Here is a 72,089-nt window from a genome sequence, read left to right on the forward strand (position 1 = left end):
TAGCAGGGGGTCTCTTCCACTCTCTGCCTCCTCCACAACTTCCTTCTTCTCTTTGACGTCCTTGGTGGGGATTTCAGAGCTAGTGTCCACGGCCGGCTGTGACTGACAGGTGGGGCCCACGGTGATCCAATGCAGTGGGTTAAAAAGGAGACTGGAGTGCAGGGACTCTGGCTATACAGCTGCCGGAGGTGGTTGCAGCGAGTGGGGAGCTGCACCCTGGATGTCGATCTTAACTGCTCCCTCTTCTTCTCCACCCACATCCAGACCATCTCCCAAATCATCATGGATTCTGCCTCTTACACTTCTCTTGCATCCATCTATTTATTGTCACCCCCAGGTCACCCAAATCAATGTCAGCTCTTCCATCTCCCTTGGCCTCTACAGTTCAATAGGAACAGGTAAGGGGTGAGAGCAGGAAGTCTGTGGAAGAAATTCATATGGCCAACGAACACAAAAGAGTGACCGACCTTGTTAGTAACTAAAGATAGGCCCATAGTATGAATGAAGTTCTAGAGAAATGGAATATTCCTGCATGCGTACAAACCCTTTTGGAGGAGTTTTTTCAGTATCAAAGTTCTGAATGAGAAACTATAACCCAGAAGCTCATCTTTTAGGAATCTGTCCTAAGGAAATGATTGGGTGTCACACAGGATCTATGAGAGTTAACTATCCACCGACCACTTACCCTGAGCATTTTCTCACTTAATCTTTGAAGACTCAACCCCTGTGAAGCTGGGAGTATTGAGCCCATTCTACAGATGAGAAAACTGAGACTTCAATAACATTTCCCAGAATGCTTGTAAAGGTCAGAGCTCACACCACAAGCTGAGAAGCCCACACGCTGCTGTCTCCTGAGCACAAATGCCTTGACCCTAAAGAGAACAGGTTCAGGAGAAACACATGTGGGTGCCTCCTGCTTGGGAGCTCAGTGGGGAGGTAGAGATGGAGCACGGGGGCCGGGGGATATATGGAGCCCAAGGCAGCTACAGAAGCTATGGAGGGCCTAGGACAGCGGGAGGATCCTGGCCCACTCGCCTTCCTGTGTACTGGCGTGGGGGAGCGTGCTGTCCTCCCCTGGCTTAGGCACTGGTGGAATCAGGGAGAAGTAGCATCACGTAGCTGGCCACTGCAGCTTGAGGAAAGGAGTTTATATTGTCTCCAGTGCTGCTTCTGCCTTCTTCCTCTGCTCTTCTGCTGTTTGGGCATCACAGTGAGGAAGAAGAGGGAATGGATATCGACCATGTAACCAGCAGAATCTGCCATAGGGGAATGGAGTCTCCAGGCCACCTCTGGGCACCACCACTGTGGAGACTTGAGTTTAAAAAAAAAAAAATCACTCTGTATGTTAAGGAGGATAACTAGAGCTCTGGAGTTCAGGGCCAGTGTGGCCACATAGCAGCACCCTGTCTCTTTTTGGGGGGTTGGGTGGAGAGGGTACCAGGGATTGAACTCAGGGCACTCGACCACTGAGCCACATCCCCAGCCCTATTTTGTATTTTATGTAGAGACAGGGTCTCCCTGAGTTGCTTAGCACCTTGCTTCTGCTGAGGCTGGCTTTGAACTCAAAATCCTCCTGTGATTACAGGCCTACGCCACCACGCCCAGCCTCCAACAGCCTATCTCTTTAAAAAAAAAAAAAAAAAAAAAGTTTCTGTGCACTCCCAGAGCCAGCCAAGTCGGTGGAGAAGCTGGAGGGGTTTGGGATGCTCTGCTCCATTTCTCTCTACTGCATGGTGCATGGGCAGCCCTGGACTTTACCTTTGGCTCCCTGAGAGGATATGACATGGCAGCCTTGGCAGGGACATTAGTCTTCTTAGGATGGCAGTGGGGGTTGGGGCTCCAAAAGCCTTCATTGCAGGGGCCTCTGCCAGAGGAGCCGAGGCCCCCCTGGGGACTGTAGTTTACTAACTAGTTTGGGGATCCTTGTTTGGTAAACTGGCTCTAATTTTTTTTTTAATTTAAAAAACCACGCTGATTTGTAGCATTGGCTGATTTCCATGATGTAAATATTCCCAATGGGGCCAATTTCAAGCTACCACAGTGTAACAACCAGCTTACAGAATTCCTGAATATTTAACAACTGGCTCTCGGGTGCCCTTACACGCCGACTTTCACACACTACTCCTGTAAGCCCTCCTCTGGGGACTCCCAGAAATAACTGGGGAGCCCTCTGAGGAGAGACGAGTGTTTATCATCACACGAATGGGCTGTTAAAGCAACCGGGGAATTAAATCCAGCTTTGTAGTAACAAGTTGGTAAAGTCAGGGGCTTGGGCAGTATTTGTATCAAAGTGCTTTCATAAACATTCTCATTGTAAAATAGACATTACAATGCCCATTCATTCATTCAACCATTATTATTCATATTTTTTATTTATTTATTTTGGTACCAGGAATTGAACCCAGGAGTGCTCAACCACTGAGCCACATCTCCAGGCCTATTTTATTTTTTATTTTGAGATAGGGTCTCACTAAGCTGCTTAGGGCATAGTTAATTGCTGAGGCTGGCTTTCAACTTGAGATCCTCCTGCCTCAGTCTCCTGAGCTACTGGGATTATAGGTGTGCACCACTGCACCCAGCTTCAACAAGTATGTATTGAGAACCTCCTATGTGCCAGGGACTGTCCTGGACACTAGGGATGAATAAAATGAACAAGATAAAGTTCTTGTCCTTGAGGAGTTCAATGGTAGAGTACTTGACTAGCATATGAGAGGTGCTGGGTTCCATCCCCAGAATAAAGAAACAAACAAACAAACAACAACAACAACAACAAAACAAAACAAAACAAAAAAACACAATAAACTGAAATGGTTTGCCACCAGTAAATCTAAATACACAAAAGATATTTTAAATATTTTATTTCAGGCAGATAGAAAACGATTCCAAGTAGAAGGTCTAAATTTACATTGAATGTAATAATAATATCTTGTGAGGTATAAAAAGTAAATGTTTCAGTCAAAGGCAAAGATTGCCAGACTGGATGATAAAAATTCAAATGTGTATTGTCTATAAGAAGTACATCTAAAGCATAAATATACAAAAAAGAGAAGTGGAAAAAGCATGTTATGTAAATACTGTCTTTGTCTATTTTGTGCTGTATAACAGAAGACTTGAGAATGGGTAATATAATGAATGGAAATTTATTGGCTCACGGTTCTGGAGGCTGGGAAGTTCAAGATCAAGATACTGGCATCAGGTGAGGGCCTTCATGCTGAATCATAACATGAAGGAAGGCAGAAGGGCGAGGAGAGAGAGAGACAAGAGAGAGCAGGAGCGAGATGGGACTAACCTACTCCCAATCTTAATTTAAAACACCTCTTAAAGGTCCTACTTTTGAACACCAAACAAACTTCAACATAAGTTTTGGAAGGGATAAACATTTGAATCATAGCAAATATTAAACAACAGAAAGATGATAGAGCTAGATTATTTATAGAAGAAAAAAAACAATACTTCATATTTCAGTCATTATAGTCCAAGGGACTATTTCCCCCTAAGTCTGTGTTATACTTTAATGTGTGAAGTCTGCATTTTTGTGACTCTTGAAGCTGTTGGTGAGGGAGAATGAGTGCACTTGCTTCTTACAGCAATAAAGATTTTCTTTGCCACACATATACACACAAAAAAAGAAGAAGAGGAGGAGGAGGAGGAGAAGAGGAAAAAGGAGGAAACTAAGTTTGTTTGTTTTGGTTTGGTTTGGGCTTTTTGGGTTTGGTTTGGTTTTGTACCAGGGATTGAGCCCAGGGGCATTTAACCATTGAGCCATATCCCCAGCCCTTTTTATTTCATTTATAAAATTTTGAGACAGGACCTCACTAAGTTGCTTAGAGCCCCATTAAGTTGCTGGGATTATAGGCGTGCACCACCGCATCAGGTTTGTTGTTGTTGTCGTTGTTGTTATGTTTGTTTAGTTGTAGATGAACACACAGTATCTTTATTTATTATTTTTTTTTAATGTGGTGCTGAGGACTGAACCCAGTGCCTCACACATCTGAGGCAAGCATTTTACCACTGAGTTACAGCCTTAGCCCCAAAACCAAGTTTTAAAAACAAACAAAAAAATTGTAATCTAGGATAAATTCAAAATTATTTTTGAAAAACCAGTTTCCCAGTAAGGTATAGCAACTTTATATTTGCATGTACCTCATAACATGGTTTAAAAAAAAAAAAAGAAAAAAGAAAAAAAAAGTATGAAGCCCAAAAAACCAAAAATGCAGAAGGACAAAGAGAAACACAAATCTACATTCCTAGTGGGAGATTCTCTCTCTCTCTCTCTCTCTCTCTCTCTCTCTCTCTCTCTCTCTGTGTGTGTGTGTGTGTCTGTCTGTCTGTCTCTCTCTTTCTCTTTCTCTCTTTGTAAGTGCAAGGACCAGCAGCAGACCAAAACAGTCCTAGAAGATGGACCGATTAACACACCCAGCCTGGCAGACATCCACAGACCACAGTATCCAACCCCAGCAGAATGCCCGTTCTGTTTCAGCTGTCATGGAGCATTTAAAAGAAATCAAGCATACCCTGGGACACTGAGCAAATCGGAACAGATTTCAAAGTTATTAAAATGATGCAGATATGTTTTCAGACCATAACATATTGATGCTATAAATTAATAAAGAAAACTACAAAGTCCCTACGTATTTGGAAATGAAGATGTTTGTAAATAATACATGTTATTCATTGACAACAGAAAATTAATAATAATGTCTTCTGAGAGTTAAAAAAAAATAAGGTAAAGTTAAAATATTCAGTGACCATTGCATGTAAACTGAAGGCTGATTAAGTGTTTAAGATCGTTACATAGTCTGTGGGGGGGAGTGGGGGAGACATTGATTAATTTTAAGATTTCATAAGTCAGATAGCAAGTTGAAATTACTAGGGTAACCCCCAAAAGAATAGAAACAGAAACTAGAGGAAATAAGAACAAGATTAGCTGGGCACGGTGGCACATGCCTATAATCCCAGCAGCCCAGGAGGCTCAGGCAGGAGGATCGCAAATTCAAAGCCAGCCTCAGCAATTTAGCAAGGTCCTAAGAACTTAGTGAGACCCTGTTTCGAAATAAATTTAAAAACAACAACAAAAAAAAAAAACTAGGGGCCTAGGAATGTGACTCACTGGATAAACACCCCTGGGTTCAATCCCTGGTAGCAAAAAAAAAAAAAAAGACCGAAATTAAATAAATAAATATTAAATAGATAATCTCCCTGATGTAGAAAGAAGAAGCAAAAATGTAAATAAGGAGATATAAGATTTGAATATATGTCAGCTTCCTATGAATGTTTAAGATGCTGCTTCTAGCTATAGGTAGGGACTGCACAGGAAGATCTAGCTCCCAGTGGGATCGGAGAGGGTGGAGATGCCAGCCATATCCCTCCTACCTCCTCACTTCAGCCCGCTCTTGTCAATTTATATCTTCCAGTTTCTCCCTCTCTTTTCCTGGACCCCTATTTTTTAAATGGGGTGAGTGATTGAACCCAAGGACTCATGCATGCTAGGCAAGTGCTCTACCAGTAAGCTACGTTCCCCAGCCCAACCTGAAGGAGACCTCTCTGCCTGGAGCAGGACGGACAGGTGGAGCCCCCTCTGTCCCCAGGTGAGATGAGCCTGAGGCATCCCCTGGTTGCCCCGTGGATCTGAGCTCGTGGTCACTGGTGTGGTAACACTAGGCAAGCTTTTCTTCCTTGTCTTACGTGTATCCTCTGCTGGTGTTTCCTGCTCCTCCCCAGTAACTGTGCCCTTAAATCCATGTCTCAGGGGCTGTTTCTGGAGGAAGCAGACTGTTGTTCACATGTCTCCTGTGCCAATTCCCAGGCCTCTGTCAAAAAGAGGCAGTTGCCCAAGAGATTGCTGGTCGTGAGAGCCTTCCTGAGTGACTGCTGCTCAAGTGGTGTGTCATTACAGAGGCCAGGGACCTGGGCCCATGGGGGAAGCACAAGATTCGGGGTTGGGTTGGGCTGGCCAGCCTCTAGCCCTCAGCTGGCAATAGAAAATTGGAGGACCCAGTGTGCTTCTTTTAGTACAGCAAGTACAACCGGTAAAGCAAGGACTCCAGGGCAGGAGGCACGTGCCGTCCTGGGCCTGCTCCCGGGCAATGAGCACCCAGAGCTGAGGCCTTCTGATCCGTCCCAGGGAAGACTTGATATCTTTGTTGGCAAGTCCATGAACTTTCTTAAGGTGAAATGGGTCCAGGACATGTGGTGCCATTTTGTTTTCAAAATAACTAGATAGGGGACTTTGTAGTCTCCTTGCTCACAAATTCTCTATCTTCTGTGACTGTAGTGAAGGGATTTTAGGGAACTTGATTTCAAGTAGTTGGAACAGCCACAATTCAGAGGAAAGAGGATTTGAATACATATCAACTCCTATATGGGTGGTAAAAGCCTTCGGATCAGGAAGAGCTCCATTCAAACCCCAACACTGCCACTCAGTAGCTGGATGATGTAGACAAGTGACTCAACCTCTCGGAATGGCAGTTTCCTCATCTATAAAACAGGAATCATAATTGTATTACCTTACAGTATCATTGTGAGGATTAAATTAGAAGTGCTCATAAACAACTTAGTCTCTGGGATATAGGAAATAATAAATGGGATGATGATGATGATGATGATGATGATGATGATGATGATTGCCACAGCTTGCTTATAATAGCAAAAAAATAATGGGAACAACTTAAATTCCATTAATAGAGAATTGGTTAAGTAAAGATGTTACGTCCATCCACATTGTGTAAATATGGAAGCCGCCCTCTAAAGTAAATAAGCACTAGAATCCCTGCTTTACTGATTTCGATGCTCAGGCTCAGAGAGGTGAAGTCACATGTCCAAGGACACTGTGCCACATGGGCAGAAGGACTACGTTATGTCATGGTAACAAATGACCCCCAAGCCTCAGGGACCATTTTTCTCCCAACAAATATTTATTTCTCACTCATGTCACTTGTCATTGTAGAGAAGCCTGGCCGTATTCCATATCATCTCCAATCCAGGCTGGCAGGACAGCTCCTTTCCGGGACACAGCTGTACTCAAGGTAGAAAAGAAAAAGATGACGTGCACAGGGAGCTCTTAAGTCTGCTTTAGCAGAAGCCCAATTTGTCTACATCCACATTTTGTTGGTCAAGTTGAGTCAAATGGCCACTCCAGAGGTCAACTGAGCAGGGATGCTGAATTCTGCCCCAGTAGGGACAGTCAACAGTTGGAACAGAAGTGCAGTCTACCAGGCTGGGGTCGTAGCTCAGTTGGTAGAGTGCTTGGCTAGCACGTGTGAGGCATTTGCATTTGCAAAGCCCTGGGTTCAAACCTTAGCACCACATAAAGGCACTGTGTCCATCTACTATTAAAAAAAAAAAAAAAAGTGTAGTCTACCCCCTGTCCACAGCTAAGGATCCTCCTGGAGCTAAGAAGGGTGACAGCTGAGCTATGAGGGAAGCCGACAGGTGTTCAGGCTGGATCACGGGGCTATGCTTTCTACTTTAGCATGACCTCCTCTGAGCACTGACCCACATTAATCCAACTCAAAGGAGACTAAGGAGAAGAGGAGGCCAATAGAATTATAAAGTGGGAAAAACTAAAAGTAGAATTACCATATGGTCAAGCAGTGTATGTCTGGGTGCATGCCCAAGGGAACGGACATCGGGATGTTGAAGATGTCTGTGCTCCTGCGGAATGAATCCCAACCGCCTTGACATGGAAACAGTCCGAGTGCATATGCTCAGAGTGGATTTTATCCGCCTTCACAAAGCAGGAAATTCTGTCATTTTTGACACCATAGATGGACCTAGAGGACACAATACAAGGTGAAATGCCTAGGCACAGAAAAATACTGCTTGATCTCACTTATATGTGTGTGGAATCTTAAAAAAAAAAAAAAAAAAAAAGGAACCCTTAGAATGAGTGAGTGGTGGTGGTTATCAGATACTGGTGGGGGAGTCTGGTCAGAGAGTACAAAGTTTCAGCCAGACAGAAGGACTAGGTCCTGGAGATCGTGACATGGCATGATGACTGTGACTACTAATAATGCACTGTGTATTTTGAAATAGCTGAAAGAATGGATTTTCAGTGTTCTCACCACATAGAAACAGTATATGAGTTTATATTCATTAGCCTTCTTTGTTTGCTCCAGGTTGAGGGCGTGAGCCGCAACACTGCATTCTATCCCATAAACGGATGCCATTATTATTAGCCAATTAAAATTAAGTAAAAGTTTTTTTAAAAGAAAGAGAGACCATGGTGGTCCTTTCAGAACACAGTGACCTTCCTAGTAGAGGCCCATAGGTGCTCTGCTTTCACCAGGAGGCAGCTTGTTGATCTCTGCTGTCCAGACTGCAGAATAGGGGTCAGGTCTTGAGGCTGGGCTTGGGAGAGCACACGGCAGGCCTGGGCCCCTCCTAATTTCCTGAAATGCCACCCTCCTCCTCTCTTCACCTAGAAACAGCCTCCACTGGGCAGGCACCCTTCCCTCGGGAGCCTCCCTGGAGCCCCTATTGAGTAGGGATCATTAGGACAGTTTAACAGAGGAAGGATGGGAGGCAGAGGGACCCCAACCCACATACAGGCAGATATGACTAGAGAAGGGTCAAGGTTTTTTGTTTGTTTGTTTGTTTGTTTGTTTGTTTGTTTTCCTGGATGATGCAATTATGGATGAACATTTAGATTTTTTGTTGGTTGGTTTGCTTGGTTTGGTCCTGGAGATTGAACCCAGGGCTTTGCAAATGCTAGGCACATTCTCTACCACTGAACGATATATTTTGCTCTGGATATTTTGATTTTTTTTAAAAAATCTTATTTTAGTTTAGTTTTCAATGGACCTTTATTTTATTTATTTATATGCAGTGCTGAGAATTGAATGCAGTACCTCACACATGCCAGGCAAGCACTCTCTGCCACTGAGCCACAATCCCAGCCCCAGGATATTTTGATTTTTTTTTTAAAGTATTTATTACCAGGATTTATTTTTTTTAAAGAGAGAGAGAGAGAGAATTTTAATATTTATTTTTTTAGTTTTCGGTGGACACATCATCTTTGTTTGTATGTGGTGCTGAGGATCGAACCCGGGCCGCACGCATGCCAGGTGAGCGCACTACCGCTTGAGCCACATCCCCAGCCCGATATTTTGATTTTTAAAAAATGATTTTCTGGGGCTGGGATTGTGGCTCAGTGGTAGATTGCTCCTCTAATACAGGCGGGACTCAGGTTTGATCCTCAGCACCACATAAAAATAAAGGCACTGTGTTGTGTCCATCTACACCTAAAGAATAAATAAATAAATATTTTTTAAAATAAATAAATAAATAAATATTTTTTAAAAATTGAATAAATATTTTTTTAAGAAAATGATTTTCTGGGCTGGGGATGTGGCTCAAGCGGTGGCGCACTCGCCTGGCATGTGTGCCTCAGCACCACATACAAACAAAGATGTTGTGTCTGCCGAAAATAAAAAATAAATAAATAAATATTAAAAAGTTCTCTCTCTCTCTCTCTCTCTCTCTCTCTCTCTCTCTCTCTCTCTCTTTAAAAAAATGATTTTCTGATCTGCACTGAGCATCTAGCAGTCTAAAATCAGGAAATATTTATTAAAAATTAAAATAATCTAATAAAAACCAGTAGGCTAGCCGGGCACATTGGCATACACCTGTAATCCCAAAGGCTAGGGAGGCTCAGGCAAAAGGAGTAAAAGTTCAAAGCCAGCCTCAGCAATGGAAAGACACTAATCAACTTAGTAAAACCCTGTCTCAAAATAAAAAATGAAAATGGATTGGGGATGTAACTCAGTGGTTGAGTGCCCCTGGGTTCAATCCCAGAACCCTCCCCTCAAAAAACACACACGCAAAAAAAAACAACAGTAGGCTGAACAGTTGTGATACTCATCAGAATTGACCTTTTTTGGATTTTCTCCCCCAAACCCATTGCAGGTATTCGATTCGTGGAGCACCCATTGTTTGCCAGATGCCGTGAGTTGGAGAGAAGGCCCAGACATATCGCTACAGGGTTTACAGGGTAGCAAAGGATAGTGAATAAGTGATTTCCATAAAGTATTTGAGGCCCTGAGAGTGGTTTAATGATTTTCCCAAAAATTTCCAGTGATTAAGTGGTTTGTACTGTAAACATTATGTTTAAGAGTGATGGCTTTAGACCAGAATTCAAAATCCTAGTTCCACAGGCTGGGCACAGTGGTGTACATCTGTAATCCCAGCAGTTTAGGAGGCTGAGTCTGGAGGATTCAAAGCCAGCCTCAGCAACTTAGTGAGGAACTTAGCAACTCAGCGAGACCCTGTCTCTAATAAAATACAAAATAGGGCTGGGATGTGTGTGGCACAATGGTCGAGTGCCCCTGAGTTCAATCCCTGGTACCCAACACCGCCCCTCTACAAAAAAAAAAAAAAAAAAAAGTTCCATCATTTGCCCACTCCAGACAAATTACAAGCCCTCTCACCCTCAGTTTTCCTCTCTGTAAAGTGGGACCTTGTAGACTAACTGGGATAATGCCTGTAAAATCCTGAGGTCAGCACCAGTCACAGACAGTTAACAAAGCATTTGATGGGCTGGGGATGTGGCTCAAGTGGTAGCGCGCTCGCCTGGCATGCGTGCGGCCCGGGTTCGATCCTCAGCACCACATACCAACAAAGATGTTGTGTCCACCAAGAACTAAAAAAAATAAATAAATATTAAAAAAAAAAAAAAAAAAAAAAAAAACAACAAAGCATTTGATGCAGGATTCCCAAATCCTCCTTCCTGACCTCAGCTCTGCCTCCAGCTAGAGACAAGGCCAAATCCTCAATCACAGTCGTGCTCCATGCAATATGGTAGCGACCTCATGTCTCTTCAAAGACAGCGTGTGGTAAGAAACTGTTGGAGAGAGAGCACTGGAAGGCAGGGGTTGGGGAGACAACATATCCTTCCTAAGAGTTCAAAAAAAAATAAACATTTACTTGTTTGTGCATTTCTTTTCAGTCTTAAAAATATAGGAATAAAAATATTTTAATAATTTGAATTAACGAACCAATCAGTTACTCCTTTGGTGAAAAGCTCTTTTCTCCTATGGAGCACAGTTTTTCTCAAAAACTGTCTGAGGACCATCTGTCTTAGAATCCTGTGCTTCCCCCACCTCCATCTCCACTGAATGAGAATTTCTGAGGCAATGGAGAAATTGGGGGGGAGCCTGCTTGGCCTCTCTTTTAATTAGCTCCCCAGGTAATTCCTAAGGACACCAAGCTTAAGAGCCACTACTTTATGAATCCAGTGGCATATCAAGTGCTCAGAAACCTTACGTTCAGTCTACTGACACTGAGACTCTATTACACTTCAGGAGATTAAGTGAATCCACCTGTGACTTTGTCATTATTTATTAAGTCAGGCAAAATGACTCATTCCTTCATCTTACCAATACCAATGGCCAAATGCTGCCTCAACTGGTTACGTATAATGGAATACTATGTAAATATGGAAAAAGAGGGGCTGGAGCTGGAGCTCAGTGGTAGAGCACTTGCCTTGTACACGGGAGGCACTGCATTCGAGTCCCAGCACCACATTAAGCAAAATAAAATAAAGGACCATTGAAAAAATATATGGAAAAAGAATGAGGAGGTTTTTCCCATTGTGCTATGGACTAAGTTCTTAAAATAAGTAAGGGGGAAAAAAGCATTCAACAATGTGTTTAGTCTGCTCAGGCTTGTATAAAAAAGAACACCCCCCCACACACACACACACACATACAAAATATACACATTTATATTTATATATGCAAATCTCTGGAAGACTATGCAAAGAACGGGGGGTGGGGGGCGGGCAGGAGTTGTGGTTACCCCTGGGAACATGGGGTGAGTGGAGATATGGGTACGAGAAAGACTTTTCGCAATGCTGTAAACTGCTCCAGCTTTTGAATTTTGAAACATCTGAGTGCATTTCTTTTTCAAAAATAAGTTAGATGTAAAATGCTGCCCACATGGGCTGTCCTGGAGCTGCTCTGAATGCGTGGGCCTGGTTCTCCGGCATCCTTGTGGCTCTACGGACTGTCTTTTCTTCTAAAGCTCTCCTTCCATGAGTCAATCACTGACCTTGTCTAGCCACAGGCATATTTTGATCAGACTGTTAAGCCAGACAACTCCTCCTGCACTTAACATTCTGGTCCAGAAACAGCAAGCACACACTTGCAAAAGATTTCATGATTTTAGACTTTGGTGAGAAGCAAGAGGTCAGTGTGCTTATGTAAGTCAACATCGCTTCTCAAAGGCTACGTGCTCAGGAAGGTAAGGTACAGGCACAGCCTAGCGCTCAGTCTGCAGCAGCATGACTTGCAAGGGATCAGAGGCAGCTTGGAGGAGGTCAGCAGAGAGGGAACTGAGGCCTAGTCCTATTGGAGACTTTGACCAATCCTAAACTAATGGACTTAGACAAAAAAGAGAGACCTGTTTTTAAGGCTTATATAAGGGCCAAATGCAGTGGTGCACACCTGTAATCCCAGAGACTTGGGAGGCTGAGGCAAGAGGATTGCAAGTTCAAAGCAAGCCTCAGCAACTTAGTGAGATCCTGCCTCAAAATAAAAAAGTAAAAATGACTGTGGAGTGATAAAGCACCCCTGGGTTCAATCCCCAGTACCAAAAAAAGTATTAAGGGTAATACATGGTCCAGCTCTCTCACTCATAGGTTTCCATGCAAAAGAAAATATATGATATGTCCACATAAAGACTTGTGTATGAAAGTCCATAACAGTTTTATTAGTAATAACCCTAAACTAAAAGAACTGCAATATCCATCAATAAATGAATGAATAGACAAATTATCACATATCCATGCAATGGAAAAACTTACTGACACACTCAATGCAGTGGATGATTCTAAAAACAATTATGCAGAGTGAAAAAAGAATACACACCATCTGATTCCATTTATATAGAACTTTAGAAAATGTCAGCTAATCTATAGCGACAGAAAACAGGTTAGTGGTTGCTCAGGGGATGAAGAACAAGGAGGGAGGGATAGCCCAGGGCGGGAGGAGACTCTGGGAGGTGGTGAGGATATTTATTATCTTGGATGTCACTTATACCTCAACAAGACTTTTGATTTTTTTTAAGAATCTTGAAGTCTTATGTGAAACTGAAGAGACAAGTTATGCTTTTTGGATTGAAGGAAATGTTTTATATCTTAATTGTGGCAATAGTTACATGACTGTATGCATTTGTTAAAGCTCTTAGAGTTGTAAGTTCAAAAACAGTGATTTTGATTGAATATAAGCTAGGCCTCAATGAAACTGGTCATTTAGAAGCAGGACATGCCGGGCTTGGAGGCACAGGCTCCAATCCCAGCAGTTCGGGAGGCTGAGGCAAGAGGAAAGAGAGTTCAAAGCCAGCCTCAGCAAAGGTGAGGTGCTAAGCAACTCAGTGAGACCCTGTCTGTAGATAAAATACAAAATAGGGCTGGGGATGTGGCTCAGTGGTTGAATGCCCCGGATTTCAATCCTAGTACCCCTCCCCCCAAAAAAAAGAAGCAGGACACATACGTGGAGAGCAGGTTAGGCAGCCCAGGACCCAGAGCATTGTATGGTGCCCACCTGCCATGCTGCGCAGATGCCCTCTCCAGCTCTCATCTGTCTTCTTCTCTGTTCTCTAAATGACTACGTCATTCTCTCTCTCTAACCCTCCCCAGTGATTGATTCCTTTCCAGCTGTCTGATTTAAAAGGCAGAATGTTTGGCTGCTGAGACTTTCTGAGCCATATGTCTTAAGACCCAGGTACCCAAAGAAGAAAGGAACAGCCTTTTTGTCAAGTTGCAACTTCATGATGAAGGACTCTGATGGGTCCATTTTGGGTTATGTGTTAGACCTTTATTTATTTATTCAAAAGATATTGAGCAGCATTTTCAAGCCTCATGCTAGCCCAGGGACACCTCAGAGAATGAGACCAATGAAGTCTCTGCCCCAGCATGGCTTATAGTCTAATGAGACAACAAACACCCAAGCAAGTAACACTCCCATTTCAAATTGTGAAGAATGCTTTGAAAAAAAAAAAATGGTAAGGGAATAAAGAACAATTGGGGACATGGTGCTATTTAATGCAGTAGTCGGGGATGGACTCTAAGGTGGTCACTTTGAATCAGACTTAAGGATAAGGGAATAGCTCTCCAATGAGCTACTTAAGAAGTTAGAACCAGAAGAAGTTAGAGCAGGTTGAAGACCCTGAGGCCGGAATGTGGGTGGTATAAGCCAGTGTGGCTGGAACGCAGGGAAAAGAACAGAGAACAACATGAGGCCGGGCCATGTGGCCTTCCAGAGCAGAGAAAAGAATTTGCATTTTATTCCCAATATCTTTGGAAGGCTCTTGGAGCAGTTAGGCTGAGGACTGACTGGTTGTGATTTATTTATTCAAGATTCCTCCCGATGTTAAGAATAAATGGTAATGGGACAAGAGTGAAAGCAAAGCCAGTAGGCTATTATTGTCACATATGTGGAAGGATCAGTCAATAGAACGGGGAGGAAGGAGGACAAGAAATAGGGAAGAAGACCATCACAGATCAGAATGAACCGGATAAATTTGGCTGGGGCAAAGTCCCTTTATAACCAGGTACGTCCAGCCGCTATCACTAGGCTGAAGGTGGGCATGGGATGAGCAGTCGGAGCAACAGGCACCAGCCTGGTGCAGTGGTGCACATCTAGCTACGCAGGAAGCTGAGGCAAGAGGATCACAAGTTCAAGGCCAGCCTCAGCAACTAAGCAAGGAGGCCCTGTCTCAAAAAAATTAAAAGGACAGGGGATATATCTCAGTGGTAAAGCACCCTGGGTTTAATTTCCAATACCTAAAACAAAGCAAAACAAAAAACAGTAAAAGCAACAGGCACCTATTTTAAAAGGCTGAGCCTGGAAACCTAGTCTGAAAAAGGAGAGGGTTGGAAAAGCTTCAGGAATTCTCAGCGGGGGGTGGGACCACCCACTACAGTGCACTGATATTTAGAGGCCGAGGGCTGGGAATATGTAAGATGGTCCACACAAGGAACAATGTCCCGTGTGCCAAATGTACCATTGGACATTTACAAAGATGAAAACCCTATAAAATTATCTGAGCCTAGAATTCAACTCCACTTTACGTTCAAGTGTGGTTGTTAAAAATACTTCCTGGAAATGTAACTCCAGTGAAAATCAAGGGATTTAATCTATTTAGAAATTTATTCAAGAATTGATTTGAGGCCAGGCACAGTGGCACACACCTGTAATCCTAGTAGCTCAGGAGACTGAGGCAGGAGGATCACAAGTTCAAAGCCAGCCTCAGCAACTCAGTGAGACCCTCTTATAAATAAAATGTAAAAAAAGGGGCTGGAATGTGGCTCAGTGGTTAAGTGCCCCTGGGTTCAATCTTCCTGATACAAAAAAAAAAAAAAAATTAATTGATTTGGGTTATGGAGCTTGGTGGTAAAATGCTTATGTAGCATGCAAGAGGGCCTGGATTCAATTCTCAGAACTGGAAAAGAAAAAAAGAAAAAGAATTGATTTGGGAAGAGCATGTCACCAACACAATGTTCCTGATGTTTGAGTTGTAACACACCTGAATCACTTTGCATTTACGGGGGTGGCAACAGGGTGATTCTACACATAGGTGCAAATATTATCTCCATCTCTTCTAGGGTAACCTTGCCTATATCATTATATATTTAAAATTTGGGCTGGGGATGTGGCTCAAGCGGTAGCGCGCTCGCCTGGCATGCGTGTGGCCCGGGTTCGATCCTCAGCACCACATACCAACAATGATGTTGTGTCCGCCGAGAACTAAAAAATCAATATTAAAAAAATAAATAAAAAATAAAAATAAAATAAAATTCACTTTTTACAATTATTTTCCTTTTATTTCTCCTTTTTCTAACAGAAAACTGTAATCCTAAACATATTACACATAGGCATATTTATCTAATCCTCAAAACAATCCCATGAGGTAGACATTGTCATGGACCCCATCTTATAGATGAAACTGAGACACAGAGTAGTGTCCAAGATCACATGGCTAGTAAGTAGCTGAGCAGGAATTTGAACCCAGGAGTTAGCTCCAACATTCACATTGTCTAAAGCACTAACTACTTATATCGACTTGCACTTGATTATGTTTTGACTCTTATCTCAGGGTAATAAGGTGGTTCATCAGTCTTATAAGGATGAGATTCCATGGTCCAGGTGCTCTCTTGGTCTCTCCTAGCTCTAAAATTCTCTTACTAGAGCTGTTTTTCTAAACAACTTTCAAATCAACTTTTGTGTGTATGTGTGTGTGTGTGTAGGGGGGTGTAGGTATGGTACTGAGGATTGAACCCAGGGCCCTCAAATCAACTTGGAAGCACAAAATTTTCCCTGAAGAGGAACAATGTTATATCAAATAGGTCTTGTTTTGTCTTTAGCTGTAATACCCAAATATGGCGAGATGCAATTCAGGCTCTCTGTGACTGCTGGTGGGAGGGCAAGAAATGATCCTTTCACAACATATGTTCAGCAACATAGCCCAAGAACTTGAAGATGTCTACATGCTTTGGCTCTGACTTTATTTTGGAAGGTTTTTCATAAGGAAATAATGTGTGACAAAATACACATAACACAAGTTTTACCAGTGTAACCACATAAACGTGTGCAGCTCAGTGCACGTAGCACATTCACAGCACTGTGAAATCATTATCACTGTCTAGTTTCAGATTATTTCATCAGCCCAGAAGGAAACTCTGCATCCATTAAATGCTCATTCCTATTGCCCACCACTGTGCACCAGCCTGGACAACTGCTAATCTGCTTTCTGTCTCTGAGTTTGCCTATTCTGGACATTTCCATTTAAATGGGATCATACAATCTGTAACCAGTGGCTGGCTTCTTTCAACTTGGCATAATGTTTTCAAGGCTCATCCATGTCGTAGCATGCATTAGTACTTCATTCCTTTTGTTTGTTTTAGTTTTTTATTGAGGTAAAATTCGTGTAACATGAAATCAAACATTTTAAAATGTACAATTCAGTATGATTTAATACATTCACAATGTTGTATAGCTACCACTCTATTTTCAAAACATTTTCATCGCCCCAAAATAAAATCCTGTATCCATTGAGCAGTTAGTTCCCGTCTTTCTCTCCCCTCAGTCCTTGGCAAGCACCAACCCACTTTCTTTCTCTATGGATTCTGAATATTTCCTATAAATGGAAAACACAATGTGACCTTGTATATCTGGCTTCTTTCACTTAACACGAGGTTCTGAGGTTCATCCATGGTATAGTATGTTATCAATATTGCATCTTTTTAAGACTAATATTTCATTGTATGGTTAATGTACCACATTTTTTTTATCCATTCACTTATTGACAATAATTTCTACCTTTTGGTCATAGTCCTGAATAGTGCTGCTATGGACATTCATGCACAAATTTTTTGATTCTACATCTGTTTTAATATATACCTAGGAATAGAATTGCTGGGGCAAGTCTGTGTATAACTAATTGAGGAAAGTCCAAACTATTTTCCACTACAGCTGCACCATTGTACATTTCCCCCAGAAAAGTTCCAATTTCTTCATCTCCACATCCTCACCAGTACTAATTACTTTTTTATTATAACTATCCTAGTGGCTATGAAGTGGTATCTTATTGTGGTTTTATTTGCGTTTCCCTAGTGACTAATAACACTGATCATCTTTTCATGTGCTTGTTGGTCATTTATAAATCTTCTTTGGAGAAATGTCTGTTCAAGTCTTCTGCCCAATTTTCAACTGGATTGCTTGTCTTTTTGTTACTGAATTGTGCCTAAGGGAATAATTTAAAAATTTTAAATTCATCACATATTATTTACATTAGTGAAAAGGCTGAAAATCACACTAATGTCTGACACTGGGGAACATACAGATAGTTCCAGCCTCAAAGGGCACTCTGTCTTGTTGAGAAGGCACAACAAAAATAAATTCAGGAAGTTCCATGTTCCCAATACGCACAGAGTACCAAAGCAGCTCAGAAGAGGGGAGGGAGTCAGGGGCTTCCCCAAACCGGTGAAGAAACATGAGAATTGGTGTGTGCAGGCAGAAAGGCACTCGTCAAGAGTGGTAAAAAAGAATACTATGGGGAATGACAGTTTTTTGGGCTGTGGTAAAAGGTTCAATGTAGAGAGAAAGGTAGTACACGGAGCAAGTAGGACCTATTTTGCTAAACCTTTACCTGAAAGCCCAGGGAGTTTCAAATGGATGTGACATGATTGACTTTATATTTTGGAAAGATTACTCTAACAGCCACACAGAGGATGGGCTATGGTGGGCCCAGATGAGGTCTAGTCAGGAGGCTGTTATGAGACAGAATGAAGTAAGACAGTACTGTAGGGAGATAGGAGGTAAGATATTAAGACTTGTAGCATTGCTGGACTGTAAACCATACCAGGTCAGCGATCACATATGATCCCTGTATTATATAGTTGAAGTCTTTTATGGGATGGATTGTGTCATAGGGCATATCATAAACTAGGCAGCTTATAAACAACATTAATTTATTGCACATAGTTCTGAGTCTGGGAAGTCCAAGATCAATATGATGACAGAATGTGTCAGGTGAGGGCCTCTTCCTGTTTTCCAGGTGGCACCTTCTCACAGTGTCCTAGTAAAAGAGCTGAGCTAGTGGTCTGGAGCCTCTTTTATAAGGGCACTAATCCCATTCTTAACCACCTCCCAAAGGCCCACCTCCTAATACCATTACCTCGTGGGTTAAGATTTCACATATGCATTTTGGGAACACACAAACATTCAAACTATAGCAGATCGTGTCCCCCACAAAACAAATGTCCTGAAGTTCTAAACCCCTGCACCTCAGAATGTGACCTTACTTGGAAATAAGATTGTGACAGATAAATTAACTGAGATGAGATCATGCTGGAGTAGAGTGGACCCTAATCCAATATAATATTACTGTTGTCCTTTTAAAAAGTCAGTCATGTGAAGACAGAGTCACACAGGGAGAACACCATGTTACTACAAAGGCAGAGATTGGAATTATGCCCAAGTAACCAAGTAATGCCCAAGATTGCCAGCAAAACACCAGAAGCTAGGAAGAGGCCAGGGAGGATTTAGTGAGAGCATGGCCTTACTGAAACCTTGATTTCTGACCTCTAGCCCCCAGCATTGTAAAACAATAAATTTTCGTTGTTTTTTATGCCACCTAGTTTATGGTACCTTGTTATGGTAGCCTTAGGAAAATAATGTACGGCCACTTAACTTATGATACTATCCTGACATAAATATTTAGCTCCAAAAATACCAACAGCTAACATTTCTTGAATACTTACTCTGCATCCAGCTTCAGAACAACCTATTCTTCCTAGCAATTTCCCATAAGAATGATTCTATAATTACTCCCACTTTATATTTAAGAAAACTGAAACATAGAGTGGCCAAGCAAATTTCTCAAGATTACAAAGCTAGTTAAACAGAGCCAGGAATTAAGCCTTAGTGCTCTTACCCAATACAATATATTATGCAGTTGTTCTAATAAATATATACTGGAAAGTTCGATGGCTTAATAAATGACTGTGTTGATCTGGTTCAGAGTCAGGTTTAAAAAATGAGGGCAGTAAAGCAAAGCGGAACCAAGGATGACTCTCTGGTGTCTGGTTCAGATGACTTAGCCACAAATATGTTCCTGAAATGTTGAGTCTGAACGCCATAAGACCAGTGAGTGAGATGTTGGATAAATGGGTCTGAAGCATTAGAGAGGTGTGGGTTAGAATTACAGATTTGGGAGCCATTAGTACACTTAGTGGCAGGGGTTTAGATGAGATCACTAAAGAGAGTGTATAGGAAGAGAAAAGGAAACCATCCAAAAAGAATCCTGAGGAACACCAGAATATAGGAGGTAGGTGGAAGAAAAAGAGTATTTTCTTGCAGAGTCCACCATGGAAAGGACAAAAGTCATGTAATGGTGAGTTGAGGAGTGAATAGAAAGTTCATCAAAGAGTAAGTGTGTTACTACAGGTGAGAAAGTGAGAGGGTGGATCGATGGGCTGTGGTCAGAGTAGGTGCAGAGATGACTAGACACAGGGTATGCTGGAGGCAGCTCACATCAAGTGAGTTTACCATTAAATTTCAGAAATTTTGCAAATTAGTTAAATACAGTCAACATTAAATATTATAATGTAGAGAAATTAACAAAAAATTAAAAACTTCTTAAAAATCATAACTTCCTAATTATTTTACTATACCTATGCTTTTATATTTTCTGTATCTGTATGATAGAAATACTATAATGCTGAGCTATTGCACTCATCCCCAACTCTATGTTTAGTGACATCAACCAGTAGCTTGAAATTGACCACAGCAAGACTTTATACCATGAAAATTAGCAAGAGTTACAAATCAGTGCTTGAATTGTTTTGTTGATTGTCTAGACTTAAGAAAGTTGTGGAGAAAATGTTAGATGCAGATTGAACTTGAAAGTACATCATGTCTATAACCATTACATCATAATGGCACAAAAATTTGCACCCAAAATTGAGAAAATAGTCTTCCAGCATTCAAAAACTATTATCCAATTCCACAGAGAAGTTTCTCACATCTCTGATGAGGAAGTGAAATTCTGACATCACTTCATTGTTTTACTTCTGAGTCTTAAACATAAAGGAAAATAATATTTATATTGGGTTGGTCAATTTCAACCATAGATTGGCCAGAACATAAAAGTTTGGCAGAAATTAACCAAAGCAATTATTATTTTTTATGGTTACATCTTTTTTACATCAGTAAAATCTATAGCAAACTAATTTATGTATGTATGAGTGTGTCCATATAAACACAAGCATAAATACACACACATACACATAGCTGTTCTCTCCTTAAACAATGGCAAATCTCCTGACTAATGAGAGGCAGAGCAGTTCCACTCCATGGGAATAGGTCATTCAGATTAAGGTTAAAGGCTTCAGAGCTGAGACGGCTAGAAGAGGCACTGAATTCAGAGGATAAAAGAATGACCTAGGGTAGATCTTCGAGGCCCAAGGAACTCCATGCATTGAGTGATGGGGAGGGTGGCAGTCAGAAATAATGGGGACAGTGACTATAACAGCCTGACAATCACCATCTCAAGATAGGATTGCCCAAGGAGAAAAAAGCAATGACCATAGAGAGGTAACCCCTCAGTTCCCACTGGCCTGTAGTACATAGGTCATTACTGAATGAATAGCTTTCATTTTTGAGATCACAGAGAAAGAAGTATCTTCTGGGATCAATCTGGTTTCAGTTAATAATCATAGCTTCCACATATTGAATGTAAGGGGAGCACACTGTAATAATATGATCAGGTTTCTAAGTTAGACATTTCAGGTTAGCATATCTGGCTCTGCCATTTACTAGATGTGTGGTACTGGGCAAGCTACTCATCCTCTCTGAGCTTTCATAGCCTAGCATGTAAAATGGAAAAAAATGCCACCTACCACTCAAAGGATAATATACTTAAAACACTGAGCATAGTGCCTGGCAAATGATATACTTCCAATAAAATTGTAAGTATTATTCAGAATATATATGTGAAAATACAAGATACATAGTTACATAATTACAACTATACCTAGTGGGAGGTGAAAAGTATACATCAAAAGATTAATAATGGTTGTCTCTGGATGGCTGGACAATGAGGGTTTTTTTTTCTTCATTTCATTTTTTAAAACTTCTATAAGAAACCAACTTAAATTTTCATTCTGAAAAAAAAATCTTTCAAAACAAAGAAAATATATAGGAAGGGAAATTTTCATTTTTTTAAAAAAAAGGCCAGTATCAAATAAGAACATGAAACAATTAGTCTTCTGTAATACACACAGGCCTGACACATGAACAAATTATTGTGACAGGTAGAAAAAATACTTGAAGAGTTTAGCTCTTCCAAGTCATCCTTTTCACCATTAAAAAGTGTGTAAGTTCAAAGGCTGTCTCTCCTCTTCTCCATCTTCTGTCTCATCCATGATTTTTAGATTTCAAGGGGACTTATGAATAAAGGGGCTATAAATTAATCTAAAATGATTCAAATCCTTAATTTATGCATTCATTAGATTTTTACCTGTTATCAATCTTAGGGTTCCAGGTGTTAATGGCAACTCTAAATGAAAGTCAAATATAATCATTTGCATAAAAGCATTAGATGATGATTAATTGGTATTTTCATGCAGCTGTGATTTATTCTGCACTTCTAGAGTTGAAAAAAAATTAACTAGAAACATTTACCTCTGCTAATCCTCATAAAATTGCAGAATATCCTCCAGTTTTCCATGTACTCAGCCATATTTATAATATTTTAATTACTGGGGTTATATTTCATATTTCCTGATTTTAAAAGGCATTACAATTGTGCCCTCTTGAAAATGAGACTGATTTTTATACCATTCTTTAAATATTTATGTGTTTGAATCCAAAAGGAAGATAGTGATCAAATCTACTCATGTTGACAAATTCCCATATGTAAGTTTCATCATGATTTGTGGAATGCATTCCAATTTCAAGGGACCTAAACTTGAGACGCCCTAAAATATAAGTCACAGAGCTTAGGCAGAAAGTGTTTTCAGAAAAGTGACTTATCTCTGCTGAATAAAAGCTGTACCATTGGCAACTGAGATCCAGTTACGATTCCTAAAGCATGTCCTGGCTGGTTATCTAATGCCTCTGCAGGAATTTAGGCCATGCATTAATGCACTGAAGATAAAATCAATTTGAAAATTTCTTAAATCAAATACCAATCCTGGACTAATACTCTATGTGCAAGAGCAGCAGCCAACAGTAATAGGAAGCCAATTATAAACTATAAACCACTCTGCTCAAACATCTTGGTTTGCTACTGGCAGGGACCATTACACACCATTTGCACAAGTTAAATCCACTGACAAGTCAGAATTGCTATACACATGCAGGCACAGGAGTATGCCAACCCCTACCTGTCCCTGCATTTAATATCAAGGTGCAACTCAATTAAAAGGGATTCTTCTAAAAAAATATAATTTTTAGTTGTAGTTGGACAAACTACAACCTTTATTTTATTTAGTTTTTATGTGGTGCTGAGGATTGAACCCAGGCCCTTGGACGTGCTGAGCGCTCTACAACTGAGCCACAACCCCAGCCCCTAAAAGGAATTCTTATCGAAGACAAAACCTCACAGCAACACCCTGAGCAACTCTACTGTACTGCTACTCTACTGTGACAGTACAGCTGAGGAGTAAAGTACATTTTTAGAATCAAGGCAGTCCCAGACTACAGTACTGGCCCTGCTTGCTATTACTTCACTTAGTTTCCACATCTATAAAGTGGGATTAGCAATGACGCTATGTGGAAACTTATGAATTTTAAATCTAATCAGGGATATGAAATTCTGAACATAATAATACTAGACAGTTGTTGACTAGTATTATTCCCTCGTTCCCCTATCTTTTCAACTCCCTAACACTAAAACAGCAAAGGAGACATAAATGGTATGGCTAATACCACATTGTCACATTTGTCAAAGACCTTTCCCAAGTGGTTGGCAAGGTTGCAAGCAGTGAAGTGTTTGAATTGTTTTCATTTGCATGTGTGATCTGTGGAGAAAATTAGAGGCAGATGGAGAGTGAGGGGTTACAAGTCTTTTCCAAGGCCAGATATCCCAGTTGGATGTATTTAATCCCTTGAAATGTGAATGTAGATATACAGGTCAGCTTTTCACGTGGATCTAGTTTCTGATGGTTAAAAGAGAAGCCTTCTATCCTGTTCTTCTGCTGCTTCCTTACTTAAGGCCCCAACACCTCTGTTTGAACCAATTGGGCCCATCATCAACCACCACTCAAAAGGATCTCTCAGTTTCTACCCTCTCTAATTCATTCAACTGACATTATTTCATCCATAGTACAAATCAGGCACAGAGTTTACAAGTATGGCCCCTAAGGAGATTCTTGAATAACCTTTTTGAACATAGATCTGACTATATAACTGCTGGGCTTAGCAAACTTCAGTGGTTCCCCAGTGACCAAAGTTGATTCACAGTGAGAAATTCTGATTCAGAATGATCCGAGTGGTACCTGGTCATGGACATTTTGAATAAACCAGAGTTTAGTCTGATGTCTCCTCCAGATTCAGAAATGATTAACTTTCTAATTTCTGATACATAATACTCTCCGCAATATGATTCCAACCATCTACCCAGCCTCACCAAATCAACATGAGGTAGTCTCTAAATTTTACCTTCCTTCCTTCCGAACTGTATTCTAACCATACTACCTGCACTGCTATCTCTGACACACCAAGCCTACTTTTTGAAGCTTAAACACAGTTACAGTGCTCAGGAAACACTGGCACATCTTCACATAGCATGTGCACAAAGTAGCCTCTTTCCCCTTCTTCACTGATGCTCCCTGACCAACTATAGCCCTTGTCCCTATCCCTTCCATGCTTTATTTTCTCCCTGTCCTCAGAGCATTGGTTACTACCCCAAAATGTATTAGCTGTTTATTCTCTATCTTCTCTACTAAAAGTTAAACCCTATCAGGGCAGAATTTGACTTGTTTTCTACTATATCCTTAGTGCCTAGAACAGTGTATCATGTGTTATAGATGCACAAATACATGTGTGTATAGAGGCACACACACTTACTGGGGATTGAACTCAGCGGAGCCTCACACATGATGAGTACATATTCTAACACTAAGCCCCAGCCCTTTTTTATTTTTTGAGGAAAGGTCTCTCTAAGTTGCTTAAAGCCTTGCTAAGTTGCTGAAACTGGCTTTGAACTTGCAATCGTCCTACCTCAGCCTCCCAAGTGGCTGGGATTACACAATGCCCCAATGCCTGGCTCTCAGCCCAATCTTTAAGTGTACAATTCAGTGGCTTTTAGTACAGTCACACCGCTGTACAACTGTTTCTACTAATTCCAGAAAGCTTTCATAATCCCCAAAAGAAACTCTTATCCATTAACAGTCTTTTCTATCCCCACCCCAGACGACTAGTAATGCTTCCAATTTTCTTGGGAATATATCTAGAAATGGATACTAACTATATAGGAATTGCTGGGTCATATATATGGCAACTCTTAACTTTCTGATAAAAAAAAAAGCCAAATCATTTTCAAAACTGGCTGCACTACCATTTTACATTATGACCAGCAATGTACAGCAGCAATTCCAATTTCTCCACTCACGCCAAGTGACTGTCCATCTTTTTTATTATACCCACCCGAGAGGATATGAAGAGCTATCTCACTGTGCATCAAACTCTCTCATACTTTGAAACCCAGCTCAAGCCAGGCATGGACACCTGTAATCCCAGTGACTCAGGAGGCTGAGGCAAGAGGATCTCAAGTTCAAGGCCAGCTTCATCAACTCATCAAGACCCTGTCTCAAAAATAAAGAAGGGCTGGGGGTAAAAAGTAAAAGTGAAAAAGCTCAGTGGTGCCAGGCGCAGGTGGAACACGCCTGTAATCTCCAGGGTTTGGGAGGCTGCAACAGAAAGATTGCAAGTTCAAAGCCAGCCTCAGCAAAGGTGAGATGCTAAACAACTCAGTGAAATCCTCGTCTCTAAATAAAACACAAAAATATAGGGCTGGGGGTGTGGCTCAGTGGTTGAATGCCCCCGAGTTCAATCCTCAATACCCATAGTACCCCCCCCCAAAAAAAAGCTCAGAGATAGTGTGCCCTTGGTTCTCAGTATCATAAAAAATGAAAAAAAAAAAAAAAACCAGCTTAAACCTGACAATATGGAACCTCATGTGCTCCAGTGCAGCTGTATTAAACCCTAGTACCATAGTTCATTTATGCCTCTATGAGCGCCCTTTCACTCAATGTCTATTGAGCATCTGCTATGTGCCAAGCACTAATCTACATGCTGAAAATATGGTGAACAAAACAGATGCAACAAAAACCATCCACCCCCTTCACAGCTTATGTTATGGCAGGGAGGCAAATCAAAAGTTTGAGATAGGGGGCTGGGGATGCGGCTCAAGCGGTAGTGCGCTCGTCTGGCATGCGTGCGGCCCGGGTTCGATCCTCAGCACCACATACCAACAAAGATGTTGTGTCCGCCAATAACTAAAAAGAGATAAATACTTAAAAAAAAAAAAAGTTTGAGACAGTGGTGCATGCCTGTGATGTGGTGGAGGCAACTGGGTGCTCACAAAAGCCTAACTGAAATTTGAGTAGAAACTGAAGTTTTAATAATGCAAAACAATTGTGAGATCTTAAGGAGGCAGTGAACATGGGTCTAAGAGTCCAGAGAATAAAGTTCACGTAGATAGAGAAATGAAGGAATGGGTTAGGATTGTGGCTTAGTGGTAGAGTGCTGGCCTAGCACAAGCAAGGCCCTGAGTTCAATCCTCAGCACCACATAAAAATATTGTGTCCAAGTACAAATCACCTATACTCATTTTCTATTGTTGCTTTAATAAATTACCACAATAGATTTTTAAAAAAATTTTTAGTTGTTGATGGACATTTATTTTATTGACTTATTTTAATATGGTGCCGAGAATCAAACCCAGTGCCTCATACATACTAGGCAAGTGCTCTACCACTGAGCCACAACCCCAGCCCTAAATTTATTATCTTAACAGTTCTATAGAAGGCCCATGTAGGACTAAAGTGAAGGTGTTGGCAGGCTGGATTCCTTGTTTCCTTGCCTCTTCTATGTTCCAGAGACTGCCCTTAATCCCTGGCAAATGGGTCCTTCCTCCATCTTCAAAGCCAGCAACATTGTATCTAATTTCAGCCAGGAAAGGTTCTCTGCTTTTAGAACCCATGCTGTTGGATCAGGTTCTCCCAGATCACTCAGGAGACACTTCCCATCTCAAAACTCTTAACCCCATTTACTTAATTCCTTTTGCCATGTAAAGTAATATTCACAGGTTCCAAGGACTTAGGACATGGACATCATGGGGGTGGGTGGGCAATGGGTGTGCACTTTTCTGCAAAAGAACTTTCAAAGAGGGAATAATCAACCGTGTCCTGTTAACAGGTCAAAAATATTATGAGAAGCAAGGCACAGTGGCACTTGTCCGTAATCCCAGCAACTCAGGAGGCTAAGGCAGGAGGATTCCATGTTCAAGGACAGCCTCAGCAACTTAGCAAGATGCAACCCAAAACAAAAAGAGCTGGGGATGTTATTCGATGGTAGCGCAACCCTGGGTTCAATTCCCAGTACTGGAGATTAAAAAAAAAAAACTAATGAGAATTGACTATTGGATTCAAGTGCCACAGAGGTTCTGATGGTGTATATATGGGAAGTTCCCATGGAGTTAATACCCTCATTTTAAGTGCGCTCAAAAGAGAAAAACAGAAAGTAGAACTTTGGCGTTTTGCTATGAAGGGCAGAAAAGAATAGTAGTGGAAGGTGTAGATGTGGGTTTAAACAAGGTTTTTAGAATGCAAGAAATAAGAACATGTTTGAAAGCTGATGAGAATGATTTAGCAGAAAGAAAAGATAATGAACAGGAGAAGGAATGCCTAAATTCGGGCCCTTTGAATACATAAGAAATGGAACCTAGTCACAAGAGGAAGAGCTTTAACTAAAAAAGATGGAGGCAGAGTGCTTGCCTAGCAATGTGTCAGGCCCAGATTCAATCCCCACCATTAGAAGGGGGAAAAAAAAATGAAGAAAAATCTGTAACTAAAGTGTAGCACAGATGCAGGTGGGTGGGTAGGAACCTGTGGAAGTTTTGTTTCTATTTTCTAAGCTTATGGGGTTGGAAACTGAGTGATGATGTATTCTAGTCTTCAAGGAGAATAGAAAATGGAAATAATGTAGTAGGACTATGAGATCTACAAGTCATGACAAAGACCAAATCAATGCATTCAGTTGCACAAAATTTAAATAAGGTAGGACACTGAACTTAACCTAAAGTGGAGTCTAACAGTATAATGAAACAAAGCAAGGCAATTTTATATAGCCAACAGTGATTATCACAATGGACCACAGAATTTAAGCTAAGTAATAAGGTTAAAATAAGATGAAAATTGGACAGGCAAAAAGATCAATGAATTATATGTAACACAGTGGTTCAACCACCCATTGTAACTGTTTATGTCTACATATCTGATTCCCCTCTCTAGACTGAGATACTCCAAAGTAGGATCCGTCTTACCTTTTAACTCTTAAATACTTTGAACACATAAGCTATCCAGATGTATAAATGCAAACTCATAATTAAAGGAAAATTTCCTACCCCCAAACCCTACTATATGTAAACTTGCTATTCTCAGTTGCTCTTCAAGGGTTTAAATAAAAACTTGCAATGCTTCATCAAAATTAATGCTTCATTAAAATTTGTTTAGGTGTTAAAAAAATCCTTTCAAATGAGACAAGATGCTGAATTCCCACTGTGGTGACCAAGAACTAAACCAGAAAAGTACCAGTTCTATCTCAACTATGGTTAAGTTTTCCCTTATTGAACACCTGGATGGTACAAAATCTTTGTACTTCCCAACCTCAAATTTCACCTCCTTGTAGTAAATTAACAGGCACAAAACAGATCTTCAGAATAGCAAGAGAAAAGGGGCGCAAATGAAACTCCATTTGGAGGTAGAGGGAAAAAAAATGCACAAAGAACGTGTAAAATATGTTTTATTGTTCTTTAAAAGGGTTCAGGGTTTGGTTTTAAATCAGGCTGCATACCCTTCATCAGTCTGACATCTCTCTCACCATGTCAAACTGGCTTCAGCTAGCAATACTTCATTAAATCCAAAGGAAAAAAATGTTTTGATGGGAAAAAAATCCAGTTCTGAGAACAATTAACATTAGTCTGTAATTTAAAATAAAATGAGGGCTGTTTCACTTTGTTTTATATACCCTTCTTCTCGCTTAGAACCAGGAATGTAGTTCTCCTAACTCGGGCAGGCACTGGTACTGATGGAGGCTGCATGCATGTGAATGCACACACCTATACTCCCCCCGCCCCAAACAACATTCAGAGCATGTCAAATGGAAAAGGTTTCTGATGGCATTGATTCAAAGAGTTGAAAGTATATCTGAACTTAGAGGCTATATTTTGATTTGATCTCGAGTCTGCGTTAAAGGAATCTATTGTCATGTTCAGAAATAAAAAAGAATTTTGGATAGTACCATCATTTTTTTACTTGAAAATTCTAGAAACAATGTCAAAAAGCACTATTTTGCTTTGTTTGCTGGGATGAGGGAAAGGAGAATCTACAGATTTGTATTTAGTTAAAAATCGAAAACAACTCCGGCAATAGGAAATAGGCAGTTCACATAGCCGGCCAACGTCTGAGGTATCATCAGTGAGAGACGAGGTCCTGTGCCATTCCTACTGGCCTAGCTGACACTAACAAAATGGAAAGCTTATGGCTCTGCACAGCAAACTCCAGCAAGACAAGATGACTCTAAGCCTGTATTCAGAGCCTTAGAAGCAGGGCACTATTATTTAATATTTAGGTGAAAAGAGTGCAAGAACCCCTGATGGTGCCCTTCTACTTGCTTTGTCAATACAGCCTGGTCATAACTGCCTTCTGCAAATGAGGAGAAAAACAGCTTTTCTTTCTAAATCAGCACATTGAACCCAGCAGAGATTTGCAAAAATGCTACTATACCACTTCATAAGCAACACAGTCCCTTTGCTTCTCATTGGGTTGCCTGGTATCTTCTACCCTGTTTATAGCATTGCTGGTTCTGAACCAGTGACTTTTTTTTTTTTTTTATCTCAAAAAGAACCTAGAAAGAAAATAACAAGGCAATCAGTGGTTCAACTGAACTATACATATAGGGAATAGTTTGAAAAATGATCACCACAGGCATTTCTCAAGACCTAAATATTATGAATTTGCTGTTGCTCCTCTGACCATTTCCAAAAATTCAGAGTACAATTAAGTCCTGAAGTAAGTTTTAAGCTACCAGTATTCCCTGACATCATTAGACAGAAAATCAGAATAGTGCTATGGTCCACAATTCTACTGTTTGAAGAGTGTGCTAATTCTCGGCCTGAACATATTTTTAGTAATGAACTAGAGCTGTCCTCTTCAGAAAACAAATTTCTGGGATACTCACTTAGCATCATTGGTTGGTAAAGAGAAGAATTCTACTCTCAGCTAAGTTCTTTGAGAATAAAGATTCCTCTTCAAATGCTATTTCCCCACTAATTTATCAAAACAAAAGCTTCTTGGCTACTTTGCCTAATGTTAGATCAAGGCTTTGAGGAAAAGAAACTAAGATGAACACTCCATCATCAGTAAAGACTAAAACCACCTGCATGCCTTTTTTTTTTTTTTTTTGGTGTTTTTTAACATTTTTTTTTGTTGTTGTTTGTTTGTTTGTTTTTCCTCTAAAAGTGCCCAGATGGGCTTAAGGCTGCCAGACTGCACGCAAACCTACAGCAATAAGGGCTTCTCCTAGTCCATCTACAATGTGTATCAGGGGAAAGGAGGGGACAAGAGAAAACAAAGAAGAGGGGGAAAATGCACCTCTTTCCTCCTCCCAAATATCCCACCACAGGGAAATCTATGTGCCAAGCATAATGAAAGATGTGCTCCCCAAACAGGTGGTTCTGCACAGGCTAATATTCTGCTGGTTTTCCTTAAGAGACCTATTCTGAAAAAGTTAAAAAAGACAGGAGATATTAAAATAATTCGATCCTGGCAGAAATTAAAACTCCAAAACCAGGAGAAAATCATCCTTCACTGAATTAATCTCTTTTTTCTTTTTTTTTTCTTTTTTCTTTTCTAAAACATTTTATTCACGTTATAGAGGGATTTCTTATTTGTTTACTTTTTCCTAATTGTTAAGAAGAGTGGTTGAGGAGTACTGAATCCAACACTATTTCGATGACACAGGTAAATTCCAGATTCACATTTCCAGGTACCAAGAGTTCCCTCTAAATGCCACAATCACATAAGCCTTCGTTTGTATTTCTTTCTACTGAATACAGCAATGCCCATTGGTATCTCTGAAGCGTAATCGCATCTTAGGTCGATATTTCTCCAAGTAAAGCAGCTGTTTGGAATTGAATGCTCCCCTTCTTTTTCTGAAAATAAAGAATGGCAAATTTTTACCAAGTAATAAAAGAGCTTTCTGACTTACTTAAGATGCATTATTTATGGCCTAATGTCTTTCTAACTCCACCCTACTGAAAACCAACATATCCCACACCACATCCCTTTTTAAAGATTTCTAAGTTGCCAACATGAACTTTCTGAGCCTTCCTAGAACAGAAATTTTTTTTTCTTTGATAACTCTCATTACAATATATTTAAATAAAGATCAGAATGGGCTCCATATAGTGACATATGCCTGTAATCCCAGCTACTAAAGAGGCCAAGGCAGAGGATTGAAAGTTTGAGGCCCATTAACTAATAAAGACCTTGGTCTCAAAACTTAAAAAAGTCTGGGATGCAGCTCAGTGGTAGAGCGCTTGTCTAGTATATGCAAGGCCCTGGGCTCAATTCCCAGGACACGCCCCCAACCCCACAACCCACACCACTATCAGAATGGTTTATCCAGACATCTAACTATATTCTTCCCAATTAGATTAATATATTCTTCAGACTAGAATACCAAGTATTTATGATGCTTTAAACACACACACACACACACACATTCAGATGAAGCAGCAGTTCAAGACATACACAGATGGCAAATGGCATTCACTGAAATAGGTCACTGTCTTGGAGCTACTACCATATAATTCATGCCCTCTGACACAGTCTTTTCTCTTTAGAGTTGAGCTGGGGACCATGGCACACATCTGTAATCCCAGCAATTTGGGAGGCTGAGGCAGGAGGATTGCAAATTCAAAGCCAACCTCAGCAACTTAACAAGGCCCTAAGCAACTTGGTAAGATCCTGTCTCAAAATAAAAAAAGGGCTGGGGATATGGCTCAGTGGTTAATAGCACCTGAGTTCAATCCCTGGTATCAAAATAAGAAGAAAGGATTGAAAGTGCAAGACAATAATTGACAAAAGAATTCTGGACAATAAAATGCCATGGCCTATTATTTCAGATCAATGCTAAGGTTCTGTCTGAGTACTACCATCCTAATTTTGTGCCTGAACAAGAGTATAGGGTGATTAATCTACTCCTCTATACATTCTTCTTGCCTCTTGGTAAAGCAAAGTTGCATATGGAAGGTATTTTGGAATCTATTAAAAGGGCACTAGATCAATGAGACACTAATTATTCATTTTCAAGATTCCTACATGTTCAAACTACATAGTGAACATATCCTACAACATCCAAATTTGACACCCAAATCTGAAAACCTTTAAACTTAGGAGTTGTAGAACTGAGTCCCTTTATCACTTGTTTGAAATTTTGTATGCCTTCAAAGAATTACTTTAAGCCAAAGCCAGCAACTTATTCCATACTACAAATACTTTTCATAATTCTTTATCAAGCACAATCTTGCTTTATATGTTTATAAACATAAAAACTTCATACTCACTGTCTTATAAACTGAACTGCATCTTCATACTTCATTCCACATTCAATCAAAGCAAGTGCAACCAGCACAGGTGCCCTGTAAAAAGAAGCCTAGTAAATATCCAAAAGTATTTGGAAATTAAAGATTTTGTAAAACCCAGGATTGCGTATTACCAAAACAAAACAAAATTTGAGCTTTAACTTCTTCCATCTACTAACATATCTGCTATTTTCCAATACAGTAAAAATCTCCACCATTATACTATTACCTGTTTTTAGTAAAGCACTACATTCTAAACCTATAGTAAGATATCTTTACTTTTTAAAACATCACATTATAACTCCAGATTTTCTCATTATCTATTATCTCTATTTTTTAAAATCTGAGAAAACAATGTTTTTAAAAAGCCCATTACAAAGCATCAACTGTATACTACCTAACTAGTACAACTACTAGTAATAAAATTGCCCTAGCCAGGAACAATGGCACATGCTTATAATGCCAGCAATTTGGGAGGCTGAGGATCGAAAAGTTCAAAGCCAGCCTCAGCAACTTGGTGAGGGACTAAGCAACTTAGTGAGACCCTGTCTCAAAATAAAAAGGGCTGAGGGTGTGGCTGAGTGGTAAAGCACCCCTGGGTTCAATCCCCAGTACCCAAAAGAAAGTAAAATAAAAAACAAGATTGCTCTAAGAAAAGTTATAATACTATCATCAGCCTTCAAGAAACTGGACCTTCTGAGAAAAAAAAAGTCCAAACTAAAAAAAGGGTTAATAGCCTTAGTCACCACCACCTTGAGGCAATGGCAGCTTACACTAATGTTTTGAGTCAAAGTGCACATCATAAATTTGCATTTAATCTGCTGTTGATGAGGGTGTTGCAACTTCATCCCAGGAACCAGTCAATTCCTAGTGTCTATACATCTCCTTTTAAGAGTTTAATTCAGTCATGTAATTCAGTCACTTTTCACCTGTAAACTTTCCACTCATCTCAATCCAAAATTAACCAAGTTAGAGTCCTAAATCTCTAAAATGATTTTAATTCTGTTGCCCATTCCAATTATCTAAATCTTCAATTACTTGTAATGGGGAAAAATAAAAACTCTTTAAGTGCAATATGCTATCAGAATCAGACAAACAAAAAATCATTATACTAATTTTTGCTCTCATTTCTTTTCCAATAATTTAATGTTATTTAGAATAATACATGCAAATTTCTACCAGAGTGAAATATTCAATGGCTTACTCAGGCATGATAATGAATTCAGATTAATAAGAGAAAAAAGTAGAAGTTTACCTTCCCAATCCTGCAACACAATGCACTGCAACACAGCAACCTGGCTCTTCACGGAATTTGGTTTTTAACAAGTTCAGCCAATCATCTACTATCTGATTAGGGGGTGGAGCTCCATCATCAAATGGCCAATCCTAAAAAGAAATTATCTCTTACATCAAATTATATTTTCTCCAAGTCTAACATCCTAATGAAGAAGAGCTGCACAGAATAGATAGGGCAGGCCTAATTGAACTATGCCATATGTACCTGTTCTTACAACAATTCTGATCATTGCTGAAAAATTACCTAAGACTGAAATTTAATTTGCCAAATAAATTAGTCTGCTCAATGAAATGCAAAGTGTCACAACCATCTAAATTTATCGTACAGAAATCTCTTTATCAGTCATAAGAGCTAATGTTTTCCCAAATATTTTATCTGAGCAGTAGACATACTGGGAAAAAAATACAATTAAAGCCAAGAGAGTATAAGAGAATAAACACATGTCAACATGATTTAAAAGTCCACTCCAGCAAAGTATACCAAACTGGAGTCTCATTAATCTCTACAAGCATTTTTGAGAATTATCTTCCAGATGACTATATCTTTTCTTAGATAAAGACTAAATTCAACATTTAGTGAATAAAAACACACTACCATCTTTATCTTATAAAAAAAAAACATGAGGCTGGGGCTGGGGCTCAGTGGTACAGCACTTGCCTAACGTGTGAGGCAATGGATTTGATTCTCCTCACCACATACAAATAAATGAATAAAATAAAGAAGTCCATCAACAACTTAAAAAAAAAAAAAAGGATGCCTATAATCCCAGCAGCTCAGGAGGCAGAGGCAGGAGGATCCAGAGTTCAAATCCAGCCTCAGCAACGGTGAGGTGCTAAAAGCAACTCAATAAAATCCTATCTCCAAATAAAAATACAAAATAGGGCTGGGGATGTGGCTCTGTGGTGAACCTCCAAGTTCACTCACTGGTTTAAAAAAATAAAAAAGGCAAGTAGCAAAATTTTAAATCTCTGACTAAATTTTAAATCTTTGTCATTTAACAAAGACAATATCACATAATAAGCTCCTGAGCAAATGGAGACCATGTTCTCAAATATCCCTTTCTCTTCTTGAACTCATTAATTTGAGTTGTATGCAGGAGTTTTATCTTCCTTACTACCTAGCAAGAGGTCTTGAGAAACCTACACAAATGGGCAGAAATCATATTTTACCCACCCTCTCTCCTCTCAAAGACTGAAATGGAAAAACACCATTGGGGATTTTTTTTTTTTTTAAACAAGGCTATTCTAATGAGACTGACTAAGAACACTTTAAGATACTAGAGAAATAAAAAAGCAACAGAGCACTAAATTGATTCTGTACTCATTATTGGCACCACTAGAATACTTCACGTAGTCCATTAGCCACAACAGCACATTATGTTTGAATTGTCAACTACACCCCATAATTAAAAGGCTGTCAGTGTTATTATAAATGTCACTACAGAATTTAACTGTAAACAGCAGTAAAATCATAAGCACCTTAGTCAAGAGCTTACTTCCTGTAATACGCCCTTAAAATGCACCTACTTAAGGAAAATAAAGTTTCCCTTACTCATGTTCCTTTAAAACACACACATACACACCCCCCAAAAGAATTGCTGAGCTAGGGGTGTAACTCAGAGATAAGAGTTCATGCCTAGCATGTTGGAGGCACGGGTTTAAAAAGTAAAAAAGAAAAAGCATTCTTCATTTAGAAATATCTGAACCTCAAACTGATACAGCTAAAATTAACATTAGTTAGTCTCTTCAGTGACCTTATATTTGAAAGAGCATTCAAAGGATTAAAAGGTCTTATATGTGGGGGAAGATCCTCTTACAGTGAAACATTCCAAACTCTCTTCACCTGGCAAATGTAAATTAACTCCATTTTAAAACTCTGTGTAAGAAAAGGAAATTTCAAGTTTAACACTAAATATCCTTGTTTTTTCAAGCTTAAATTAAACCTTTAATTTTATCTGATAATAGCTATTTAAAACAAAACAAAAAGCTAAATTTAAAGGCCTGGAATAAGTCCCAGACCCACCATTATCTTCTACAAACTAGTTTAGGTTCTTTAGTTCATTTCTATTTCATGAAAATGTTTACTAACATTACTGATTCAATCCAAGGTCACTTTCTCACCCTGCCACACATCAAAACAAGTTTTCTCATCTATCCACTGGAGAACATACTCAAAATACAGGGAAATGAACTTGCATTTGACTTAATTTCAGAATTTAAATATTTGATTTTATTTAACAAAATACAAAAACCCTTTTTTATGTTTCCACTTACCCTCTGTGATTTCCGATCCATGGACTATAAATTAGAAATGGAAATGCAAGCATAGATCATGCCATACTACTAGAAAAAAGCAGCAGCAGCTGAGGGGATGAGGCACACCTGTAATCTCAGTGACTCAGGAGGCTGAGGCAGGAGAATTACAAGTTCAAGGCCAGCCTCAGCAATCTAGCAAGGTCCCAAGCAATATTAGCAAGACTCTGTATAAAAATAAATGACTGGTTCTGGGGTTGTGGCTCAGCAGTAGAGCACTTACCTAGGTTCAATCCTCAGCACCACATAAAAATAAATAAATAAAATAAAAGTATCACGTCTAACTACAACTAAAAAATAAATAAATAAATAAATGGCTGGGCTGGGGTTGTGGCTCAGTGACAAGAGCGCTCACCTAGCACATGCGAGGCCCTGGGTTAGACCCTCAGCACCACATAAAAAATAAACAAAATAAAGGTATTGTGTCCAATTACAACTAAAAAATAAATATTTAAAAATTTAAAATAAATAAATAAATGACTAAAAGATGGGGGGTTGGGGATGTAGCTCAATGGGTAAAAGCACCCCTGGGTTCAATCCCCAGTACAAATAATAATAATGATGATGATGATGATGTCTGGCTATTTCATTTTTGTTTTTACAAAACTGGAAGTGAGGAAGCTTTATGGATCAGACAGGACAGCTTCCTTACTAAGAGAAAACTTATTCTTCTATTAACTGCCTTTCCAACCACTGACCAATATAATAAATAAAAATTATGGAACTACCTCTCAGTAAAAGGTATAAATATAACCTTGAACTAATATCTTCCTAATTATTTTCTTCCTAATTATTTATAAAATTTCCATTTCTCTTACGACCTTGCCTTCCCACAATCAAATCAAATAGCTCTATCACACCTAACTTTAGACTTTCCTAACATGCCCCTGGGATTTCAGACTATTATTTAGGGAAGAAGGTAAAAAAAAAAATTAACTAATCTGAGTCTTCCATTTTCTTAAGGAAACAGCATAAATATTACAGAGGAATTTAATTTAAAATAATTTCAACCACTTTGAACTATTATAAGAAATTTAATCCCACAAATATTTTTTTAAAAAAGAAATCAATCAATCAATCAATCAACCAACCAACCAACCAAAGTGTCAGAAACTATGCTGATCATTCTGGAACAAGATGACTTCTCCCACTCCTCCTTAACCTCTTCTCCCACCTTTTATCCCCTACAAATTTTCCACAAAATATTAAGTAAATAATCTGGTACAAAATATTAAGTAAATAATCTGGCAGATGATATTTCCCTATGTTAGGTAAGAATATCTGATACAAATTATTTCCATTTACATTCAAATAGGTAACATAGAAATGAAAGCTAAGTACTATATTAATTTCTTAAAGATACAAAATGAAAATTTCCATTTTCTTGAAATAATGTATACCCAATTTTGCTTTTTATTTGTTGAAAATACTCTGCATTTGTAGGCTTTAAGAACACACTGAATAAAACTGCCAATTAACGCAAAGAAATTTTATTTTATTTTCAAAGATCCAACAGGGTATCGAACAGGGTCACTTAACCACTGAGCAATGTCCCCAGCCCTTTTTATTTTTGAGACAGGGTCTCACTAAGTTTCTTAGGATCTCCCTAAATTGCTTAAATTGGCCTTAAACTTGCCATCTTTCGGCCTCAGCCTTCCAAATCGCTGGGATGACAGGCATGCACCACCACACCCAGCTGATCCAAAGGAATTTTAAAGATTGTTATCAATATTGTATTTACTATTATAAGCTTAAAAAGCAAAATTACTGAACACCAAGTTCTATAAATATCTGTATTTGAAAGGTACAACTTATTTGTCACAAAATAAAACTAAAACACTACACACTCACTAGAACGTAGATTCCTTCTTTTTCAACTGGAGCTTTATCATATGTAGCATCACAAACTCGAACCAAAGTTGTCACTCCATACTTCTTAAGTTCCTTTAAAAAAGAAACAATTATAAGGGAACTTGCTTTTAGAACTAGCATCCAAAGCTTAGAAATGTAGTATTATAAAACAGTAAGACATCTTATTAAAAAAAAGAAAAAATCATTCTCATTGTAATAACATATAAGGGACACTCAGTGGAAGGTAAATAAGACATATCTAAGGGTTATTTGTTAGCATAACACAAAACCCTTAAAAGTTCACATGCACTTAGTCCTAGAGATTCTACTTCTGGGAATGTATACAAGGAAATAAGTAAGAACATACACAAAGATATAGGCAGCAATAAGTTCATCACAGACTATTTGGAACAGTGAAAAACTGGAAATAATATTAATGGTACCAAAACAAGAAAATTGGTTAAAGGGGACGAGGCATATTAATGCAGTGAATGCTACGACAGCTACTGAAAATAATACTAAGGGGGCGGGGACAATATTTTAAAATAGCCAGACAAGGTGGCACACCTATAACCCCAGCAGCTCAGGAGGCTGAGGAAGGAGAATTGCAAGTTCAAGGCCAGTCTCAGCAACTTAGCAAGGCCCAAAGCAATTGAGAAAGACCTTCTCTCAAATTAAAAACAGAAAAAGGGATGGGATGTAGCTCAGTAGTAAAGGACACTTTAATTCCCCAGAATCCAAATAAATAAAATATATATTTATGATCCTATCAATATGTATATCTACAAATATGCATATGCAGGAAAAAACATCTAGAAGTCAGGTATTAATAATTAACTTTTGGAGTATGGAGGCACACATTAATAATCCCAGTTCCTTCACAAGAGGGAGATTTCAAGTTCAAAGCCAGCCTGGTCAACTTAGCAAGACTCCAATTTAAAAATAAAGCCAGATGCACACATATTTTTCCAGCTACTTAGAAGGTTGAGGCAGGAAGATTCCAAGTTCAGAGCTAGTCTTGGCAACTTTGACAGACCCTGTCTTAAAAAAATAAAGAGGGCTGGGGATGTAGCTCAGTGGTAAAGCACCCCTGAGTTCAATTCCCCTAAAATAGTCTTATTTTCTTTGTATCTTCTGGTTGGTTTTTTTTTTGTTTGTTTGTAATAAGCATTTATTTTTTTAAAGAATAAATAAAAGTAACTTTTTGAAATTAAGAGGGAAAAATGGTATCTAAAAAAAAACAAAAACAAAAACAACAACAAAAAAAAAAAACAGCCAATACAACTATAGCCAGAAGCCTACTTCTTTCCTATAAAAACCTCTGTGGGGTAAATGCCTGAACCAATGACTACCTATCTTCAAGGAATCACCATCTTTTTATAGTTGCAGGATAGTGGCCACTGCCACTTTTGGAGTTTACAGCCAAGGAATCCACTGGCTAAAAATAGTATAACATAACTCTGCCAGACTTAAAAGTGACTGAACAACCTGAGGACACAAAGACCTTGGAATCAACTTGTATACTGTGTACATGAAGCTAAGAACCTCAAAGAATTATAAGTATAAAATAAGCATCAACAAAAATATTCAAGACTGGGGCTGTAGCTCAGTGGCAGAGTGCTTGCCTAGCATGTGTGAGGCACTGGGTTCAATCTTTAGCACCACAAAAAATAAAACAAGGGCTGGGGATGTGGCTCAAGTGGTAGCGCGCTCGCCTGGCATGCGTGCGGCCCGGGTTCGATCCTCAGCACCACATACAGACAAAGATGCTGTGTCCGCCAAATACTGAAAAATAAATATTAAAGTTCTCTCTCTCTCTCCCTCTTTCTCATTCTCTCTCACTCTTTCTTTTTTTTTTTTTTTAATTTATTTATTGTTTTTTAGTTCTCGGCGGACACAACATCTTTGTTGGTATGTGGTGCTGAGGATCGAACCCGGGCCGCACGTATGCCAGGCGAGCGCGCTACCGCTTGAGCCACATCCCCAGCCCTCTCACTCTTTCTTTAAATAAATAAATAAATAAATAAATAAATAAATAAATAAATAAATAAATAAAATAAAACAACAACAACAAAAAAATAAAGGCATGCTGTCCATCTACAATTACCAAAAAAAAAAAAAAAAAAAAAAAGAAAAGAAAAGGAAAAAAAAAGTAATGTCCTATAAAAGTACCCATTGTTGAATTATCTCAAGAGTAAAGTTATTTTTAATTGTTGAGTTCTTAAAAATCAGTTTTGAAATACAAATAATTAATGAGTTCTTAAAAATCAGTTTTGAAATACAAATAAAATCCCACTAAAATAAACTCTAGCTAGATGCAGTGGCCTAGCCTATAATCCCAGTTACTCAGGAGACTAAGGCAGGAAGATCCCAAATTGAGGCCAGTCTCACAATTTAGCAAGACCCTGTCTCAAAATAAAAATAAAAAGAGCTAGGGAGATGTTTTGCTCTGTGGTAAGAGTGCACCCCTGGGTTCCATTCACAATATCACAAAAAGCAAAAAACTGAGGGTGGGGGGGTAGACAACCTGTTGATACCTTCAATCGCTGTTATTCATTGAATGGTTGTCAAACACTTGAAATCCCAGAGGCCTGGGACGCAGAGACAGGAAGATCACAAGTTCAAAACCAACCTCAGCAATTTAGAGAGGCCCTAAGCAACTTAGTGAAACCATGTCTCTAAATAAAAATATAAAAAAATTAAAAGGGGCTGGGGACGTGCCTCACTGGTTGAGCACCTCTGGTTTCAACCCCTGGTACTGAGGAAAAAAAAGTTTATGATATGATTTTGTGAACAAGTCAAAAATCCTCTTTTGGCCTCTCCTATGCCACCCATGAAATGAGAATCCCTAGGAAATCAACGAGCTAAGTCTACTCCATACATACATCAACAGAAATCACATTTAGACTGAATAACCTAGATATGATTTAAAAATTTATATTTAAATGTTTACCAAATGAAGTAAAGCATTTCTCCACTACCAATGGCAGAGGGATCAAGGATCTGATATAATCTTCCTCCAAGTTTCTGTATCTTGTATGATGGCTGCTATTACTAAGTAGTTCTGGAGTGACTTTTCATCAAGGGTGGTTAGAACATTTGAAGTATAATGTGGGTTTTAGTATGACAGACCTGGTTAAGTGTCAGTTTTGCTACAAATAATGTGTCATTATTAGGCAAGTTACTAAATGGCTCTGAACCTCAATTTTGTTATTTGTTAGAAAGAAATAATGGTACCTATACCTCAGAGGACTTTTGTATATGTCACCTTAAGCACAAATATGGATTACTGCATAATAAAATAGCTTACTATTAATGTTGACTACATGCTGTGCTCAATAAATGTTATTTTTATTATTGAAAGGTTGACCAAAAAAGCTGTATATATATAAAAAAAAGACACAAGAAAAAACTGTACTAGATAATCTCTATATATTCCCAAATTCTATTAGTATTCTTTCAAAAACCTATTATAACTAATTCAACCTAATTCAGGTCAGTTCTGGTAGATTAATCTTCCAAAAATTACAAGGATTTTTTGAAAAAACAAGGTCAATCTTTAATGAGATTTTTGCCTACATATCAATCCAAAAAGTAGACTATGCTACAATCTTACCTCTGTGAACTTGTTGAGAGTTGCATTGGTAGGGTTGTGAGTTATCAGAAAACGCATGTTCTCATAGGAGATCTCCACAGGGGCTGGACGGTTCATTATGGCAAATAAAAAGTGTGAGCGTGCGTGTGTGTGAGTATGATGGGGAAAATTGGGGAAAAAAAATCAATAAATCTTGAAATGTTTCACAGCAGAAAACATTAAAAAAGACCACTAAAATGCCTATTAACAATCTGTATTCTCTATTCAACTTGTTTATTCTTTATGAAGCTTTTCTCTTCAAGATAAGCAGAAGTATTTAGAATCCACACCAATCCAAATTCAACTTGGGCCTCAATGTCTGCAGATGGATTCCTTCGGAGTCCAAAAAAATCCAACTACATACAAAACATAAGCAGCCTTTACTACATTTAGGCACTAGTGAGACACATTAAAAGTGTAGGTCGTTTTTCCACTTTTGTTTACTTGATGCTTAATTTACTGGAGTCATTAAAAGAAATATACTTGCAATAAAAAAAAAAAAGTCAACTATTTCTGAGGCCAGTCTCGGTGTCCAGAGTCTTCAAGGCAATGTTAATTATGGCACATAGAACCCCCAAGCTCACTTGTCAGCGAAAACGCTGTGCTGAGCCTGGCAGAAGTCTGCCCTCACGCTCAGAATCGCCATAAATGTGCAACGTATATTCCAACGAAAAACCTAGGGGAGAAAAACATAAGTAAATGAAATAAGGTTGACAGCATAGTAAATATGCCTTAAGTCAAAAATACATTCTTTAACAGCCAAAGACACATAAAATACCACCAATTCTAAATTATTGCCACCTTGAAGAACAAGATTAAGGGTATGCCAAGAGTTTTAAAAATCAAGAGACTTAAAAGTATACCTTTATTATTTTTTTTAAATTGGGTTTTTATTATTTCATGAAGCTTCTATGCCAATAAATTATTTTTAGTTTTTTTTTTTTGGGGGGGGCATGTACTAGGATTTTAACCCAGGGGTGCTATACCCTGATTTACATCCCCATCCCTTAATTTTTTTATTTATTTTGACATAGGATCTAAGTTGCCTCAAGACAATTTAGAGCCTCACTAAATTCTTGCTGCTGGACTCCAGTTTTCCATCCTCCTTGTCTAAGCCTCCCAAGACACTGAGATAACAGAAGTATACCACCACACCAGGCTTCAACTCATTTTAAAATAACTATATTTTTTTAATTCATTAAAATCATTTTTAAATGATTAGAGGTACTTACAACTTTTCTCCATGGACTCTTTTTATAAAACCTCACAAAGACACCCTTATTTTTCTGCTTTGATGGTTAGATCTTTAGTATGTATTCATTGGTTAGTGTAAAGTACATCTACAAATAAGTGGAGGATATTTACCAAAATTTTCACTTCATAAACTTAATTCTATCAAAAATGTATGCCCTGATCCCTAATTATAATACAAGCTCATAAAGCACTTTCAAAAATTACTTCCTTTTCCTCACAACTGAGTAGCTGTACTCCATTTGAGGAATGAGGAAAGAGGATCAGAGAAATAAAATGACTTGTCTTAAGATCACACAATGAATTGAGTCCAAATTCAGACCAAAGTCTTCTATTGGCCATGTATTTTTTCCAATTTATCACCCATGCCTAATGACTCAAATAATGTATAAATCCCATCTTCTCATTTCTAGTCCAGTGTACCTTTTTTCGATTTTTCACATCACTGCCTCAAAGTCATCTAAAGGTCAATGCTTCACACAGCATTGTCCACCCTAAATATTATTTCCTACCAAAATAAAAGGCAAGAAAGAGAAGTGGCAGATTTTTAATATTAGTTTAGGCCTACTGCTTTAAGACACAGTAGTCTTTATAGCTGAGTCAAAGAATGTGGCATAATCAAACTCCTATGGAAACAGAGACAAGGTCTAACTTCTTTCACTTGCCTCTTCCCCAAACCACCAATAAACGCTTATTTAAAAAGTCTCCAATCCAGGATATAGCTCGATGATAGTGTTCAATCCCTAGCACCACAAAAACTGAAATTTTTAAAATAATATTATTTGTACTGGGGGTGAAGCTCAGTGACAGAAAATTGTCTAGCAAGATTGTGAAGCCCCATTCTGAAAATTAAAGATGTTTAAAGTTCAAAGAGATTAAAATGACAACTAAAACCACAATGATAATTAGTACCAAATCAATGACAAGAACCCAGATCTCCTAACTCCCTAATTATTTTTTCCTTCAATTTTGGAGTTGCCCACATATTTTTCAAGTCACAATCTTTTTCAAGCAAGTGTAACTTTTCTTCAAATATCTCTCTGCATGATCATCTGCAATTGTGACCTTATAAAAAGGGAAGATTATTAAAGCAACTACTCAAAGAACAATGGTTTGCATGCAGTACAGAGCAAAACACATGAAATTCTAACCTGTTTAAATCCCTTTGATTCAACGATGTTATCACAGCTAATGTGTGTCAGCTGAGCAAAGGCACTGAAAGACCAGCATTGTAGTGGCAGCTAGGCTTAAAAGGTTACAGCTCTAGCATTAAGTTTTCTACCTAGACTCCAGAATTTGTTTAGCAAACAGAACAAGCTTTATCCCATTTTATTCCTCCAAACTCAGTTTGGAAGACTACTTCCAAGGATAATGATAATTCATCATTAGATTTTCAATTAAAAAAAAATTTTTAGTTATACATGGACACAATATCTTTATTTTGTATATTTATTTTTTATATGGTGCTGAGGATTAAATTCAGTGCCTCACATATGCGAGACAAGCGCTCTGCCACTGAGCCACAACCCGGCCCTAGATTTTCAATTTTTAAAAAAAATTTTTTTTAGTCATAGATGGACACAATACCTTTATTTATTTTTATGTGGTGCTGAGGATCGAACACAGTGCCTCACACTTGCTAGGCAAGCACTCTACCACTGAGCCACAACCCCAACCCTAGATTTTCAATTCTTAATACTAAGAGCTCCTATGAGGACACAGTTCAGTGGTAGAGCCTGCCTACCACACACCAGGCTCTGGGTTCAATCTCAGACACTGTAAAAATAATAAAATAAAATACATAGAAAGTCCCAAGACAAGAATTTCTGCCAAAAGTAACAGTGCGTTCTATTAATGTTAAAATATTTTTTAACTATTTTTTTTTTTAGAGAGAGAGAGAATTTTTTAATATTTATTTTTTAGTTTCCGGCAGACACAACATCTTTGTTTGTATGTGGTGCTGAGGATCGAACCCAGGCCGAACGAATGCCAGGCAAGCGCAATACTGCTTGAGCCTCATCCCCAGCCCCTATCAATGTTAATACACGATAAAGCTGGGAGTGGTGGCTCATGCCTATAATTCCAGTAACTTAAGAGGCTAAAGCAGGAGAATTAAAGTTTGAGATCAGCTTCAACAACATAGCGAGTTCCTGAAAAAAAAAAAAAAAGGGTTGGGATGTGGCTCATGGTTAAGCACCTCTGGGTTCAATTTCCAGTACAAAAATAAAATAGAAATAAAAAGTGAGCAAGAAAGAAATACAAAATAAAAGCAAGTTTCTGTTCCCTCTAAATCCAAGAGTTCAACTAACTATACATCAACAGTAAAAAATTTTGCACCTGTTAATTCAGCTAAACTAATGTTAACTCTAGTGACACACATAACAATGCAAAGCAAGCAGCCTTTAAAAATAAACAACCTGTCACAGCTGTAAAGTACTCAGAAGTTGCAGAGCCCTGAATTTTACCATCAATTCTGCACCTGCACACAATGCCGGGAAACTTTCTTATAAAGTTCTGTCTCTGGCATTAATTCTGCTCTACCTAAATAAAAATTGATTACTGGACTGGGAATGTAGCTCAGTGGTATAGTATGTGCTTAGCACACCCAAGGCAATGGGTTAGATCCCCAGCATCACCCTCCCCATCCCCCTAAAAAAAACTTTTAATTTGCCAGATGATGTTACATGTTATGCTTGACATATAAAGCAGTCAAATTCAAATATGTGCCCAAATATTGTCTCCACCTTTTATCTTTTATAGAGCCTTTTTAATTTTTTTTAGTTGTAGATGGACATAATACATTCAACTTTATTGATTTTTATGAGGATGGAACCCAGTGCCTCACATGTACCTCACTCTACCACTGAGCTACAACCCCAGCCCTAGAGCCTAACTTTCAAAATATGCATGAGACATTTCCATTTCATAGGCAATATTTCAATCTTCAACAAATGAGCATAACTTCAACAAAAGGTTGGTCTGGCAGAAATCCTTTCAAATTAGGAAGAAGGAGTGAAGGAAAGGATAAAGAAAAGAATGAGGAAAGGGAGCTGGTATAAGAACAAGCAGAGTCACAACAAGCTGAGATAACTTACAACTTTGAAGAGTATGTTAGAGCTTAATTACCTAGGGTCAATAGTATACTGTTAATATTTACCTAGATGAAAATCTAAAACCAAATTGCAGGAAACAATACAATATCCACCATTTAATAGCACATTAGTAAAATAGAAAACTACACAGAAGTTAAAAATAAAACAGGTCTATAATGAACTGTTAAGGAAAGTGTTAAAAGACAAAGTAAAAAGACCAAGGTACATGACAGAATGAATAGTATGTTTAGTAATTTTCTTTTGAGTACTGTATATGCTTTCATACCCAAGGACTATTTGGAAGGTTACAAAGATAAGAGGGTAACAGTGGTTTCCTGGGGGTGGAGAAAGGATGGGGAGGGCAGGACTAGAGGTTGGAGGTCAGGAGCATAATTTATTTTAGCATATACTATTTGAACTGTTTTCATTTTTTCCATGTGTGTATATATATTTTCTTAGAGTTCTAGGATAAAGAATCCTATAACAATTTACAATTTAACTATGTTTTTAACAGTGCTATGATCATAGGATTAGAAAGCCTCTAAAGGGCTAATCCCTCTGGCCCAGGCAGGTCTGTAACTACACAACTCCGGGCAAGTATTTTCTTCTGTTAAAAACAATAAATAAGCAAAGTTCATGTCCTGCCTACCAACTACAATTCTAAGTTCAAATACAAATACAACAAATTCAAGAAAGGGATTTTATAAAAGCAGCCCCATTTGATTTAACCAAATTTCACTGTACATTCTTTTAAAAATTCTATCAAGCCTCTCCCACCCAGGCTTTCCACACACAAACACACACACACAAAAACTTTTAGCTCCAAATTAAATGATACAATAAAACCTCTAATTTGATGGTCTATGCCAGTATTCATTAAATTAAAACAGCACATTATAACATAATGTGCAAAAAAAAAAGTTCTAGATAAGAGGAAATAAAATCTAAAAGCAAAGAGCAAGTAAGCATGTTTACTATGTTACTTTTCTTACCAGAAATTCTACAGGAAGTCATGCAAATTTGAGTTGGCTTAGTTTCTATAATCAAGCAATGTAAAAGCATAATTCAACCTGGGCACCGTGGCCAACACCTGTAATCCCAGCAACCAGGGAGGCTCAGACAGGAGGACTACAAGTTCAAGGCCAGTTTTAGCAACTTAAAAGGTCCCTCAGAAACTTAGGGAGAGAGACCCTGTCCCAAAAAAGGACTAGGGATATACAGTTCAGTGGTAAAGTGCACCTGAGTTCAATTCCTTGTACCAAAAAAAAAAAAAAAAAAAAAGACTTAAATAGCTGCAATAATGTTTTTCTAAAACAAATTCATTTTATGTCAATAATAATAGTAATAATAATAATAATAATAAACCCGAGATTGGGGTTGTAGCTCAGTGGTAGAGCACTTGCCTAGTATGTATGAGGCCCTGGGTTTGATCCCCAGCACCACATAAAACTATATAAACAAAATAAAGGTACTGTATCCATCTACAACTAAAATTATTAATTAAAAAAACCCTGCACTTCCCATTAAAGTAAGTACAAATAATCTACTCTTTCAATAGTAAAGAATTTATCCCAATGAAAAGCTAGAGGGCTGGCCTACCAGGTGTGAGGCCCCAGGTTCGATACCCAGAACACCCCCCCACACACAAAAAAAAAAATCCCCAAATAAAAAACTAGTATTTCTTTACAAATATCTACTTAAGAATTTATTAACTGGCACAGTGGTGCACACCTATAATCCCAGCAGCTCAGGAGGCTGAGGCAGAAGGATTGCTGAGTTCAAAGCCAAGCTCAGCAATTTAGCAAGGCCCTAAGCAACTCAGTGAGACCCTATTTCTAAATAAAAGAAAAAAAGGGCTGGAGATGTGGCTCAGTTGTTAAGTGCCCCTGAGTTCAATTCCCAGTACCAAAATAATGGGTTAATTCATAATTTATAAATTAATTCAAATATTTATTGGACAGATACTATATACCACATACTCTTACAGGGGAAGCAAGCAAGAACAGTAAACAAGCAAAAAGTCCTACAAGGATGGATCTTCTTATTGGGAGGGTGGGTATCACTGTTATGGAGAAAAATGCAAAGTAGGGGAACTGCCAGAGCAAAAGGAATGAAGGATTCCAATTATAAATACGCCTATCAAATAAGGTCTTGCTGAAAAGAGTAAGATTTTATCATCAAAGACCTGGGGGTGTGAGCCAAACAGATACTAGAAGAGCATTTCAAGCAAAGAGATTAGCTATAGCAAAGATTATGAGGTAGGGACATGCTTCATGCTTGGCTTGTTCTAGAAACAAGGGGGCCAGTGCTACAACAACAGAGAGGACAAAGGAATAAACAGAATCAGAAGTAAATGAGCCTTACAGGCACTATAAGAATGACTTTTATTCAGAACTCAGTAAAGGATTTCATTCAAGAATGACAATTTGCCAGGCGTGGCAGAACACGCCTGTAATTCCAATGACTAGGTAGGCTGAAGCAGGAAGATTAAAAATTCAAGGTGAGTCTCAGAAACTTAGTGAGATCCTGTCTCAAAAAAAAAAAAAAAAAAGAGAGAGAGAGAGAGCTCAGTGGCAAAGCATCCCTGGGTTCAATCCACAGTACAAGAAAAAAGAAAGAAAGAAAATTAAAATATATATATATATACACACACACACACACACACACGTTTTAAAAATATCTAACTGCTATGTAAAGACACATTATAAGGATGGAAACAGAGAGATGGAGCCTGTTGCTACAATCTAGGAGAGAGAGATAAAGGTAGCTTGGACTAAAGTAGTAGCAATAAGAGGATGTATTTCAAGATACACTCTTGAGGTAGAATCCAAAAGGATTTGTCCACAAATTAGACATGGAATTTGTGAGAAAATGTCAAGTAACTCAGTAACTATAAAAAGTTCAGAGAAGTTTATTCTAATACTCAGAGACTTGTCAAACATTAGACCATAAAATCTCAACCAAAGAAGGAAATTCTTGCTAAACTCAAGCTCATGTCTATAATCCCAGCAATTTGGGAGGCTGAGGCAGGAGGATCTTCAGATCAAAGCTAGCCTCAAGCAACTTAGTGAGACTCCCATCTCAAAATTTAAAAAATAAACAAAAGAGCTGGGAGAATAAGCATCCCTGGGTTCAATCCCTGGTACCAGAAAAAAAAAAAAAGTAAGGAATTTTTTTTAGTAAAGTACTACTCTACTGCATTCTGACCATTTGAGAAAGTATATTAAGACTTGGAAACCAAGAAGAACTCACATTTACTAATTAAGCACTTATCTTCAGATTAATTAGTCTCAACATGAAAATGTTCTCATCTTTCATGACTTACTCCTAACTCATGGATGCCCTACAAAAACAACTACCCTGTTCATCACCTTTACTGTTCCATTTATCAAAAGAAAATGAACATATCTGGCTTCTGAAAACTTAGAACATTCAAATTAATATTTGTTTCCCTATCCCCACCAATTTCAGTCCTAGGAAGTTGATAAAGAGGTATCCATCAAATTTTATACAATTTAGGATTGAGGGGCTGGGATTGTGGCTCAGTGGTAGAGTGCTCCCCTACCATGCATGAGGCACTGGGCTTGATCCTCAGCACCACATAAATGTAAAGATATTGTATCCACCTAAAACTAAAAAACTAAATATTTAAAAATATATATATAACTTAGGATTGAAAGTATCTGTAAATAAGCTAAAAATAGCATGATGTTTTTTTATTGCTTAAAAAAAAAGTTTCATAGTTACTCCCTTGGTTATTCCCACTTTTCTACTTCCTCACTGATGGAGGGAACTTGAGAATCAAGTTCCAGTACAGAAATCAATAATCAGTTCCATAAAAAGAAATTTGACCTTGATGGCAGGAAAATATCTTTTAACATTCAGTATCAGCAGAAGATACATGTCCTGCCACTCAGAAAGGAAAGAAAAGCAATTAACCAACAATCACACCTGCTTCTGAAAACAGTGACAGTTATTTACTGAAGTCCTGTGAGGCCCTGTTCCCACCCAAATGAAAAGGGAGTGGTTTTCAAATTTGTATGTACCCAGATGATTAGCAGTAGTCCTTTTCAAGTTATTTCTACCTCAACAAATAACTATAAAAATTATATTAAATGACTTGAAAATATTTACTTTTCAATTTTGTACCTCATTTTTCCTCTAAGATTAGCAATTCTCCAGATGAATCTCTTGTCCAAAAATGTCATTTTTACTTCCATAAATAAAATTTAAATGGCTAAGTGGCACTATTGTCAATTTTCAGGTTTTCTAAAACTTTTTTTTTTTTTAATTATACTGTTTGGGGGCTGGGGATGTGGCTCAAGCGGTAGCTCGCTCGCCTGGCATGCGTGTGGCCTGGGTTCGATCCTCAGCACCACATACCAACAAAGATGTTGTGTCTGCCGAGAACTAAAAAATGAATATTAAAAATTCTCTCTCTCTCTCTCCTCTCTCACTCTCTCTTTAAAAAAAAAAAAATTATACTGTTTGGGGCTGGGGCTCAGCAGTAGCACACTTGCCTGGCATGTGTGAGGCACTGGGTTCAATTCTCAGCACCACATATAAATAAAGGTCTATCAACTACTAAAAAAAAAATTTTAAAAAATAAATAAAATTACACTGGTTAAAAATATTAAAAATGGCTGGGAATATAGCTCAGTTGGTAGAGTGCTTGCCTCCCATGCACAAGGCCCTGGGTTCAATCCCCAGTACTACTACCAAAAAAACAAACAAACAACAACAACAAAAAAAAAACTAAAAACCCTAACATCTGGGGCTGGGGTTGTAGCTCAGTGGCAGAGCACTTGCCTAGCACATGTGAAGCACTGGGTGCACAGATGCAAATAAAATAAAGGTATTATGTCCATCTACAACTAAAAATATTTTTTAAAAAACCCTAACTTCATAATCCTAATATTGGGTATTAATCTAACTTTTCAATTACTGTCTTAATATTGCATTAAATAGATTCTATTCATCCATACTTTCATTTCTAGGCAAAGACATCAAGGCTCTCTTTTCTATGGGCTTTATGTTTAAAACAACTTTAATGAGCATTTTAAGGCTCCCAAGCCTTTTTATTATAAAGATAAGGACATTCTTTTTCTAAACAAATGCAGTAACCTTCTTGTACCAATAAGAACTACCTCCAATTAAGTTGCTTTTCCATAAAACTAAACTCCAACATTTGTTTTCCCTGTTCCTTCCATCCTTCTATGTTTAATCGCAAAAGGCTTAGCAATTCTCCTGGAGAACATTTTAAGTCTTAATCATTTTCATGGTTTCCACATCTCTCTACATACATTAAACTAAGAACTACTCACTGAACTGATTTCATTACTAAATAAATATATTTAAAATTCGTAACCTCAATTGTAATAAAGCAAATTCAGTAATAAAAATCCAAAAGGACACCTGGATTCAGCCTGTCAACACCACTGTGAAATGTTTTCTGGGCTATATCAGGACAGTTAGAATGACTGTAACAGCTGCAAGTTCCCTGAGATTGCAAAATAGATACTTGGGAAAGGTTATTTAAATTACCTTTCAAAATAACCTAGAGCACAGAAGCAGCATGCAAAGCAAAAACTTCCATAATATTGTTAGAATTATTTTAAATATACCATGCTCCAGAATTTAGCAGTTTATGGATTAGCTTAACACTCTCATTTCCCATTTTGTCGGATGTACTGACACAATACATTTTGTCCAGGGGAGACAGAAACTCTCATGTACAGGATATAGCATAGAACATTCCAACATACATCTTGTCAGCATAAATTCTTTTGTTTGAGCCCCAATTTTTCTGCTTATTAGAGCATTTTGGTCTAAATTTTCCCTAAAACCGGGTAAATTGCACTTCACTTCCTCTCCTAAGCTTGCTTGATTCACATTATACTTCACAGCTATCTCTCTGGGTATGCTGTTGGTGGTCTTTTAAATATGCTTTCCACAAAATGACATATAAGAGGAAAGGAGGGGTAAGACAAGATTATACAAATGGAAGAAATGATTTACAGTAGAAGGGGTAGAGAGAGAAAAGGGGAGGGGAGGGGAGGGGGGATAGTAGAGAATAGGACAGACAGCAGAATACATCAGACAGGAGAAAGGCAATATGTCAATCAATGGAAGGGTAACTGCTGTGATACAGCAATCTGTATACGGGGTAAAATTGGGAGTTCATAACCCACCTGAATCAAACTGTGAAATATGATGTATTAAGAACTATGTAATGTTTTGAACGACCAACAATAAATAATAAATTAAAAAAAAAAGATAAATATGCTTTCCATTCACTGACTGTAGATAATGACACAAATTTTCACATAACACAGTTAACTAACATTCACAACCTCTAAAAACCACACAAAGAAAGTAAATGTTGCAATTATATATAAATTTCAGTAAAGTAAAAATGGTGAAATATTTCCATCATGTCAGGTCAAGAGGCTACTATTATTCTCTCACTAGCTTAGTTCAACATGGATTCATACTGAACTTGCTTTTCTTTCCAATTAAATAATGCAAAATTCAATCTGTCTTGTCCTCTTTTCTCCAAATACTATTAACCACCACCTTGGAACGATACAAAAATGCAGAAAAAAAATACTTTTTAAAATTTTTATTTTGGGTACTAGAGACTGAACCCAGGGGCACACTCTACTACTGAGCCAACCCTTTTCATTTATTTTGAGACAGGCTCTCACTAAGCTGTCCAGGCTGGCCTTGAACTTGGAATCCTTCTGCTTCAGCCTTGGGAACAGTAGCTGGAATTAAAGGCTGTGCCACCAAACCCAGGAGCAGATCCAACCTTTGAACAGGCATTTGCAATTCTATGTACATACCATACAAACACTACCCAGGATTAAACTCCTAGAAGAGTCAATGTGGGTGAAAAATATTTGATGGGATTTAAGTTCTCATATTAATGCTACATACTTTGAAAAGAAAAAGCAAGCATAAAAAGAATGAAATAGGATTAAGTCTTCTGAGAAAAAGGCAAAACTTTTCTTACAGAACTGGTAGGAACAGTGAAAGACCATGATATAGTATAACTTGAGAAAGGAGTAAGGCATTTGGTTAGATAATTCTGGAGAGTCCTTAACCATGCAAAGAATTTCATCTCAATTCAAATGCACTAAAAGCTCTTAAAAATTTTAAAGCAGAATAGCAGTCAAGAAAAAAAAGAGGAAATATTGCTGTAATGGTATTGATTCTTCTGATTTGAGAAGGCCCATAATTACCAAAAAGCATAACAAAACATTCTCAACTTAATAAATCCTGATAGTTGAATTATTTTTTCTAGAGAACATATAAATAAGTTTAACTAAATCTTACTGGTTGAGGAACTCTCATTAGAAAAACAAAGGTGAACTTATATTTTCCATGCTTTTCACCCAGAAAGATCCAAATATGCATAATTTCAACTAATAACCAAAAGGAAGCTTGTTTGTGACCACACATCTGGAATGAAGAATGTCACTATATTGTTTCTCTATCACATCCTTCTCAATTTGCTGACAAATCCTACTGATGACTCATATCCTTCTGTACAAACCAGGCACTCTTTTCCCTCACCATAGGCTTTTCACAAGTAATGGAACGTAAAAAAGGTTATCAATTTTCTTTGCTACTAACAACAAATATCAAATATGTATACGCACCAAATTTACAAATACAGTGGTAGTTCAACCTGGCAAATGTTTCTAGTAAACCATGGGAAAAGAAGATGCTCAAATCTTACTTTTCGAAAACAATGGAAGAAAGCAGACTTGATTGTGAGTTTGAATTCATGTCAAATGATACATTAACTAAGAGCCAACATTTCTGACCACTGCAGAAATAAAAATATAAAGTAATTTTTGTGATCTGGTAAAACAAATATATCATGTGTGCATTTTATGCCAAAAGAATTAACATTTTCTGAGAAGAATGAAATTTCAACCCAAAAATACTATGAAAGGAATGAAATACACCACTTCTCTAAAGGTAAAGACTGTTCTAATGCTCAAAATATTTTTTCAAACCAGGCTCAACTAGCAAAGAATCACAGAAAATCCTCATCTTGAAATTCTCTATAGTTTAAAAAGCCAACACAGTACAATATAAATTTATATTCAAATAATGAAATTTAGTTCTCAGGCCACTTAAATAGGAGTTGATGCTGTTAACAGAACCTATCAATGAGAAAACTGGTACATATAAACAAAAAATACATGTATTCAAATTGAATAAAAATATAGGCAACTAGACACAGTGGTGCACATCTATAATCCCAGTGACTCAAGAGGATGAGGCAGGAGGATTCCTGGTTTCAGGTCAGCCTCTGCAATTTAGTGAGACTCTATCTCAAAATAAAAATTACAAAAAGAACTGGGCCCAGGTAGTCCGAACACACCTGTTATCCCAGTGGCTCGAGAAGCTGAGGCAGGAGGATCACAAGTTCAAAGCCAGCCTCAGCAACTTAGCAAGGCTCTAAACAACTCAGTGAGACCCCCCCCCCCCGTGTCTCTAAATAAAATACAAAAAAGGACTCTCAGTGGTTAAGCATCTCTGGGTTCAATCCCTGGTACCAAAAGAAAAAAGGACTGGGGATATAGCTCAGAGGTAAGCCTCTAGGTTCAATCCCTATCCCTCCTCATTATGCATGAGAGCATGCGCGCCTGTGCACACGCGCGCGCACACACACAGTGCATGTGTGCTGTGTGTGTGTATTATCTGTCAATTTCAGTGCAGGGAAAACTAACTTAGGACATACAGAAGGCTTATTTTCTCACCTGCATCCTGATAACTTCACCATGGGGACCTGTGGAAAGTAGACAGCCTAGAGAATTGTGTACAGTTTCTTTCATGAAAGTGTTAGGGTGATGACATTTTCTGGTTCAGCCTAGAGTTCTATAACTCCAAGAAACAAAAGATTTACATATAACATCCACTTCAGCTCTACACCAAGCAATCCTATAAGGCATCAAGTCCCAAGAGAGTAACTAGGAAGTCAAATGAACTAGAGAATGTGTTTCAATGGATAAAACAAATAATTGGAGGAAGCTACCAAACATTTCTATACATAATAGTTCTGAGGCTGAAAATGAAGAAAAGACTCTAGTATTCCAGATTAACATATTCAAGTCACCATTTCTCAAAACAATTGTAATAGGTGGCATCCATGGTTCTCTACAGCAATTTAAATACTTTAAGCTTCAAGAGGAAAAAAAATATTTTTACCCACTATCATCTACTTACAAATACCCTTTTGGACTTTACAAGTATCCCAAGGCCACTAGATCTCCACCACTACCCTGTTCATTAAACATAACTTAAACTACACCATTTTAAAACTATGGACTCTGATTTCCAGTTATTCAAAATTTTTAAACATCCCAATCCTATTCAACAAGCTCTATAACCTGAAAGGAAAACAAACAAATAAACAAAAAGAAAAACCCTTAGGTTTTACTTTAACAAGTTTCACTCTTCCAAGAGCAACAGCTGAAAACTTATGTACTGTTCCTCTAAATCTTATTTGTGAATGCTTATTCTAGAGTATTCATTGATTACCAACTCACATTCCAACAAAAAGGAACAAGTACAAACTCTGCAAACTAAATCCCTACTGAATTTCAACTTTCTGTCTCAAAATTATAAAGTGGCCTATAATTACTACATAAGGAAATACTACCTTTAAAGGAAAAATGAAGAAAAAGTTCAAGAAAGGAGCTCAGGGATATTGTTCAGTGGTAGAACATGACTATCTTGTTCACAACTTTTTTTCAAGTAAATTATGTGTGTGTGTGTGTTTGTGTGTGTGTGTGTACATACATACACTACAGAGGACTTTCTGACTTTCTAAAAATGTTATAAGCAAAAGCATTCAAACATACTCTTCCCTACTGCCATCAAAGTTCAGTGATTTTGTAAACCGTTTCTGCCTATAAACTTGGTTCATTCACATTAAATATTACTTGCCTGAATCACAGAAGGAGTGGTCTGACTCCCTGTTCTGAGTCAGAAAATACCAGGTTCAGCAGTTCTAAACTATTTTTCATTTGTAAAGGTGTTCTAAAAAGCCAGCTTTTTCTAGCTCTAAATGTGACAGTTAAATTTTTGCCTTCATAAAGTCTTAGTGGTAATATTTAACATCTGTAATTTAATTTATAACTAACAAAGTGCTTTCACATGAATTTTCTCACAAGATCTTTACAATCTCCTAATTTAAGTACTACACACATCTCAACAGAGAAACAAAGTGGCAACTTCCAGTTGACTGTTAGCCCCAATACCCTCCTCCCCTACCCCTCCCCCGCAAAAAAAAAAAAAAAACATAAAAGGCTGCTGCATTTCTTTAATCACACTTCTCTCTCCCAGACATATCCCAGGTGCCTCATAAAAACTGTCTCAAAGCACACACCCTGGGGCCCCAAGAGTTTCAAGGCAAATCTGCCTCCCACATAAAAGCCTAGTTTAGGCCTCTAAGAGCCTGAAGTCAGCATCTCCCAAAACCACTGCTGTGCCTCCAGCTATTCAGCCTTCTCCATTAACTTCTATAGATCTCATCTGTACAAGCTGCTAGGTCACTATGTGGATAAGAAATCTCAAAGTGAGACCATCTATTGAGAGGGAAGTATGGTACAGAGAAATATCAGGACTTTTGAATCAAAAATACCCCAATTTTTAATCCAGCTTCCATATGTATTATCTGTGTGACCTGGGACAAATTACTCAACCTTTTGATTCTCTGTTTCTCTTTATCTCATCACTATAAATCCATGGGACCTCATCACCAAATTCCTAGTGCTTGGCAAACAGAAGCAACTCAAAATATGTCAAATCAATGCAAATGAAGGTTAACTAACTCCTTTATTGTGGTTGTGAGAATTAAATCAGAGCACATAAAAAACACCTGTAGCATAGTAGGCACTTAATATTAATTAATCCCTGAACAGTGACAATACTATTTCTGAAAGCAGAGAATACTAGTGACTGAGAAAAAGAACACAATAATGAAATTTATACCTAATTATATACCAGTGGTTTTGCTTCTAATTCTGTCTATTGTCAAAAGAACAACTTTACTCTTTGCTTGTCATACTGAAAGACTCCCAAATTCAAAAAATAACATAATCTTCTAAGATTGTATTAAGATATGAAATCCCTATCAAGGCACTCTTCATTAGGAATCCTTATATTTGGGGCTGGCATTGTGGCTCAGCAGTGGAGTACTTGCCTGGCACGTGCAGAGGCCTAGGTTCAATCCTCAGCACCACATATAAATAAATGAAATGGGGGTACTGTGTCTAACTACAACTAAAAAATAAATATATATTTTTAAAAAGAATCTCTAAATTTGCCTGTTGTGGTAGTAGTACATCCTGAAAACCCAGTCCTCACTGAGGCAGGAAGATCTCAGGTTCAAAGTCAACCTCAGCAACTTAGCAAGACCATAAATCAAAATTAAAAAAAAAAAATTTAAAAGGACAGGGTAAAGCACCCATGGATTCAATCCCCAGCAAAGGGGGGGGGGTCCCTATTTCTACAACACCAGATTGGGAGGAAATCCACCACAATCATTAGTTTATTCAGTATGCAACTTCAAAAATCAAGACAGGCACACTCGCCACCTGTAATCCTAGCAGCTCAGGATGCTAAGACAGAAGCTCAAAGACAGCACGGGCAAAAGTGAGGCCCTAAGCAACTCAGTAAGGCCCTATCTCTAAAAAAAAAAAAAAAAATACAAAATAGGACTGGGGATGTGGCTCAGTGGTTGAGTGCCCCTGAGTTCAATGCCAGGTACCCCCAACCCCAAAAAATAAATAAAGTCAAGATCAGAATCTTGGCAAACAACTTAGCATCTTCACCAATCCAGTGGTATGTCAGCAAGTGATTCTGAAACCTGATAATATGTCCTTCTGTGTCCTTCCTTTCCTTGTGCACACTTTACAAGGCATAACTTCATTCACTTCCTGCCGGAAATTACTCTGTAATACATATAACATGGCAACAAGTGCCAAGTACTAATCCAGTAGCGGTTGAGGGCTGGTGACTCCAAATTGACAAGCATTTTGCTGAATGTTTACAGGGATTCTAGAACTAGTCACTTTAAGTATCTTGACAACTTCCAGGAAACAATAAATTAACCTATGTTTCCTCTTCATCAATGTTATACTATTGTCATTTCTTAGGAACTTTTCTCCAGAAGAACAGGAGTTACAACACGAAAGATACTGTTTCAATTTACCTACCAATAAAATTCCTTTCACCTGAAAAAATTAGCAAACTTTACAAAAAAAAAAGTTCATGCTTCTGAATACAGGCAAGAGTGCAGGCTTTAGGGCAAGAGTCAAGTATGTTGGTTACGTCTGAGCCCCCAGACTAAGACCGGATGGCAACCACATCCTTGCAAATCCAGAAATGTGTGTCAATATCACTAAACATGGACAAAAAAAATTATAGAAATAAAAGGCCACATTCTAAGAAGAAGAAAAAAAACTGTCACTGGGAGAAGCCTCCAACCTTGTCCTCTTTACTTGAACGCAAAAGACCCAGGGACAAGAAGCTACTGGAGGGAACTCGCTTACCCAAGACACCAGGGTTCACCACCACCTCACACAAAGACCAAGGGGAAGGGCGTCCGGGATGCCTGCTCACACGGTGGACAAATGCAGGCACACCCTTACACACTCCCCCATCTGCTACTCACCTTCTCCCCTACACCGCCTCTGCCCCCAGTCTCCCCCGTGTGCCCACACGCTCCCCTCGCTCCGTCACTGCCTCCCTACGCTCTCCCCCACGCTCACTCACCCAGTACTTTCTCCCCCCACCCACTCTCCCCTCCCGGCGCTCCCACAAGGACACTCACACTCTCGCCCTACACACGCGCTCCCCCCCGGGCGCACACACGCCCCACATTCTTCCACACACACGATCCCGCTCGCTCACCCACCCTCGCGCTCCACGCTGCCGGCCGCGCTCCCCGCCCCCGGGCCGGCCCTCCTTCCGGGGACGTGTCTCGGGCCTGCACTAATGGCAGCGGCGCCTCCCGCCCTCCCCTTCCCCGAGGCCCCGACGCGGGGCCGCCCGGGAGGGGCGCACTCACGCTGGCGAGCTGGGGACTGGGCATTGAAGTCCGGCGGCGGCGGGAGCGAGGAGGCGCCTCTCTCCTCAGTCACCTCGGCGGCGGCGGCGGCGGCGGTAGCGGTGGCGGCGGCGGCGACGACTCCCCCCCAGCCTCGGCGCGCGACACCCGGCCCGGCCCGGCGGCGGCGGCGGCGCGTGTCCACGAGTCCGTCTTGCTGCTGCTGCTGCGGCCGCCGCTGCGTCTCCTGCTGCCGCCGCTGCCGCCGCTGCCCTGTGGTGTTGCCTCGAGCCGTGCCCGACCGCCGCTGCCGCTCTAGCCGCTCCCGGACGGACGACGGTTACAGCCCAGCCGATCGCGCCGCCGCCACCACCGCTGCGCGCGCAGCCGGAACCAGCTCCCGCCGCCGCCCCTCAGGGGGCGCTGCGGGGCGCGGCGCGCGCGGCCGCCGGCCCGCCCTCCGAGCCACTGACTGGCTGGCGGCTGGCTCGCAGGCAGTTGGGCCCGCCCACCTGCCCCACGGGGCGCTGACCCACTGCCCTGAGCGCCTCCCCCGCTCCTCCTCCTCGTGGTTCGTTCCGCTCCGCACTCCTGGCGACGGAAGGCGCGTCCATGTGACCGGGGAGGGGGGGCAAGCGTGACCCAGAGAGTCCGCCAGCCCAGGCTGCGGCCCGCCCATCCGCACCTGGGCTGGGTCAAGGACCCAGGACTGCCGGGTGACCCCAAGGTCGTAGTGCTGATTCCCGCTCCCGGGCCGCTCATCCCGGAGCCAGATGTTGATGGGACGGGGCGGCAACCGAGTCTTGTGCTCGGGGATTTCCAACTCAGAAGTGAGAACGGGGCAGCTGAGTTCTTGGCTGCCCTTCCTGGAGGCCTCAAAAGGCTTGCGCATCTTCCCGCAGGATAGTTCTGCGCTGCTCCCCAACCCCCACCTTCTCCAGCAAGATCATAAGCACAGAAGTAAGAATTCTCCTTGACCAAAATTCAGATTGTAGGATGAAAGAGCTTGGCCAAGTGATTTCCTAAGTATTCTCCACTACTAAATGGAAATAAGCCACTTCATTGGGCTCTTCACGTAACAATAATATATGAAAAGTGCCTGATTGAAGAAAGACCCTGCATTTCGAGGTTTCCAACCTAACTAATGTCTCATTTAATGACGTAGATTATTCTAGAGATTCTCCAGTGGAAAGGTTTTATCCTTTTGCCTTGGAAGCTGGCCAGAAATTCTTTGCCAAATCATGCGTCCTGAGTTTTGGTTTGGAAAATGTGGTCACCATTGAGTTGAGAGACTGGTTCGGGCCACTGCCAGATGGCAGCTAGGAAAGGCCTTGGAGGGTGGCTTGGGAGGAAGAGGGGAGGCTCCGCCAGGAGAGTTGGGGGCGGGGGAGTTCTGTCCACCCTGGAAATCCCAGTTGCCCAGAACTAGCACCTTTCTAGAAGGAAGTGAAGTTGTCCCTTGGGCTGTCTTCTCTCCCACCTTACTACCACACACATGTTCATCCTGCCCTAAGGGGAAAAGCAGTGGTCAGTCATCATTAGTTCTTCACGAGGTGGACCTATGGCATTGCTCCTGACCAGAAGGCTTCCATTAAAGCTTAGCGCTAAAAAGAAGGGCCTTATGACTCAGCGGCATCAGAACTTGGAATGTTTACCACCAGCAGGTGGCCCAGGAGTGGGTATTCTGGCCGGTTGGGCTGTGTGGGAGTTGAAAGGCCTTGAGGAGCAAGAGGGACTACAGATCAGAAACAAGGATCTCTGGTGAAGAAGCACAGGCTCAGCTAGTGCGTGCATTCTACCTGCCTCCAGCAGGTAGTCTTTTCCACTTCCTAGAATCAAATTGGAAATGGAGAACCACCTTCTCTCCAAAACTTGCTGCATCTCCTTCTTAGTGATTCTTAAAGTCTCAAAACACCTTATGCAATCCTGGCCATACCACTTATAATACTATATTGTAAATGCCTATTTTCATGATTTTCCCCTGCTTAAACTCATCTACTTAGGGCAACCAACTAGATTGTAGAACAAATGAATGAATCTTCCCTCCATCTGGCTCTTAGCCCAGCCCTAAAATATCAGTAAATACTATAACAACATAAGGATAACAATAATGGCTATGATAATGGCCATTTATTAAGCATTCACTCTATTCCAAGCCCTGAGCAAGGTGTTTTTAAATATATTATCAAGTTTATGCTTCAAAATAACCCTATGAGTAAGATATTATTATGCCATTTTAAAAGGGAATGGAAGCTCAGAGACATGAAATAACAGAAGCAAGATTCAGCCCAGGTTTGTCTGCCTGTGGAGCCTGAATAATCATGATGTTAATTCATGACTTGTGTCAATTATCAGTGTTCCTCAGAGTAAGCTGGAAACCTTTCTGGGATGTTGGAAAGACATCTCTAAGAATGAAAGGCCTTTGACCACAGTGACACTACCACTTTCCCTTATCCTCAGGCCAGCAGAGAGATGCCCTAGCTTCTGACATACAAATGGTTTCCCAAAGAAGGCTGTAATTGGCTTTACTTCCTCTATACCTCAAACAAATCAGGAACTGGGCTGCAGGCACCTTATTAAATCATGATCCACCGTTGGCAGTGAATTTCATACATAAGTGCCCTGAGTTTATCCAGGACTTTTGTGGAAGCATTCCAAGTGCCATTTGCTTATTAATCCTCCCAGTGTCCCTGTGAGGCAAAACTGGCAGCATTCTTGGCTGATTTTATAGAGTGTTAGCTCCTTGAGAGCAGGAGCTGTGTAGGCCTGCCACACACATGGGTTGGAGAAAGAGTAATGATGATATGGCAAAGAAACGCAAGCCCTGATGTTCAAACACAACCCAGGTGCCTAGTTCCCATGATGGGCCTCCATGCTGTTTTATCTGGCATTCTTGCATTGCCATGTAGTTGCTATGTACCCTTGGAAAGGTACTTCATATCTCTGAGTCTCAATTTCCCCATTTATAAAATGGAAAAGGTAACACCATCTCATAAAATGTGTTTTTGAAAACTGAAGGAGTTAGTGTACATATTCATGGAACACTGTGATGGACACATGTTAAGTGTTTAATAAATATTAGCTAAATATTAAAACTATTAGAATGGGGGGCTGGGGATGTGGCTCAAGCGGTAGCGCGCTCGCCTGGCATGTGTGCGGCCCGGGTTCGATCCTCAGCACCACATACCAACAAAGATGTTGTGTCCGCCGAGAAATAAAAAATAAATATTAAAAATTCTCTCTCTCTCTCTCTCCTCTCTCACTCTCTCTTTAAAAAAAAAACTATTAGAATGGTACTCAGTACTGTAGAATGAATAAATGGAATTAGCTTTGATATCACTGGTTCTGTTGAGTTCATTTTAAAATTACAGGCCTGTAATCCCAGCAGCTTGGGAGGCTGAGACAGGAGGATTGCAAGTTCAAAGCCAGCCTCAGCAATTTAGCAAGGCCCTAAGCAATTCAGTGAGACCGTCTATAAATAAAATACAAAATAGGGCTGGGGATGTGGCTCAGTGGCCAAGTACCCTGAGTTCAATCTCCGGTACCCAAAAAATAAAATAATAATAATAAAATAAAACAGGCTCTAGCCTACACATAGTGGCATGTACTTATATTTCCAGCTATTCATGAAGCTGAGGCGGGAGGATCACTTGAACCCAGGACTTCAAGACCTCATATATAAAAATAAATAAATATAAAGCTATAGACTCTGCTACTTACTATTAGGTTTGTGACGGTGGACAGAGGTCTTCAAGAAAAAAACTCTGTCCTCCTCTATCATATGGGATGATAGCTCTGAAATGATGAGCTTGAAAGTTCTTTGTAAACTGACAAGCACTGTAAAGACATTAGAGATTGCCAGGCATGCTGGTACATGCCCGTAATCCCAGATACTCCAGCAGCTGAAGCAGGAAGATTGCAAGTTCAAGCCAGCCTCACAAATTAGTGAGACCCTGTCCAAAGAAATAGGGGCTGGGGATGTGACTCAGTGGTAGAGCATTTGCCTGGCATGCATGAGGCCCTGAGTTTGATCCTCAGCACTGCAAAATAAATAAATAAAATCATAACTAGATATATAGACAGACTGATCTTAAAAGGGGAGCTGGGAATGTGGCTCAATGGTAGAAGACCCTGGGTTCAATCCCCAATACGGCGGGGGGGGGGGGGGGGGGTTAAGGAGAATGAAAAGAAATATGGGTGTGGGTGTGGTCCAGGCATTTGTACAGCCTGTAATCCTAGCAACTCTGGAGGGTGAGCCAGGGGAATCAAAAGTTGGAGGTTAGCCTCATCTCAAGTTTGAGACCAGATTCAACAACTTAGAGAAACCAAATGGGGAGGTAATTCAGTAGTAATGTGCCTGAGTTCAATCCCAGTATCCTCCCCCCCCAAAAAAAGTATATTTAGAGTAGCTGGCACAGTGGAAGGTGGTCCATAAAAGTTACTTTCCTACCCCCTAACAAACAAGTCTTGCCTTTCAATGACCTAAGTAAAGGAAATGACAGGGTGTGGTGGGAAATGTATGCAACCAACAGAGCTGGGGTTATTTCTGGCTCTGCCACTTGGTGACCTTGAGGAATTTACCTATCCTCATTGGGCCTTCTGATTCCTTGCCTCTAATGCTAAAAAAAAAAAATTTAGGAAGAGAAAAGCAATAGACCCTGCCTCATAGGGACTGCTCAATAAGCCAGAGCTACTAAGAAATACACTGACACTTATGAAGTACTCTTATGAAAAGGACTCAGTTGGGCCCAGAGGCTGGTGCAGGTCTGTAATTTCAGGGACTCAGAAGGTTGAGGCAGGAATTTAGCAAATTTGAGGCCAGCCTCAGCAACTTGGCAAAACGTTGTCTCAAAAAATTTTGTACTGGGGATTGATCCAGGGAGCTTTACCACTGAGCTAAGTCCCCAGCCCTTTTTAATTTTAATTTTGAAACAGGATGTTGCTAAATTGTTTAAGGCCTCACTACATTGCTAAGGCTGGCTTCGAATTGCAATCCTCCTGCCTCAGCCTCTCAAATCGCTGGGATTACAGGCATGCACCACGGTGCCCAGCCTCAAAGTAAAATTTTGACAAAGGGGCTGGAGCTCAGTGGTGAAGTTCCCTGGGTTTAATCCCCAGTGCCAAAAAAAAAAAAAAAAAAACACCTCAGTTGGAAGTAACAACTAAAACCAAATGGGGTCATAAACTGCAAAATAAATGATCCGGGCTTTACAAAGTTCAGATGAGCATGGGAGGTTCCCGCCTACCACTATTGAGCTCGTCTGGCCCCTGCCAATGGGTCGGTCAGGAGAAGGCCGTGAGACTGCCCAACCCTCTCAAGAGTGATAACGGAGGAGGAGAAGGGGCGGGGGCAAGAGGAGGAATGTACTGATTCACCGCCCCACCCATCCCCTGACTCTAATCTCTCTTCCGGAATTTTACAGCCCTCTTTTACAGGGACCAGGGCTTAGGGGGCAGGGCGCCGGTTCCAGCTGGCTGAGAGCTCACCCACTACTCCTTGCCTTGCCAATCAGCTTGCGCAGGAAGCCTCTAGGAGTCCCTCGCCGACCGCGGGCAGCCTGCTCTCAGCTGCCTCCTAGACCCCCAAGACTCCCCTGCGGGACGCACTTTGCAGGAGCCCAGCCGGGAGGTGAAGAAGCTGTGGATTCCAGGAGACCTCTAGGCTCGCTGCGGGTAGGGGTCTCCAGCCAGCCAGAGTTCCCTCTCCTGGTGCCAGATGGAGCTGGAAAACTTTGGCTGAAGCAGGGTGTGGGCCCCAGAGGACTAGAAGGCTGTGGCCTCCTTCCAGATACTTCCCAGGGGCCATCAATAAGGATACCCATCTCCACCACCATAAGGTGAAACTGGATTTTGACCAAAGGAAGAAAAAAACGACTACAGGAACTGACAAGGATTGGAAGAGGGAAAAGTTAAGGAACTCGGCTCAGCCTCCTGGTTTCATCTTACAGATGGGGCAACTGAGGCCCTAGGGGGCAGGGATCTGCCCAAGGCAGTCCCGAGAACTAACAGCTTCTTAGGTTTAGTTCACAGCATATCCTGATACCTTGCAACTCAATTTCTCTGTTTGGCAGGAGGAAAATATCAAAGAATTTATTAATAACTGAAGCTAGCCCTGTTGGAACTGAGGCAGCAAATCTCCCTACAACAAGGGATTAAGAAGTAATAATGCTCACAGCTAACATTTATTAAGCATTTACTATGTACCAGGTGATGTTCTGATCACTTTATGTTAATGAATTTTCACAATTCCAGGAGGTAATACTATCCCTGTTTTATATTATTATCCCTATTCTGTAGGGAAACAGTAACAGCAATCCGAATGACCAAAGTAACCTCGCTAGTATATGATAAAGCCAGGAGGATTTGAACTCAACAGATATTTTTCCAGGGGAACTCAGACCTCAAGAGTATTTTTCCAGGCCCCACACCCTCAACAACTATGGGTTGGCTTCTAATGAGAATGCGGTTACAATCTACTTGTGTTCTGGATGTTGGTTTAAGAGTGTAAACTCTTCATTATAGACACTCTTGCAGAGTGACTTAGATTATCTGGGCCTGTATAAATGTTTAATATATGCTCTCTGACCAGATAATGTTTCTACACACTGAGACCTCAAAGCACCAGGTTAAGTGGGGCAATCAAGGTCACATTGTAAATTTGAGAAGACTCCTTCCCCCATGGTGCAGAGCTTTCTTAATTCTGTCCGGTGCTATGGTCAGAAGCTTGACTTTCTCCCCAACAATGGGTCCCAGTTCCTTTAGTGATAACTTCTTGGACCCCATTACCAATCATATCAGTGATCCTAATTTGACTACTGCTGTGTTTTCAAGGATGCTGAAAAGATTGCCTTACCCTCCCCCAAACATATTCCCTATCCTGTCCTCAAGTTTATATGTGTAGAAAATGCACACTTGGACATTTTCCTTCTTGGTTGAAAGCCAAACTGGCAGTTCATCTTTTATTAAAATTCAAACATCACAAGAGAGAAAAATAAACTGGGCCTCATAAGCCATTTTCTTTTTTTTTTTTTTTTAAAGAGAGAGAATTTTTAATATTTATTTTTTAGTTTTCGGCGGACACAACATCTTTGTTTGTATGTGGTGCTGAGGATCGAACCTGGGCTGCACGCATGCCAGGCCAGCGCACTACCGCTTGAGTCACATCCCCAGCCCCCTCATAAGCCATTTTCATGTAATGAGAATAAGATTACCAGATCCTTCCTCCCTAAAAACAAGTTTCCATAGGATGAAAACTAGGACTACCAACTCACCTGAATTCATATCTGCAAGAACCTCAGGAGTCATCCAGGTAAAATCTCCTTTTAAAGGCCCAGGTAAGGAAGAAGAGTCTTCTACATCACTATAGATACTGGCCTGGGAAGGGACCCAGTGTGAGGAGGGAAACAGAGGGGTGGACAGAGAGACAAGAGACTAGGTTAACTTCAATGTCAGAAAGCTTCTATTCGTGATTTTTAAAATCTTCCCCACACCACCACTGAAAAATGATATATGCATTTAATGGTGTGTAAATTATACTTTAATAAAACTATTTTTAAAAAAGTATAAGAAGAATGGTTTTATATTTATTTGTTTGTTTGTTGGTACCAGGGATTGAACCCAGGGGCACTTAACCACTGAGCAACATCCTTTTTATTTATTTATTTTGAGGCAGGGTCTCACTAAATTGTGGGGGTTGGCTTTGCACTTGCTATCCTCCTGCCTCAGCCTCTGAAATCACTGGGATTACAAGCTTGCCCTACCCACCGCATCCCTAGTACCCAGGGGGGAGGGGTACTAGGAATTGAACTCAGGGGCACTCAACCACTGAGCCACATCCCCAGCCCTATTTTGTATTTTATTTAGAGACAGGGTCTCACTGAGTTGCTTAGCTCCTTGCGGTTGCTGAGGTTGGCGCTGGGATTACAGGCGTGCACCACCGCACCGGGGTCCACATCCAGCTTATTTTTTAATTAGAAAGGGATACTTAATAAAGTAAAAGTCCCTTGCAGATCTATACAGAGAAAGAACTACTATTAACGATTTGGATGATATTGTCTCTCCAGATTTTTTTTCTTCTGTATGTTCGTGTTTTTTTCTGTATATTGGGGTGAATGTATATGTTTAACAGAAGTAGGGTTGGGCTGGGGATGTGGCTCAAGCGGTAGCGCGCTCGCTTAGCGTGCTTGCGGCCCGGGTTCGATCCTCAGCACCACATTACAAACGAAGATGTTGTGTTCGCCGAGAACTAAGAAAAAATAAATAAATATTAAAAAAAAAAAAAAAAAAAGAAGTAGGGTTGTTTTCCTTAGTGATATTTCTTGGACAGCTTTCATATCAGTACGTTTAGATATAACTTGTTCTTTTTAAATGCTGCCTACATGGTATGGCCAAACTATAATTTACTTAACAGGTTCCCTATTGATAATTATTTGGGTTATTTCCAGTCTTTTCCTATTAGAAGCAATACTGCAATAGACATTTTTTTAAATATTTTTTTTAAATTGTAGGTGGACACAATACCTTTATTTTATTTATTTATATGTGGTGCTGAGGATCAAACCCTGGGCCCCACATGTGCTAGGCAAGCACTCCACCACCGACCCACAACCCCAGCCCTGCAGTAGACATTTTTACACATAAATCTTAGAGCATTTTGAAGGGAATTCTATAGGATAAATTCCCAGGGAAACTTCCTTTTAAAACATGTCTCATCAATTATAATTTTAATCTTTTTTTTTTTTTAAAGAGAGAGGAGAGAGAGAGAGAGAGAGAATTTTTAATATTTATTTTTTAGTTCTCGGCGGACACAACATCTTTGTTGGTATGTGATGCTGAGGATCGAACCCGGGCCGCACGCATGCCAGGCGAGCGCGCTACCTACCGCTTGAGCCACATCCCCAGCCCTATAATTTTAATCTTATTCCAAATGCCCTGACATAAAATCCTATTCCTGATCAAAATCACATAAAATGCTTAGCATACAGTACACATGAAACAAATGCTCGTTATTTTCATGGTCATGATATCATTAGCCCAGTGCATGACCGTTCATTCCTTTGGTCAACAATTATTGATGAGTTTCTGCCATGTGATGGGTCCCAGGATTCAACAGTAAACAGCCATAGACCTTGCCCTCAAGAAGTTGATATTGATGATATGTCAGCTGGGAATTACAACACCTGAGATTAATAGGTAAAAGTGGAGAGGTACGGAAATGTGTAGGAGGGACATCCCACCACTTGAAGAAGGGTTGACAAGGGAAGGGCTCAGAGTTGTAACAGCTGGGGATATAGCTCAGAGAGTGCTTGCCAAGCATGTGCAAGGCCCTGGGTTCCATCCCTGGCAACACACACACACACACAAAACACACACACACACACACACACACTAAATAAAAGTGGGTGTGGCCCGCACTTGTAATCCTAACCACTCAGGAGACTGAGGCAGGAGGATCTTGAGTTCAAAGCCAGCCTCATCGACTTAATGAGGTACTTAGCAACTCAGCAAGACCCTGTCTCTAAAGAAAATACTAAAAAGGGCTAGGGATGTGGCCCAGTGGTTAAGTGTCCCCGGGTTTAATCCCTGGTGCTAAAAAAAGTAAAAGAATAAATAACAGCTTGAATCAACCTAAGAGGAAGAGTGACAAGCACCCCAGTTATCAGAAGTATCCAAGCAGAGACCAAGACATCATCCCCAAGAAATACTGGTAAGAACAGTAAACCAGAGTTTACTAGTTCTCAAATGTCCACCTTCAGACTGATGCTAGTGCATGGAAAAGTATGCTAAATAAATGATCAAGAGGTGAATTTAGGGGCTGGGGATGTGGCTCAAGCGGTAGCGTGCTCGCCTGGCATGCGTGCGGCCCGGGTTCGATCCTCAGCACCACATACAAACAAAGATGTTGTGTCTGCCAAAAACTAAATAAATAAATATTTTAAAAAAAGAAATATAAAAAAAAAAGAGGTGAATTTATGTGTGCTAAATTTATATGGTTTAAGGAACAGTATTGTATTTTGAAAGTATGTACCCTTCCTACCTTTTGATATTAAAATGTGAAACAAGCTAGGTGTGTGGCCCACGCCTCTAATTCCAGGGACTTGGAAGGTTGAAGAAGGAGGATGGCAAGTTTGAGGCCAGCCTCAGCAACTTAGTGAGGCCCTAAGCCACTTAGGGAGATCCTGTCTCAAATAAAAAATAAAAAAGGCTCGGGGGCTGGGGTTGAAGCAATAAAGATATTGTGTCCACGTACAACTAAAAAAAATTATATATAAAAAAAGTGGGGGGCTAAGGATGTGGCTTAGTGGTTAAGGGTCCTCAGGTTCAATCTCCAGTACCAAAATAAATAAATAAATAAAATGTGAAACAAGATAGTTGCAGCTTTTGATGTTTTTGTTTGGCTAGACTAAAAGCTGGCAACTGTATCTTTGTCTCCCTTCTTATTTTTTAAACTTTTAACTATTGATAATATCTAAAAGTTGGAGGGTCTCTGAACCAGATGACTTCTAAGATTCTTTCCATCCCTGTGATTATAAGATTCTCTGCTCCGCAGTGATTAAGGCCTGAAGCTAAATTGAGTTTAGAATCTGTGAGCCAAATCCTTTTCAACAGACCCAGGGTAAAAATAAATACATAAGTGCATGAGTAAGTAAAAGAAAGACAAGAATTTGGTACTTTCTAAAATCCTCTTTATTTTTTGGCTCCCAGACTAGCAAAGACTTTCCTTACAGACTTGCTTCCCTGCTCTGAGAAAATGCAGCACTGACGAGAGACCACAGAATAACAGATAGAAGTGATATGGGAAAAATCAATTTAGTGCAGTTTTCACAAACCTTTAAAATGGAGCAATTTAAGTGATGATGGGGTTTCATGACCAGCTGCAGCAGAGCCTCCGAAGGGAATGCTGGTGTTTTCCAGCACTTCTCTGAGTGGGTGGAAAGGAAAAAAACATGATTTTGTCCTCCCTTTTCTACTTAGAAAAAAATGGAGGCAATGAAAAGCAAGTCTCCCATATTGTCCCATTAAGGAGAACAAATGAAATGCCACTGCCTTGTCGCCAGAAATGTAAACCCTCAGACAGGCACTGGGCAGGCCTTCCTGTGATGCTGCACAAGCTAAGTAACCACCAACATACCTGGCACTGCCGTTACCATGGCAACTCCTCACCTTTTGCATTCCTTAACTTGGGGCTGAGACTGGTACAGGGCAGTTGAGTTTTTATAATTCTCCTTGGCTTCTGGACAAGGAAAGGGGAGGGCAGGGGAAAGATTCTAAACCTTCTGACCTGCTGTCTTGACTCTTTGCTCTTCAGCTTGTGTACCTAGGCCTCACCAGGCAAGGGGGGGCCTACGGCAGAGGGAGGGAGTGGAAATGACTCTTGGAACCAACAGACCTAGGATCAAATCGCAGCTCCTCCAGGGATCCATTTTCCCCCCAATTCAAACAACCTGTCCTCTGAGCTAGGCCCTACCAGATACAGAGCTAACAGAATAGCCAGAGGGGTCCACAGAAACTGGCAGTCCAGGGGCAAAGCTGGGTGAACAGATGATCAAAGCCAGATGATCAGCACTTAGGCAGGGGCTGGTTCTATCACCTCCTGGGGAGGGGGAGCCATGTGAAACCCAAACTGCATTTCGAGGGACTCTTGGAAGACTCCTGGAGTTAGGAGTACTCTTGAGCCCCCCAGAGTTCAGCATGAGGTCATCAATAATAGTGTTGAGATTTATACTCAGGCTCAGGAAAGTGAATAGACTTGCCTGAGGTCACAGTTTCCCCATCTGTAAGCCAAAGCAATAATAACTCTCTATTTTTCTTGAAAAGATCACATAATTAACACATAGGATGAAGCAAAGACCAAATAGACCTGGTTCCTAACCCAGATTCTCCAATACCCAGCTGAGTGACCTGGGTTAATTCTGAACTTTAACCCCTCTCAGTCTCAGTTCCCTAACTCATAAAAGAGTAATTGTAATCTTGCTAACTTGTAAGAGTGTTGCTAGAATTCAGAGGGTAATGCATGTAAATCATATAGGGCCATCATACAATAAAATGGTAGCTGCTGTTGGGCACAATGGAGCACACCTGTAAATCCAGCGACTCAGGAGGCTGAGGCAGGGGAATTACAAGTTCGAGATCAGCTTCAGCAACATCTAGTGATACCCTAAACAACTTAGTAAGACTCTGTCTCAAAACAAAAAAGGGCTTGGGATATTTAGTGGCAAAGTATCCCCGGGTTAAAAAAAAAAAATGGGAAAAAAGAAAATGGCGGCAACTTTTGATCATAGATCAAGTGCCTGTGTGTCAGATATCATTATTGTTATTATTATTTTTTAATATTTATATTTTAGTTCTCAGTGAACACAACATCTTTGTTGGTATGTGGTGCTGAGGATCGAACCCGGGCCGCACGCATGCCAGGCGAGCGCGCTACCGCTTGAGCCACATCCCCAGCCCTATTATTATTGTTAAAAGTGTAAGGAGCCTGGCACCTGGCTGACACTCCAAAAACCCTCAATGCTTTTGGAGTCTTTCCTCAGGCTACCCCATCTTTGCCTTTTCTCTAGCTTTTAGATGTGTGGGCAAGTTACCTTTGAGACCCAGGAGGGTACAGCTGGAGTCTTTATCACCTCCTCAGCATAGCCCCTTCACCCCAGCTTTAGCCTCTTGCCTAGGCTAAATGAAGGGGAGAGGGTTTGGGCCTGGCCCCCCTGGGCTCCTCTGGAGACTGAGGTGGGGGAAAAGGCATGGAGTGCGTCAATTCTGATGCAATTGCAGGCTCATTATTTGGCCCATTTCCTCCTCTTTGGGTGTTTACTGGCGCCTGAATTTCACAGGAACCTTTGGAAGTGTGTACTGACAACTGAGGGCAGGCAGCATGCAAAATTGTTCCTGCTTCAGGGACAGTTTAGGAAGAAAGTGATACTGTGCCTGCCTGGGCCTCACAAGCCCTGGGCTCAGGGACACAGGAAAGAGATACCAGGTGTCAAGTCCACAGGGAGAGGCAGGAAGGCAGGCCAGAGGAGGGAGACATGGTTGAGGACAAACTTCTGGCTGATGCCAGGCCCAGCTTCCAGATCCAGCTCTGGGGAGGCTGATGAATAGGCCCTTTATCTAAGCAGAAGGGTGGGGGCTGCAGAAAGGGGTCTCAGGTAACAGGAGCCTCAGAACAAGCTCAGAAGATCTCATCCTTTTCTTCACAGAAGAAATTCTA

General features: G+C 40.0%; 1 protein-coding gene and 1 non-coding gene across 6 annotated transcripts; one reads left to right on the top strand and one right to left on the bottom strand.

Annotated features, from left to right (window-relative positions):
- Window positions 1–18,142: 18,142 nt before the first annotated feature.
- Ptp4a2 (protein tyrosine phosphatase 4A2) lies at window positions 18,143–59,585 on the bottom strand. 5 transcript variants are annotated; one of them, XM_077791063.1, is made up of 6 exons: window positions 59,568–59,585; window positions 41,450–42,143; window positions 37,834–37,926; window positions 33,629–33,759; window positions 32,356–32,430; window positions 18,143–30,939 (listed from the first exon to the last, which is right to left on the bottom strand). In XM_077791063.1, exons 2-6 carry the CDS (start codon window positions 41,543–41,545, stop codon window positions 30,831–30,833), a joined length of 504 nt encoding a protein of 167 aa, XP_077647189.1. In that variant the 5' UTR covers window positions 41,546–42,143; window positions 59,568–59,585; the 3' UTR covers window positions 18,143–30,830. The 5 variants fall into 5 exon arrangements, with proteins under 5 accessions (XP_077647189.1, XP_077647187.1, XP_077647188.1 ...); XM_077791061.1 differs by lacking the exon at window positions 59,568–59,585 and adding an exon at window positions 58,904–59,297; XM_077791062.1 differs by lacking the exon at window positions 59,568–59,585 and adding an exon at window positions 58,751–58,839.
- On the top strand, window positions 50,456–50,528 carry Trnag-ccc (transfer RNA glycine (anticodon CCC)). The gene has a single exon. It is a non-coding gene; the product is annotated as a tRNA-Gly (tRNA).
- Window positions 59,586–72,089: the final 12,504 nt, after the last annotated feature.

This window comes from Urocitellus parryii, chromosome 11, assembly GCF_045843805.1.
Source record: "Urocitellus parryii isolate mUroPar1 chromosome 11, mUroPar1.hap1, whole genome shotgun sequence".
In the NCBI taxonomy this organism is placed as follows: Eukaryota; Metazoa; Chordata; class Mammalia; order Rodentia; family Sciuridae; genus Urocitellus; species Urocitellus parryii.

Bases quoted from the DNA above. Each gene is read 5' to 3' on its own strand.
- Ptp4a2 (XM_077791063.1), bottom strand. From the start codon at position 41,545: ATGAACCGTCCAGCCCCTGTGGAGATCTCCTATGAGAACATGCGTTTT. The intron at 37,927-41,449 runs GTAAGATTGTAG...TCTTTTTTAAAG, and splicing joins CTCTCAACAAGTTCACAGAG to GAACTTAAGAAGTATGGAGT. The intron at 33,760-37,833 runs GTGAGTGTGTAG...ATTTCTTTTTAG, and splicing joins AAGAAGGAATCTACGTTCTA to GATTGGCCATTTGATGATGG.